Raw genomic sequence first — 71,274 nt, 5'->3', positions numbered from 1 at the left:
GGACCACGTGATGCTTTTATTCAAGTTTTCAACTCTGCTAGTAAGAAGTAGTGTTACTTTTCCCCAGGGAAGAATATATGTGGCCTGCTTTTTGATGGTATCATCTCCAAATCCTTAGCTTTCAACTTCCATCTGAGGGACAAATACTCTTACTATTAAATTGGCTTCATAAGCACAAATTTCTTGCAAGGGAAGTCTGGAATAGGAGATTTTATAACTAAAGGGACATCTGGTACCCGGGGCACAAGAAGGTTGTTGAAATAACAATAGACTAGAATTTGAAGCGCCTGGGTTCTCAACCCTATTCAGCTTCAAGAGCTCTGGCTCTCCCTCTCCTTCCCCACCTCTCTCTCCCTCTCCCTCCTCCACCCCCTCTGCTCAGGTGAGGACAGCCAGAAGGCAGCTAGTATCCACCAGCCAGGCATCAAGCCCCCACCAGGAACCAAATCAGCCAGCATCATGATCTTGGATTCCCAGCCTCCAGGGCTATGAGAGATAAACGTTTGTTGTTTAAGCCACATAGTCTATGATGGAATCTTTTAGGACCCTGAGATACCCAAAGCCCTATAGTTACTACCAGATTCAAACCCTGTGCTAAAAATAGATGCCAAATGAAATTACAAAAATGTCTGAAGAAATTGCCCGCAGGGCAGCCTACTAAATGCCAATAGTCCCAGATCTTGGGCGCTGCTACTCTGAAGGCAGAATTAAAAATTAATTTGTATTAGTAATATCAGCCCTCCTCCCGAAAACGTAACAATTACCTAGAGGGTCTGATTCAAAGGACGGGCACTCCAAAGGGCACCCTGTGCAATAGCAATCTCCCCGGCCCTGCTGGGCCACTATTCACAGGTTTGTTCTTCTGGAATAAGTACTGCTTTCCTCCTGAGGCTCTTTCAAACAGCAGATTTCACTGAGTTGGGAGGCAGAAGCTCATTGGTCCAAGCTGATCGGTCTGATGCAGCTGCCAAACCAAGAGAGCCCCAGAGGCCTGGAGAGAGAGTGGGGGTTGGGGTTGGGGTGCTGAAAAGAGGGAAGGGAGTAGAGGAGGGCCACCACCGACTTCTTCCTGTGCTGACACTAATCCTACAGTAGAGAATTCCGCTCCTGGCTTGAGCTGGGGTGCTAAAGCCATTATTTATAGCTTACAGCCTCCCAAATCAGGCGGCACTACTTACACGGGAAGGCAACCAGAAGAAGCAGGGAGCCCATCATGGTGGAGACATTACTACAGCAGATGGTGGCCATGTGAGCTGTGGTGGCAGCTTGTTCAGTGTAAATTCTGTTCTGCTTTAATGGCATCTGTTTCCAAGCTAGTCTGAACCTCCGGATGCTGACACTGCTGCTCCTGAATCCAAGTCGGTCACCGGCTCAGCATCCGGACCCCTCAGCCTTCAGGCAGACTGCACTGAGCTCCGGCAGAAAATGGAATCTCCCCTTCCTGCGTCGTTAAAAGAGCCATCCAAGTTCACGGCTCCAACAGGAACAATTTGGGCTGAATTTAGTCTTGGGCAGTGATGAGCAAAGGCAACAAATTCCATGAGCCTCCATTGTGTCTCAGTAAGAAATGCACTGGAGGAAGAAAAAAAATCTCTGCACGTGTCCTTACTCCCATGGGGAATATGCAACTCCATCTGCTACTTTCCACGCTAAGTGCTATGGATGGCAGTCATTTCTAAGAAACCATAAAAAATTTTTTTTTACAGACCACACTTGGCATTTTTACCTCCATTGAGCATATCACGGGGCACCAGGCAGAGAATACTATGGGTCACAAAATCTCATTGTCTTTAGATGTATCTATATTCAGGAAGCAAGCCATTCTGCAGGTTCCGTCTGGAATATCCAGATAATGAAGGTACTGCATTGATGAGATGTTTCTTATAACATCTCTTTTATTTTAATCTGTTTACTTCATTTCCCATGTGTTGACCCACCTTTCATTTCAGCTTCTTTGGCTCCATCTTGGGCATGAGATTTTGTTCAAGTGTGGACTGGGAGGAGGAAACTCTAAGAGTGAGATCATAAGTTTCACTAAACCCCACTGCCCCAAAACACAATGAGCCACTTCTGGCAGCCTGGCCAGTTGGACAGGAAAACCAGCGGCTGAGGAACAGTGCCAAGCTTTAGCTGAGTGCTCAGTGTTGAAAGGTTTCATGCAAAAATCCTGGAGCAGAGAAGAGAAATTTTCAGGAACCAGAGCCCCTCGACTCCGTCCTGGACTCGTGTTTACTGGATGGTCTCTGGCTTCCAGCAACCCAGTCTCCATTTCCATCAGGCACATAGAAATGAGCACAACTTTCCGCCACCCCATCCTCCCCACCCTCCCGAAGCGACCCAGGCTTGCAACAGGCTCTTATTTCTCTCACTTCCTTTCTGAGCTCAAGCCCCCAGCACCCTCTTTTCCACACACAAGGTAGGTGACAAACGGCCAGGCTCTGGGGCTGTCAGGGAAGCAGAGACACAAAAAACACACCCCTGGGCGTGTGGGCCACCATGGGGAGAATGAAGGGGACATTCTACGTGCCCTTGGAGTTTAAGGTCCAGGCACTACAACGTAAGAGGGACCTCTGTCCACCTTGGCCATTTACTGACAGAAACCCTAGCCTAGATTGGGTAATGGGAACCCAGGATGACACAGAACTGGAATTCAGCTCTGCTGCAACTCTCTGCCTACTACTCTTCACTGACTTCTTGTGCATGGGATAAGAAGAGAAAGGAAGACGATCTTGGAGCAGGAAAGTTTGAGAACCTCCAGCCCCAGGGTTATCTGAATCAGAAAATGTGCACTTTTAATCTGTTCTGCCCACACTCCAAACGAGGCATCTGGTGGGCTGCTCCAAAGACATGTCCTAATCTTGCTGAGCCAACTTGGAATGCAGTGCGGCAGGAACAGAACTCAGCTTACCTCTGGACCCCGGGGCCTCTCCTCTTGCAGCCTGGGCAGGCTGCGGCTACAAAGGAAGCATGTGGAAACTTATAAAAAGGAAGCTGTGGTTCAGCATTAGCAGGCAGCATACAGAGACGCAGTGCTGAGGGCTTGAAGTTTACCCACAGCTGGGATCCCTGTCCTACCACCTCCAAAGCCACTGTTCAGAAAGGCTGGTGTGAAATAAGGTAGATTTCTCTGCCTCTCCCTACAGGGTTTTGAGAGCTTTAAAGCAAAACAAAACAAAGCACAAAAAACAAACAAACAAACAAAACAGTTTCATCTTCTTTAGATTGTGGATCTACTTATAGCACAAAACCTAGATTTTAACCCAGGGCCATGCCACCTTTAGGAAATGCAAAGTCATGGTGAAATCCAGCCTTCCAGAATTTTTCATGTGGGTCCTCCAGATGTTGTTACTTATTTGAGCCTTCTATGTACAAAGACAGCAGTAATTACTCTTTGTGATCCATGCCAGGGATCTCAAACACATATGGCAAAGTAGATGCTATTATTCCCATTTTATCGTCAGATAAAAAGAGGATAAAAATGGTTGGTTGCATGATCTGCCCCAGGTCCTACAGCTGGTAACAGGGCTGTGATTCAAAGCCAGTTCCGAGTCTGGAACCTGATTTCTTTCTGGCGTGATGCTCTGTCCACACACCTCCAGTACCACTGGTCAGAACTCACTCAACTCCTGATTCCTCCCCATAAAGCCACGCACAGAGAACCCCCAGAACACCCACCCACCCCCAACTCTCTTTGACCACTGAGACTCAGCAAAGGGGAGCTCTGCTGGCACCATCCCCCCAAAATACCAACCAGAGAGAGGCAAAGTGCTCCTTTTCCTTGAGCTACCCCAGTTACCTACATACCTCCTTCTCATATGTCAGTCAGAATGAGCTCCCCTTGCTGGCTGCTATCAAGCTGGTTTCATCTTTCTGTAATATTTATAAATTTACACTGTAGGCTATTATGTTTACCCTAAGTTACAATCCCAGACAGAGGAAATACAGACTGCTTAATGTTTGCTTCAGTATCAAGCAGAAAATCACACAGAATTAGGCACTTAATGAAGATGATGATAATGATCTTGATGGAGGAGGAGGAGGAGGAGTGGGGGTTGGGAGGAGGAGGAGAAGGAGAAGGAGGAGAAGAAGGAAGAAAGAAGGTGATAATGAGATAAAGGCCTGGAACGCTCTGTCCTGGTAATACATCACCAAATTATCCATAAAGATTTCCTAACAGGCTGCAGCACAGGACTCAGTAGACACGGGCATCAGAGTCTGTGGACGGGTTTTCCCTGGCAGTACCAGATAAGCATTTGGCATCTCCCTCTCCCTCTCCCTCAGGGCACTGAACGAGGGGGCCGAGAGGCTCAGAGGCTGCAGGAGGCAGCTGCCTCAGGAAGAGGGCCTGTTAGCAAACAGAAGCATCACCTGCTCCCCGCAACAGGGAACCACACATCTCTGAGTCATAATTCACCAAGCTCAGAGCCAAGCTGACAGGAAGCTTGGCTGGAGGAAGAAACCAACAAACCTTCACATCAGGTGCAAGGACTACGGGTCTCCCTCCTAACATGCTGGGCATGGCTCTAAGTGGGAGAAGCTGGGGCAGAGAGCCCAGTCCCCCGGTGAGCCAGCTGCTTGTCCCGCCTTCCCAGAGAAGGCTCTGCGTCCCCGTGCCTGGCCCACGGAGTGGGATCAGTGCCACAGTACAGGGTCTCACCCACTGCACAGCAACAGCTAGAGCTGTTCACACAGGACGGGACTTCTTCCGGAAGGCGCTCAGAGCCTAGCTGGGGATATCTTTTAAAATGTTCAGAAACTTTCCCCCAGGTTTTCTGAGCAAGTCAAAAATCACCTTGATCTTCTAAAGCAATTAGACTTACGTGATTGTAAATAAAGAGTCCACAGAGCTCATACACCGAGTCAATATATCACTTATGCCAGACTAATTGCCGTTGCCCTGATTACATCTTGCATTTAGGACATTTGCTCTATATTGCACCCGTGGCTTGCTGAGTGCTTTCAGGGAGAATAAATAAGACTTTGAAGGAATAGCACAGGAAATTTATGAATTGGAAGTCTTTTTTACTTTTAAAATAATTTTACACTTAGAAGCAATTGTATGTCAATGGCTTGTAGTCTTTTTAAGAAGCTGTACATTTTTGGAAAGGAAATCTACTTTAATATGAACACTTCCTTGTTTGCTTTAGAAACAGGACACGAAAATCAATCTACAGACATATTTCAACTATTTCTTGTCATTTTTGTTACTCTATTCCACAGCTTATAGAGATGAGGACTGGAAAAGGATAAAAATGTGCCATTTGACTCATCCTCATTCTGTTTTAATTGCAGGCAAAGATGAGAGTTATAGTGAGGACATTTTATTACGATTCAGAAAGAAAAAGGTTGAGTGAGTTATGGGCTGTATGGGATGGGAGCACGGAAAGATTCATGATGGTTCGGTTCAGAAATACCCATCATTTCTCTGTATGTGGTATTGCAACAGCTAGATAACCCTCATGTCAGTGATTTCATCTGCTCAAACAAATAGCATTGGCTTGCTATAAATATTGAATATTGTCCTTTATATTAGAGGAAGCATTAGTATTGATACCCCTTTCTCTGCATTTGAGGTCAAATGAAAAGATTAGTGTGCCAGGTCCCAAGATGAGGAACTCTGACCATTCCTTCTCTCTAGCACCCACATCCAGGTCCCAAGCCCGCCATGTGAGGTTAGGAGTGGGAGAGAAGAGGAAAGAACACACGGTCAGGAGCCAGCCTGAGCCCAAATCCCGACTGTCCCACGTACTAGCACTAAGACCTTGATGAGCTGCTCAGTCTCTCACTCTGTGCCTCATTCTCCTCCTCTGGAAAGTGGAGCAGAAATAGGGCCTGTTGTGTGGATTGACTGAGTTACACGGAAAGCACTTAGAACAGTGGCTGGCACATAATAAATGCTAAATAAGCATCAGCCCTTGTGATGACAATGATTTTTTTTTCATATTGGTGCCTTCTTGAGTACTGCTATTTCTGTTCCTCTCCACACCTACTTCCCACCCCCTATCCCACCTCACCCACTTTGGTCAACTGCAACAAGTAGGATCCTAGCTAGGCTGCCTGCTTTCTGCATACCCACCTTGCACACCCCCAGTTCAAGTCTAATATTCCCTCCTTAATGGCTCACCCAGTAAACATATCCATCACAGCACCCACTACACTTTTTATTTTCTTCATCTTTCTATATTAATGTGTAGTGGGGCTGAAAAAGATGTGTGTGTATGTGTGTGTGTGTGTGTGTGTGTGTGTGTGTTCTTGAGAAAGAGAGAGAGGGTGAGGGGCAAAGAGAAAGGGAGACAGAGGATCTGAAGCAGGCTCTGTGCTGACAGCAGAGAGACTGATATGGGGTTCAGACTCACAAACCATGAGATCATGACCCGAGCTGAAGTCAGACACTTAACCGAGTCACCCAGGCACCCCAAAACACATATTTTTTAAAGGCTGATATCAGAAGCCCACTTAGATTCTAAGTGGAAAATTATCTTCATTCAGGATAGCCCTTAATAAGCAAACTTTGGCAAGAAATATGAATCCCAAAGACTCTAAGGAAAGACTAACTCCTCCACGTGAGAGGTACACAGACATTTGGGGACTGAGGAGAATGGTGCAAAATAAGTTCGATGAATGGAGAAAGGTCAAAACGATTTCAACTTGCAAAAAAAAAAGTTGCCAGTGAGAGATCCCTGGTGGCAGGGCCTGAGGGGTATTTAAAACAAGAATTAGCCCTCTTTAAGTTCAAATTGTTTGCATTTCCGAGATGTGAAGAAAAGCCAAAACTGAAGTAAAGCCTGATACACACAGAGCTTGTTTGTGGTAAGTAAGATGGGACCAAATCAAGGGAAAAAAGCTGAGTTCCATGTAGGAGCTGAGATGACATAGAGGAAAGAGAGGAGCCACGGAAAGGAAACAGAACTGAATGTTGGGAGTTCAGGGGCTTGCAACTCAGAGCCAGAAAGAAAATATAAACCTTTGAGAATTTGCAGAAATCTTGGTGATGAGTTTGGGCATCCAGAGATATGTACATTAAAAGGCTCAAGGCTGTATTATTTAAAATCCCAAAACCCAGGTACATTGGCTCAGGTCCTCCAAGAAATGCACAGGATTGGATGTCTAAGAGGGTTACCAGGGAAACACCTGTGAAGAAGTCAGGGAAGAAAATTCTGAGAGATACTGATCTGACCGGTGCAGAAGGGGAGGGTGGAGGGGAGGAAAATTGGATAGAGAGAACCTCAGATCATAGAGAGTTCTAAGAAAGATCCTATCAGGCTGATGGAAAGCCCTTGAGTCAAAGTCACCGTTGGAGGAGTCCGGCATCTCACAGTCGGTGATAGTACCCCCACTGTGCTAATGACAGCCCGCTCACAGTGTGTGCTCAGTGCAAACATGATGGTAGATCCAGAGGACAGCATCCGGGGCTGTCAGTAGGCCATGGTCCTAGAGGAGGGGACTGGAGCTCCACAACTTCCCTCGCCACCACGTAGGGTTACCTCAGCCAACAGGAGTCATGTCTGACTCGTGACTTGAGGCTCAACTGCTCCATAAGTGTTTGTTGAGTTAATACATTGATCCATGCTACACACCACATAATCATCTTAAACAACCACTGGCATCGAATGTGGTACACGTGAGAATTCATTTCCCTTTCTATTGTATTGCATTTAAATTTCCCTTCATAAGAAGGTTTATGAAAATGTTTTCTATAATTTATTTTTTTAATTTAAAATCAAGTTAGTTAACATATAGTGCAAGAATGATTTCACGAATAGAATTGAGGGATTCATCACTTATATACAACACCCAGTACTCATCCCAACAAGCGCCCTCCTTCATGCCCATCACCCGTTTAGCCCATCCCCCCACCCAACACCCCTCAGCAACCCTCAGTTTGTTCTCTGTACTTAAGAGTTTCTCATGGTTTGTCTCCCTCTCTGTTTTTATCTTACTTTTGCTTCCCTCTCCCTATGTTCATCTGTTTTGTTTCTTAAATTGCACATAGGAGTGAGATCATATATTTGTCTATCTCTGACTGCCTTATTTCACTTAGCATAATACACTCTAGTTCCATCCACATTGTTGCAAATGGCAAGATTTCATTTTTCTTGATCACTCAGTAATATACCATTGTATACATATGCCCCATCTTCTTTATCCATTCATCAATCCTGTGGCGGTTCCTCAAAAAATTAAATACAAAAAAATTAAATATAGAATTCCCAGCAATTCCACTTCTGAGTATATACCCAAAAGAATTGAGAGCAGGGACCCAAACAGATATCTACATTCCCATGTTCACAGCAGCACTATTCGTAATAGCCAAAAAGTGGAAACAAGCAAAATGCCCATCAACTGAAGAATGGATAAACAAAACGTGGTATACACATACAACAGAATATTATTCAGCCCTAAAAGAGAAGGCAATTCTGACACATGCCGCAGCGTAGATGAGCCCTGAGGATCATTATGCTAAGTAAAATAAGCCAGGTACAAAAAGACAAATACTGTAAGACTCCACTTATATGAGGTTACTAGAGTGGTTTCAAACTCACAGATACCGAAAGGAGAATGGAGGTGACCAAGGACTAGGAGGAGGGGAGAATAGGGAGATAGGGTTTAATGGGTAGAGTTTCCCAAAGGGGCCATGGATGGTGGTGATGGTTGCACAGCTTAGTGCCACCAAAGTGCACATCTAAAAATGGTTAAAATGGTAAAAATGCATATCTTGCTACAATAAAAATAAAAATTGTTTAGAGATTATATGTGATAAGGAAGAAAACTACAGTTGGGAAACTTTGTGCTACCATGTGTTCTTAGGCTTCAGGCTGTGATTCTCTGCCTCCAGATCCCCAGTGAGGTCAGTGCAGCTATGACTTCTCCTGGACCAGCCATTTGGCTGGTGGGCTGGTTCCAGGGCTTTCTCTAATTGTCTTCCCCCCAAAGTCTGCTTAGGGCAACTTCTCAGACTCCACCCAGGAGCTTCCTCTTACAGCAGCCATTCCCAGACAGCCGTTCCCACAAAAGGTCACAATGCCCAGGTCAGCTCATTAAACCCCAGATGCTGGCCCTGTCCTTTGCCCACCCCCCCTTAATTGAGATTTTGCTGTTTAAAAATAAAAGTAGACTCATTTTGGTAAAAGTAGTCAGATGACGTTTCTTTCTCTGAAAGACTTCTGTCAGGATGATGGCGTGAGAGAGAAAAGCCTAGTGAGACATTAACTGAATCTCCCGCAAGAGTGTGGTGGTGGACTGCCCCCCAACCCCCCGGGGGGCTCGCACTCTGGGTTAACAACGAAGAGGATCAAAGGAGGGCAGACCTACCTGCCTTTCGTGCCTGCTTCCCACGCTTCTGCTTTTCTCCTTCTGGCTTTTCTGATCCTTCCAGCTTTCCACTCTGCTTCAGGCACTAAATGATTACAGATACCCTGTCATTCTCTCCACCTTCCTCCCTGCGTATCTTTCCACTCATTCTATTACTTTTATCATCCAAGTAGTTCCAATCATCAGGAACCCTGAGTTCGGGGCGCCTGGGTGGCTCAGTCAGTTAAGTGTCTGACTCTTGATTCCAGCTCAGGTCAGGTGGTTTGTGGGTTTGAGCCCCGCATCGGGCTCTACGCTGACAGTTCAGAGCCTGCTTGGGATTCTCTCTCTCCATCTCTCTCTGCCCCTCCCATGCTTCCTCTTTCTCTCTCTCTTTCAAAATAAATAAATAAACTTTAAAAAAAATCATAATAAAGGACCCCAGAGTTCAAAGTTTGGGCTCCACATACTTTGTGTTCAAGTCAGCACATCAAGTGTGTCAAACAAGGAAACATGCATTCAGTAGGAGCTGTGGGAGCACTGATCACCCATGCTTATAAAGGATGCAAGACAACTGACCCATGCTGCCAAAGGGCCTAGATCTACAGATTGTGCAGAAGGTCAGGTGAAGGGGGACTGAGAGGGCATAGGATGTTTAAATAAAGGATGCAAAAAGTATAGCTGTTTCCTACAGTGATGGCAAAACACTCAGAGTGCCTGGCCCCCTGTCCTCCTGAGCAGTTTCTCGTGTCCTTTTTTTTTTTTTTTTAGGGAACTCAAAAGCAATTCTAAATAGTTTAAGAAAAAACCATATATATATATATATATATATATTTTTTTTTTTTTTTTAAATTAAAGGAGATTAGCTCACAGTACCTTTAGTAGAGCCCATCAGTAGGCTTGGAAGCTAAGCAGCCAATAAAATGTCCAAATCACATTCGTCCAGCCCTGTGGCTCCAGAGAGCTGGGCCCACACAGCTGGCTCCACCAACGTGGGCCCACCAGGCTGCTCTGGGCCCTCTGCCACAGGGTCTCCAGAAGCTGGATGCTCTTACCACTGCGCTAGCTACAACGATCTCACACCGTCCCCAGCTTCACTGGCTTCTAATTCAAAGTCTTATTGGTAGGACCATGCCTGCACCCCAACTGGAGGGATGCTGGGCAAGCATCTGGGGAACTGGTAGGTCTCCTGGTTGGGAAAGTCTCCAGTCATGGGCACAATACTCATCGATTCTACTTATAAATATTAGGCAGCCAGAAAGAATGGAACACACCCCTTGGAGGCTCTGCTGCTTCTGCTGCTCTGAGGCGACACTTCAGATAAGGCTTTGCTGCCCAGAAAACTGGATTCTATCTTTGCTAAGAGAATAAGGAAGTCCAATTATGCAGACTCGAAAACCCTTAATAGTGCCAGAAGTATCCCACTGCCTTCAGAAAAAAGAGCCGACTCCACAGAGCACCATTCAAAGTTTCCCACAGCAGGCTCCAATCGGCCTTCATCACATTTCTCTACTTACCTTGCCCAACCCTCTCCCCTATTACAGGCACGCTGGCTGGCTCCAACTCCCCATCCAGTCCCAGCACCTCGGGCAACACTGCTCATGTCATATCTCTGCAGGGCCATCTGCCATCCACTGTGCCTCCCCACATCCCACCTCCTGAAACACACAGCTCTAATCCCACATCCATCACCTTCCATAGCTCCTAAATGGGAGGACTGTCCTCCAAACCTCCACGGTAGCTATTTTCTTCGTAATGCATCTGTCAGCAGATCATGTACCATGAGACATCACTTCTGGCATTGTCTTAAGCTCTTATCTGTGTCTTTGTTATTTATGTATTTATTTATTTTTCCATAAATATGTCTTATCTCCCCACTTAGCTGCTATAGTTCTTTTTTTTCCTTTTTTTTTTTTAAGTTTATTTATTTTTGAGAGAGAGCATACAGGGAGGAGCAGAGAGAGAGGGAAAGGAAATTCCAAGCAGACTCCACACTGTCAGCGCAGAGCCCAACTTGGGGTTTGATCTCTCGATCTCACGAACCATGAGATCACGACCTGAGCCCAAATCAAGAGTCGGATGCTTAACCGACCAAGCCACTCAGGTGCCCTGCCTCTATAGTTCTTGACAGCACGGGCTCTTTGTTGGACTTCTTGGAATGTACATAGCATGTCACATAAGAATCTGCACATTATAGTTAGTCTGTAATAATATGTGACTTTTTTTTTTTTTAATTTTTTTTTTTAACGTTTATTTATTTTTTTGGGACAGAGAGAGACAGAGCATGAACGGGGGAGGGGCAGAGAGAGAGGGAGACACAGAATCAGAAACAGGCTCCAGGCTCTGAGCCATCAGCCCAGAGCCCGACGCGGGGCTCGAACTCACGGACCGCGAGATCGTGACCTGGCTGAAGTCGGACGCTTAACCGACTGCGCCACCCAGGCGCCCCTAATATGTGACTTTAAATGTTCTATACTCCACAGAATTTTTATCTATCCAACTGAGTGTGGATGCCTTTGCTTATTAGCATGGCCCTGCCCCACAGGCTGACACTTATTAATTTTCTTAAGTAGGACATCTTTCCTGGGGAGCCGGGGAAGAAGTCAGCAGATGATCCTTCTCCAGCAAGCATGCTGGACAGAAATAGAGATAACCCTTCAGCAGCTCCCATTAATCTGGGAACACTGGGATAATACTTATCTGAATAAGGCTGGTACCTCCTGAGAGTTTACAAATCCTTATGGCAACTCCAATAAATAAATGCCATTATTCCCATTTTACAGATGGGAAGCTTGTGTAATTCAACCAAGGTCATGCAACGCATAAGGGACAGACCCAGGATTGAACTCAGGCAACTGGCTCCAGAGGCAGTGTTCCTCACCACCAGCTACTGACCAAGATACTCTGTTTATACAGCACACTTAATCATGGTGCCTCCAGAAAGAGTACATTCTAAGAATTTTTAAAGTAAATTTTCAAAAGCCGTTCAATTTTAACATGGCAAATGGTTTCACAGAAGAAAGCTTACCAATATTTCTCTGTGTCTCGCTTTATTTGAGGGGTGTCGGATTCTCACCCTCCTGAAAGAGTCAAGTCAGATAAGGCAGGTCAGAGAAACATCTGCATTTTTTTGTGGTGCAGAAATTCACACAGAAACATCTCATAAATGCAAAAGCTTCTGTGAAGGAGCCAAACTTTCCCTTTCCTCTTCATTTAATGGTGTGCTAATCATACTATCTGAGGCCTGTCTGAGAATAAAGTCCAAAAGCTGTGGTTTTCAAGAAAATACCGAGAGTCTAATATAGATGAGTATCTACATCCTAGAAATCAAATTCTTTCATTTGAATATTTATAACAAGAAGTTACATGGCAAGGTTAAGATTTCCTAGTGGCCCAAGTCACTGGAAAGCCACTTTCATTGCTTCCATTTTATTATGCTGTGTTCAACCAAGGAGAGGTATTTTTGGAACCTGGCTAAGTTCTCAACTTTTTTTTTCTCTTATCAGAAATATATAATCGACTTTACTTTCATATACCTTAATGTTTCCTTAGTATGATAAGCTTCTAAATACCAGTGTCTGATAAATAGTAAGATTTCAGTAAATACGTTAAGTTTTCAGCTTTCACTGAGGAAAACTATAAAATTATAAGAAATTCATTTTGGGTAGATGTCACTTTGGGAATTTTGTGCCCTCCGTTTTCCAGTGTTTTCCCAGAAGCAGGTATCACATGAGAAATTTCTTCTAAATTTTTGTTCTAGAAAATTTTTTGCCTCACCTGAAGAGTTGAAATTATTTATCTTATAAAAAATGAAAACTAGTCATGTTTCTCATTTTACTTTGGCCACCAGGAAACTCAGTGCCAATTCACAGGCCAATTATGTTTGATCCATTAATTTCCATTCTAGTCGAAGCTATTAGAATTCTATGGCTCAGTATGACAGTTACCAACTTACTGCCTCTCTGCTCCAAATTCATTCTTTGTGTCTGCTGTGTAAAAATGGATATGGTTCCTTTAAATGTTTTTCCTTTGCCAGCTGGCACTGTGTTAACCTTTGGCAGTACAGTGCTCTGAAGAGACATTTTGGGAGGAAAAGGTTTTGCTTCCTGGTTCTGGTGCTTAATCTCCAGGCTCCCGCAGGGCTCATAACTTCTTGAGGGGCCTCTTACAGCACATGTGGCTTCCCCAAGGCCCAGCACTTGCCGCACAAACAGCTTCTCCGTTGCCAGACTCCTGCAGGGCACAGTGGTCAGTATCACGGAGCCAGCAGCTCTCCCAGCATCCCTTTGGGCAGATTTGCAGCAGAGTTTGTCTGGTAAGACACCTCCCTGTGAGCAGCTCTCTCCAACCCCCGGGAGGGCAGGCTTCCAGCAAGTTCCTAAGGGCGAATTCTAGATAATTCCAACAACACAGCATCACACTGGCATCTATCTCTGCTATCCAGTCAGCCTCAGCTGTATCCTCTCCAATGGAGTCTGGGTCTCAGCCCTGGGGTGGTGGCTGTTCCATCTCTGCCATTCTGTACTCTGTAGAGTTCTCTTTACTTCTTCCCAGGCAACCCCTTGTTGCTTCAATTCCCTGGTACAGTCAGTAATTCTTTATATTAAAGTTTCCATGTTCAAATGACTGTGTGGTTTTCTCTTCTGATCAGATCCAGACTGATACGCTTAGCATATGTGCATTTTCCATTCTCTTCCTATCCTGACATCTACACAAACATGTTTTGCCCCTTGATTCTCTTATTTTTAAAATTCAGATTTCACCACTCTATTGTGTACATACTTTCTTTAGTCTACTCTAAAATGGTTTACGGAATGTAAAGACCAACAATTAATTGAAATGTATATGCAAGTGAGGGTCATGCCTATTTAACTTGCTGCTCACCTTTCCAGAAAACAACCAGTCTCAATGCAGTAAACCAATTCTTTCTGATGAAGCTAATGAGACTAATGATCCCAGGCACGTCCCTCCCAGGTTAGACTTTTTTCCAGCTGAAATAGGATCCCTAGAAGTTTAGATGTTAGTGCCAGAAATAACAAACCAATAGACCCGAGATAATAATCGTTCATCATCGTGCTTCTCAAATCAAAAGTTTCTTTTCCTACATATTTCCTGAAATTCATGTGACCTGCCCCAGGCTAGGAGCTGATTCAGGAGATACTAAACACAAAGAGATGGGTTGAGATGGATGTGGAAAATTGTGTGAGATAGAACAGAGATTTTCAGACTGGTGTGACAGAGCAGAGGATGGCAATGTCTGACAGATGTAGGAAAGGCCGGTGAGCACTGTGACAGTTAAGGAGTAGCGCCTCAGACCAAATTCCCAGGGGAGGGGGGGCCCCCAAACTGCGAACCTCCCCGGGTTAACCATCAATTCCATCACCGCTGCCCCTGGGACTGAGAGCTGGGGCAGAGGAGCTGGCTTCTGTGAAAGCCCAGGCTCCACTGGGTACTAATTATAAGCCCTCAAGCAACTCCTTAACCTCATAGGGTAACGGTGCCTACCTCCCAGGGCTGCCAGGAGGATAAAAAGAAGCACTAATTATGAACAACCTCATCACAGTGCCTGGCACATTCGAAGTCTTAGCAAATGTGATTAACTGCTCCCCTTCTATTCGTTTCCTAGTGCCGCTGTAGCAAATACCACAAGCTGGGTGACTTAGTGCAACAGAAACGTATTATCTCACAGTTCTGCAGGTGAGGAGCCCAAAACCAAGATGGCAGCTTGACCCTGTGTTGTCTGAAATCTGTAGGGGAAGGATCCTTCCTTGCCTCTTCCAGCCTCTGGTAACCGCAAACATCCCTTGCATTGTGGCAGCACAATTCTGATCTCTGTCCCCATCCTCACTTGGCCTTTTCCCTGTGGCCTCCCACCTCGTCTTCCCTGTGCAGGCCCATCTCTGTGTCCCAATTTCCTGTCAGATTAGATTAGGGCCCATCCTTAAATGAGGGTCACTAGAACCTCATTTTAACCCGATTAACTCTCTGAAGACTCTATTTCTAAATAAGGTCACATTTGGAGGTACTAGAGATTAGGAGTTTAACACATCGTCTTGGGGGGGCACAATTCACCCCTCCTTAGTGTCCTGGCAAGAGGTGGCAGCCTAATATCCTCCCTCTATAATGAACTATCAGTTAGCTATTTAGAGTACAGGTTCTACTTAATTGTTTCTTGAACACGGGCCAACTTTAATACACCCATGGAGGCAAAGCATGGGTAAGTTCATCACTTAGAAACCTCCTACTCTTCTCTACCACTCCCATTCTGGGTACTGGCCATGAGGCGCCCTGCAGCCTTCCCTGGGCTCTAACCTCCTGCCCCTGCCTCACTTAGCCAGCCCTGCACTCACCAGATACTGTTCCTTTTTCCTCCCTCTTAATCGGACTCCATACCCCAAAAACCTATAACCAAATATCAGGTATATTCAAATCTTGATTTTCTGCCAAGTAGACGTAATCTATAAGAAACAGCAGAGATGGTAAGAAGGACATTTTAGTTGATCTGAAGGAAAACTCTTCATACTCTTATGTCGAAGCCCAAGCCCTTATTTGAAATGTAAGAACTTTGAGGGGGGGGTAATACATGTTGCCACTAACTCCCCCATATGAATTGCAGGGGCAGGGGTCTTATTAAGGCACTGGGCTCCTCAGTGGAATAAGAAGACCATAAGGGCGGGAGCACAGACAGTGGGCACCTGTGTGAGCAGAGGCACATCAAGGTACACTCAAACTGGCCCACGCTAAGAAAAACCAGGAATTGAGAGGTTTTGTTCCTAAGTTTTGTTACAGGCCCAAAGTCTCGGCAACAATGGGTTCATAAGCACAGACCCTGTGTCCCCACGGTAATCATGTTTGTATCTCCCACTTCAGAAATCCCAAACAGAGAAGAAAAGATGAATGGCTTATAAGAGGCTGCCTGCCTTAGGCAGTCCCATGCATGGTCTGCTTTAAGGGGAGAGAAAATCTCCCCAGTCTAAGGTCACCTCCCCATCTCCCCATGTGCCCCCATCAGGGTCTAAAAGTCACATCATCAGGATCGCTGTTAAGTAAAAGACATCCTATCGTCCCACAACATTGGATAAAAGCAGAACACTTCTGGGGAAGAATGCACTGTGCCTTTAGCGCCCACTACTATTTCACGAGCACCTGATATTATATTCCCCAGTGGTCACCTCAGGCAACTGTCCCAAAGGAATAAATCCAACCATGGACATGTGTTGGTTTGATTCTCGGCCATATCCTCAGAGCTGTACAAATCCCTGCATGTAAAATGTAAGGTGAATCTGCCTCTATGAAGTGGGACCAAATTGTAACTAGCACATCATGTTGTTGCGAGAGTTAATGAGTAATCCATCTAAAATGCTTAGAACAATTCCTGGCACAGAGTGAGATCCCAGTAAATATTGACTCTCATCACTGTCATTATTATTAATGACTGAGAAAACACACAAGTCGAGGGAGAGCAGAAAGGTCTAGAGAAATAACACCAGAAGCCCCCATGGGGTGATGCCGGAGGGGAGGGCCTGAGAGGAGGTGGGCGGCGGGCTGAAAGGGAAGGAGAGCAGAACCAGCTTCTCCCACCACACAAGTGCACAGAGAACCACCCTGTACACATTGTCTATGTCCCAGGCACACGGCACCCACCGAGTCCCGCTGAGAACCTGGCACTGAATCGCAACCATCTCTTCCCTCTTGGACTGAGCCAGAAGCATTCGCCTAACTGCTTTGCTGTCGCCAAGGAGGTGTGATCAAACCCAGGCGAGTGCAGCGGGGAGAAGCCTCCATAAATTAGAAAGTGACTACGTCCCAGAATCTCTGAAACTGGACCAAATAAATAGGGAGCCCAGGGCACTGGAAATTAGGTGTCCTGGATACCCAGCAAGGACCCACGGGACACCACAGAGCCTAGAGAAAAGGCAAAGGGCCACAACACAGTTTCCCAAAGTGTGTTCCAGGTGGCTCAGGAAAAGAAAAAGTATGCAAATAGGTTTCTGGGTTAAACAGAGTTTAACGTATTTCTTTAGAATCAGGTTTTCAAGGCTTCTCACCTGCCCAAATGTACTGTGAACCTCCAGAGGTGGATACCGCACAGTGTCTCCCACATGAACTGGCTAAGAGAAGCCTGTTTTTAACAGAGTATCCAGAGAGCAGTGTCCTACTAGAAAACCCTGAGGTTATTGACAAATGCTAGACAAAGGCAAGTCACCTAGGGTTCCTGAGCCCCCTGTTTTCTCATCGGAAAAACGAAGGGCTTCAATCAGCAGTTCTTGGCTGAGAAGCTGGTAAAAGCTGTGGATTTCCTCCCTGTAACGAGGCGCATATTACACATGTGCCAGACTTTTTTCCATACGGCTTCAGGAAATCATAAATCTCTCAACTCTCTGACGTTCGAAGAACCCTTCCATCTCTAAAATGGTGAACATGCCTGAATCAGAAGGATATCATGATAGATTTATCCGTTGCTTTCTCCCAGCATCCCTTCTGGTACCAGCACTAGCTTCCCTTTGTGAAACCACTTCTTTCCCACTCTCCGTACATATGTTCCAACAAGAGTGGACCAGCTCCCCCTCCCAACTCCAGAAGCTGGCATGTCACCCAAGCCCACTGACCAGTCAGAATACCTCATCCCCATGGCCACAACGAAGTGGAGAATGCAATGCCGTAAGAATTCTCTAGGACACAAGCTGGAGCCATCAGATAAGGAAGACAGGGAGAAAAGACTCCACATTGTGGCTACCAAACTAGCAGAATAAAAGCCTGCAGTCTTGGTAACCTTCTTCATCTTTGACAGGGAAAGCCATCCCTGATTATATTAGCTGAGTCATCTCTGAAATCCACTTCATCCCCCAAAATATCCCATTTATGTGAGTCAATAAATATTTCTTCTGTTTAAACTAACTTGCAACTGAAAGAGTGCTGAATAATTCAAACATCAATCCTGGGATTCCCGGGGCTGCTGTGAGGCTCAATTAAGAGGCTCACAGCATTAGTGCTGAGTCTACACTCAGCAGAGAACAACCATGGAAGGAGAGTAACAGATGACGGCGCATTGGCAGGTACTGGCAGGACCTGACCACTCTCCCATGTGAGCTTTGCACCAAGAAGTCCTCAGAGACCTCAAATAATTTCTTCCACCTGCTACCTGCTTCCTGCAACGTCATCATGGATCATCTGTGATGGTGGGTGGGGGGGTGTGTAGGGAGAGGTGTGGAGGATGTCACAGAGTCATTTGAGAATCAAATGAATTTAATCAATCCTCTTCTTCAAAAAAGATATGCAAAAATATTTGCCTGCAGTTTCAGGAGTTTGTAACACTCCCTGAAACTCCAAAGAGTCTCCCTCCTTGAGGGTCTCACTGTAGGTATCAAGGAATTGCTGGACTTGTTAAGTGACAGATGCCAACCACTCAAATGGCTGGGGATGGGAAGGACGGAAACAGGGAGCTCTCCAGGGACACAAGGAGGGAGAGGAGAGTGCCTCGATAATCCAATAATCCGCAAAGACTCTGGCATTTAAGCAAACAGCATGACATGGTGGCACCACCTCCCACCTACCCTTTGAGGAATTTCCACCTCATGGCAAAGGGGATCCAGCAGGGTGAGAGCCCCCATTGTCAGACAATGGAATTAACCTGTGGCCTAAGGTTAGATTCCTGTGAAAAGGGATCCCTTGAGAGGGGGCACTTTAAACTCCTATCAGTCATTCATACCATATCTCAGTAACTTTTTTTTTTAATTTTTTAATGTTTATTTATTTTTGAGAGAGGGAGTGCCAGTGGGGGAGGGGCGGAGAGAGCTGGGGACAGAGGATCCCAAGCAGGCTCTGCACTGTCAGTGTGGAGCCTGAGGTGGGGCTCCGTGCGGGGCTTGAACTCATGAACCTTGAGGTCGTGACCTGAGCCAAAGTCAGATGCTCCACCGACTGAGCCACCCAGGTGCCTCTCCCAGTAGCATATTTTAATAAGGAGAATCGGTGCTTCGGTGGACGTGGAGAGGAGAGTTCAGACAACACATAAGATCCACTGTCTGCCTTTGCCTGGGTCTGCACGGCAGAAGCACGGGTTTCTCAAAACAGCAACTGATCCCTACCTTTGGAACATTTTGCTAAATAATTGTTTTAAATGGCTATATTCTTCCCAATTGTGGGAGGTTTTTTTTTTTTTTTTTTTTAAAGTCAGTCCTCATAACCAAGGAAATACTGAGTTTATAGTTGACTTGACATTCATGAGTAAAGTCAGAAGTTGATGGTTTGACAAATCCTCATCCATTTTTCTTTCCACCCTTAAATTTTTTTTATCAAAAGTGGCCTCTCCCACTGAAGCCCAATGGTTCCATTCCCAGCCTCCCACCCTATGCCCAGGAAGCCTGTCCTTAGAAGCCTGCCCAGCATCCAGAAGGCAGGGAAGGCAGATTCACGGCTGCAGCTCAGCTCCTGGCCACAACCATTCCACCCAACCAAAGTCTCCAATATTTTTCTCCTGCCCTAAAAGATGTCAGATCTAGAGCCCCACGTCAGGAGGGCTCAGAAGACTCTCTGTGAAAAACACATTTTACAAGCCAGAGCCTTTTGCCAAGAATAAGAATGGTCTCCCCTGTGCTTATTTCAGATAATAATTTATGTTTGCCTGACTAATCCACAGCCTAGAAAGTGCTTTTCTTTATCTTTCTGCCTGTGATACTTGAGACCCCAGAGGGGAACCAACATGTCATATGTGCTCCCTAGCAACTCTTATTTCAACAGCGCCCCAGTCCTCACCACTGCATGTGCAGATGCAGTCTGAGACTGGGGCTGGGTCCTCAACCTCGCTTCAAGGTTATTGGTGCCGGTAAACGTGAATTGTTTTAACTGTTTGCCACCATAAATCCTTGAAAAATAAGAACAACTGATTCTTATATGAAATAAGATGTTTATGTCTAAAAAGCAAAACATTTGGAGCTCCTGGGTAGCTCAGTCAGTGAAGCATCTGACTCTTGATTTCAGCTCAGGTCATGATCTCACAGTTTGTGGGATCGAGCCCTGAGTCAGGCTCCGAGCTGACTTTGTGGAGCCTGTGTAGGGTCCTCTCAGATTCTCTCCCCTTGTCTCGCTCTCTGCCCCTCCCCCACAGGTGCATGTGCATGCTCTCTCTCAAAATAAATAAATCAACTTTAAAAAAATAAAAAAGAAAGAATTTAACTAAAGCGTCTAAACTTCACTTTATTTGGAACGACTTACTTCAGTACCCACATCACTCAGCTTGATATCTTCCCATAGGAAGCTCATTAAAACCTGAGAAATATCACAGGCAAAGGCCTTACACCATCAGCTCATATTGGATATGAACACATGGCAAGAATCTGGCTCTGTGTTTTATGAATGACTACATACTGGCACTGCCTCGGGCCTTGAGGATGGACTTCATCTCAGAGCCACTAAGGAGAATCAGAAAGAACAAGAAGTTTGTATTGGGCTCTCCTCCTTTCTGTCTTAGCATCCTCTTACACTTCATAGAATCCCTTGGAAGCTTCCCTTTGTTCTCCATCCTCAGACCCCATCTTCATGCTGCTTATCCTTGTCAAAGGGCTCTCTGCTCTAAGGTACCTACCCGGATGGCAGCTGTTAAGAGTGTTGCAAGAGCAAGTTTGGCCTGTTAAAAAAACAGTTTCATGGAGATGTCAGGCACCATCTGGCAGGACGATTTTGCCTCTCCCTAGCAACTGCACCCCCTCCCACCTCCGTGTCTCTGGTTACCTTGCCTGCTTCCCTAGTTACCAGTGCTCCCCATCTCGATCTCCTGCACACCTCTGATACCACCCCCCCCCCTTCATTTGCAGCTCCCCTGGTGAACCAGAACTCCCCTGGAGGTGGACCCCAGGGATTCTGCCGCCTGGAGCCCAGACCGACCCTCAGCACCAACTCTGGTTTTAATCCTGCCAAGCTCACAGTATGTTAGTCAAAACCGCCAGTTCCAACGTGTTAATTCAGTGTTAGATGATCTGATCAGTTATCCCAATGGATGTCAATCCTGAAGCTCAGTCGAAACCCTCAGAAAACCTTAAAAATTACTAATGCCCAGAGTTAGTACACAGACCCAGAGATTTTGATTCCATTGGTCTGGGGTAAAGCAGTATTTTTTTTAAGCCCTGCAACTAGTTCGAAGGTGAGCCAGGGTTATGACCTAACCCAAGAGAGCACAGTGCTGAACCCCCTTTCTCATGCAAAAATAATTGATTAACAATGACTGGACAAATACTAAAGAAGTTATGCCAGTTTAAGTTAAACAAGTAATTCCTCTAGATATTTTCACATGCCTGACATTCAGGAAAATACATATTTTATAAAGACCAACCCAATTTTTGTAAGTTTATTTATTTATTTTGAGAGAGAGAGGGAGAGAGGGAGAGAGATACCACGCAAGTGGGAGAGGGGCAGAGAGAGAGGGAGTCAGAGACTCCCAAGCAGGCCCTGTGCTGTCAGTGTGGAGCCAGATGCAGGGTGGGCTCAATGCAGGGCTTGAACTCACAAAGAGCAAGATCATGAGCTGAGCCAAAGTCAGACACTTAACTGACTGAGCCACCCAGGCACCCCAAGAGCAACCCAATTTTTTATGGAACTGCATCGCTACCTGTTAAACACAGACTTTGTCATGTGACTCCCTGGCTGAATATCATGCACCTTTGGAAACTGTAACTCTTTCACACCTCTGAAGTATGCGAAACCCTGAAATAGTCAGTTATAGAATAACAATGTCATTAACCGTTTTTCCAATTAAATCTTTAAAGTTTTTCACCTCATCCTCCAATCTCTTGTTATTCAAAGTGAGGTCCACAGATTAGCAATATGGTAGCAATGCAGAATCCATGGCCCCACCCCAGACCAACTCAATCAGAATATGCATTTTAAGTAGGTCCCTGGGAGAACCTGTAGCCACATTCAAGTTCCAGAAGCCACTACATAGCAAGATGCTTTTATCAGTCTTGGTGTTAGAATACATCTTTCAAGGCCCTCCCTTTGTGGCCCTTGCCCTCCATAAACCCTCTGCTCCCCCCACATCGGACCACCTCCAGCTTCCAGGACCTTGCCCTCCCAACCCCCTTCTTCACCATCTGCAAAGCCCTTTCTCTTCTTTTTGCCTAAAAAGCAGCATTCTCATTTCTCAAAGTCCCCATTGGGCCGCTCTTCTCCAAAATGTTCGCAGACATCCCCAGCCCTAGGGTTCTTGCCTGCCTCTAATTTTATAGCACTTGTCTAGCTACACATTCATCCAACATCGCGGCTATTCCTGTTTTATTATTCAACCTTTCTTTTGCCCTTAACTTTCCAAGTACTTCTGCCTTGTCTCCCCCACTAGTCCATCACTTACCCGCCTTTGTACCTGCCATGGGACTTCGCACTAATAGATTCAACAAATATTTGGTGTTTGGCTTTGACTTAGATCTCTGATGGCACACTACATGATATATAAAACCTATAAATCTGAGTCTAGAAACTAGTAAAAAATTTACAACATCTAAGCTTGGCTGGTATTAAAACTCCCAATATGCTGAACACAGGAGTTGCAGAATAACATGCTGTATAAATAGATACTGGACTATTTTAAATAACTTGAGAAAGTAAATATCAAAAAATGAAAGCAAGAGAACACAATTATCAGGTATCAGCTAACAATGTGAGTAGACATATTTTATATCGTTGCTGCTAACGACATCTAATGAAATATAGTCCTTTAGCTACCAATAGCCGCCATTGACCAAAATGCACTGGTGACCAACCCCCAGGCCCGTGATGAGAAAATAAAAGTATACAAGGCTCCTGAATATAGGGTTTCCACCAGGGTACAGGCAGTCCTGAAACTCATTTCATTCCACTCCTCCACAGAATGACCCCATACATTGCAGCAGGAAAATTCAGGGGTGTTTTAATTTTCTTTTTTTTTCTCAGAGTCTAGTTTTTTTTTTTTTTCTATTTCTTTTTCATAAAGTCCAGATGAAGACATGTCCTTCCAGCAAGCTGTTCACAGTCTTAGTGGGAGGAGTCACAAACAGATCATTTTAACACCATGTGGAGTACACAGTACTAGAGCAGAAACACAGAGGGCATTATTGGAACACAAGGAAGGGCTGCCTAACTCAACCTGAAGCAATCAAGGAGGGCTCTCTGGAGGTGGTGATGCCTAAGCTGAGCCTTAGAGTTGGAAAAGGCATTAACCGAGTGAAAGATGAGGATGGATATTCCAGTCAGGGGGAAGCACATAAGGAGAGGGAAGAGGTAACCGGTATCATGGTGTGTGGAAGGAGCTCAGACAGTTCTGCATTATAAGAGGCAGGAAGTGAGGAGGTTCCCTTCACAGGGGCAGTGACCACTTGGTAGCTGAAAAGCTTGGGTTCAAAAGACCTTGGACTTTATCCTAAGGGCAAAATGGAGAATGGCGAGGCTTGAAAGACTTCCTGCACTTTCCAAGATCTAATGCGAAAAGTAAGACCAGCTTAGATCCTACGTCAACCTGATACATTAAGTGCCATAGAACCCTTGTCAACATGGCTACGAGACATGGATTCAAAAATTTCTTGGACCATCTCTATAGATGGATAATGGAGAAAATGATCTGAGATAAATCCCTTCTAGCCCAGATTCTACTTTCCAGTTCTAAAAACGGCCAAGAAAACAATGGACCTATGATACAGGCCTGTCCTTCTGCAGGTACTAACCCATACTGCAGGGCAATACCAAAGTGTTATCAAGGTATGGTAATAAAATAAAAAGAGCCATAGAATTAAAGAAGAACTGAGGACAGGAGCCTGATTCTTCTCACCCTTAGCTAACATCTCTTTTCAGCAAACTACACTCCTTCTCCAATTATTGCTCACGTCAGGCATATGTGTATGTTTATTATTTCTTATTCTTAGTGTTTTAATTTAAAATACTTAGGTTTTTTTTTATTTGCAACCAACCGCTTGAGTTATTTGCTTTATACTTACAAACACACACACACACTCACACACACACACACACACACACACACACACCACCCATACAGATTTTTATCCATCTTGATAGGTGAGAAGCTGGTTGATTTGAATGTTGGCATTTTGTGAAATTTTGCCTCTGTATAAAAAGTAAATTGTTTAGTCTAGATTTTCAAAACCATTAGCACAGAAGAAAAACACCAGCAGGAAGTAATTCTGTTTGGCTCCTGCAGGTGACAAAATAAATTATATCCAAAGTTACACATAAGCTGAAATCATTCAATTGCCTGCCTTTAAAATATGTCATGTCTCCAACCTGAACCTCGCATACTGATGGCTCCTTTTATAGGCCAGACTTTTCAAAATGGGTGAAACTGAACGAACACAGCCCTCTTTTGCCAACCTCCCGGAACATGGGTACAACATCTCATCCTCCCGTCTCACCTGTGAGGGTATTTGTTTTTCTAGCAGTGATTCTACTTTTTGGAGATGGGGCAAATGTGCATATTTATGTTGTTTTTCATCTTTTCAGGACTGTGGCATTAAGTAATCATTAGGATAAATAACAGTGATGACTAAACTCAGAATAATGTTAAAGAGGTAGGTGTGATACTTAAGAAAGATAAAAAGCAAGTGGTAAATAGCATGAGCCCTGGAGCCAGACTGCAGAGCGTGACTCTTGGTTTCCCCGCTCACCAGCTAGATGGCTGTTTAAAGGTCCCAGTTACCCAGTGTGTAAAATGGGAACAATAATGCCTGTTTCTATCTCATAGTGTTGGTGGCAAATTTTTTAAAAAATAATTTATATACAGCATTTAATTAGAGCTCAGCACATAGGAAGCTGCATGCATTAGGTATTATTAGTCCCATCATCATCATCATCATCATCATCATCATCATCATCATCATTATAAGGCACCACAGTCTATTAATCTCACTAATTCTCAGAAAAAAGTGTCATGGACTATCACAGGATATTTCATATTTACACACCCCCTCCTTTTCCAGCACTTTGAGGAGTGTTTGGAATACACAAGAAAAAAAAGAAAAAAGAAAGAAAACTCATCTCAAGAGATTTTATTTCAAAGATTAGTTAGCAGGAAAGAACGATGAAGCAGATGCCCTCTTCCCGGGGTCCTCTCCCAGCTTGGAATGTCCACATGACACAATGCAGTGGGAAAGGGCTTCTCCCTTCTTCCTGCTGAAATGATGGCTGGGCTGCAGGAATTTTTCTTGGCCAGTGAAGGAAATCCCAAAAGAATCAAAGACATCAGTACTAATATGATCGGGCCCCTGAACCAGTGCCAGCAACAACTCACCTACAGATTCTTCTCTGTGTGTGAAAAATAAACCTTTACAATTAAGACAGAATATTCAGATTTTCTAATACACATAGCCAAATGTATCCCTGACTGATACATGTACAGACTCTGCATTGCTCGAGACTAACGGAGAGGTATCAGTCTGCACCAATCAGATTCAGCCATTGCCACTAATAGGTGGCAAATTCTTTTCCTATAGTAAAACAGGTCTTTGGTGCTGGTGCTTCTACATGTTCAGCTTTCCTCTTGGGCCAGCATGTGCTGAATCCTGGAAATATCCAGGAAGCCCTTCCTTCCAGTTCTCCGCCCTTCCATCCTCAGATACTGCCCTACTTCCTGCCACCCACTCTGTAGGCTGTCTACTTCCGGCCTTCCACAAAGCCACATTCTGGAACCAATGTACCTGTTACTGCTGCACTCGTTATCCTTGACGTGAACATCACAGTGTTACCTAGGAGGGAGGCACACATCTCCCCATCACTTCTCCCTCTACCATATCAGTTTTACTACAGTGGCTGGTTTTGCCGGTCCCCGGTGGTTTTCAAAAGGCCCTCCTGCCTAGCGAATCCTCAGTCCCTTCCTGCTCTCTGCTAAAGTCTATTACAGCTATAGACACAGTAAAATTGATAAAATCTGCACAGCTTGTGAATGGTGTTTTGGAGGAGTGCTTCCAAACGTCCTTTCATGTTATTGTTATTTAGACAATCAAATTGCTCACTGAAATTAATATATTATTAAACTAGTATTAAATTGTCTATGGACTTATTTAAGGTGGCACTTCTTCAGACCTAAAATTATTCAACCAGTTCAATAAAAAAAGAAAGAAAAGGAGAGAGAAAAAGAGAGAAGGAACGAATGAACGAACGAACCAGAACCCAGACGAAGTGATTGATAAATTTTTCTTCATAAAATTAGTTCATAGTCTGGAAACAAAGGTTTGTCTGTTTAATATCATATAAAAAATTGTAGTGATCGTGGCTAAACAATAGTGTCAGTAAATAGCGTCTAGATAAGACTGGGTAAAAAAAAAAAAAAAAGAAACTATATTCTTGCTGCCGGCAGAAAGATAAATTTTGTTGGCCTTTGAAAGCCAGGGGATTAACTAGCGTTCAGAGGGAGATGCTTTGAAAGATACAGAACCTGTCATATTTTCTGCTCCATGAACTAAACATAAACACTCAGAAGGCTGTTATGGGTGTATTACAGCTGTCTACCAACAGATGAGGCTTTTGAGGTTGTGAGCCCAAGGAACAGCAAACACCATTCTGCGTTTAATAAGCCATATACCCTCTAGCACTGAGATTACCCCTGACAGGGAGTTAAAATTTAGAAATAACTAGTTCTTCCAAGTCATGGAGGTGTAACATAGGATCCTGTGATTGTAAATAAATTACATAGATTGTGAAGGAAGTAATTGGGAGAAACGTTTTTTTTCTTTTAATTCACTAGAATTTACAAATGGGGGAAGGGGGGAGAAGGCTGATACTGAATACTGATAAAGTATTCAAATTATCCAAATGACTGTTTGAAAATGATTTATGCCACAGGGGACACAAAACAATGTATTTGTTTTCTAACAAAACGTGCATATGTGAATCAAGGTGAATCAGAAACTCTTCCCAGATAAGAAAAACTTTAGGGGCATCTGGGTGGCTCAGTGGGTTAAGCGTCCAACTTTGGCTCAGGTCATGATCTCATGGTTCTTGGGTTCAAAACCCATGTCAGGCTCTGAGAGCCTGGAGCCTGCTTGGGATTCTGTGTCTCTATCTCTCTCTGCCCCTCCCCCACTTGTACTCTGTGTCTCTCTGTCTCTCAAAAATGAATAAACATGAAAAAAAATTTTTTAATTAAAAAAAAACCTTTAAATTATAATAATAATAAACATAAAAGTCATTTTCAGGCAACAGCTCAATAATATACTGGGAGTAGAGCCACCACATATATAATTCAAGTATAATATAATCCCCAAGATACATATTCCTAAAATAAAGAGGCAGAGAGCTTGGGTGGGGATCTGGCTCTTGCTGTGTTACTCTTTCTGTGTAACTAACTTAACATCTCTGGGCCTCACTATCCATATCTATAAAAAGTGGGTAATAACTAACTTACAGGGTTGTTAAAATAAGTGAAATGGTTGATATTTATACAGTGTTTAGAACAGTTCTGGATACATCATAAGTGATATGTAAGTACAAATAACAAATAATAACAGCTGAGTAGTTTACCTGGTGGGACAAATTTAAACTCATCAGTCAGTGGAAGGAACCATTGAAGCCTCCAGACCAACCTCTTATCCAAACTAATCTCTTCTCTCACACAAAAATCTTCTAAAAACAAGTTACAGAGAGGGAGGGAGGCAAACCAGAAGAGACTCTTAAATATTGAGAACAAACTGAGGGTTGATGGGGGAGAGGGGAAAGCAGGTGATGGGCATTGAGGAGGGCACTTGTTAGGATGAGCACTGGGCGTTGTATGGAAACCAATTTGACAATAAATTATATTTAATAAAAAAACAGTCCTCTAAAAACAAAGGAAACTTTGACACACTGTGAGGAAGAGGACACTGCCTCTCTGTAATTCCCACCTCGAATCCTAAACCTAAAACAATAGCAGATCACCCCAAGCCAGCTTCCAAACGGCAACACATCACACTCTTTAAGGGGCTGTCACTGCCTTTTCTGCCTTCTTTTCTTCAAGCTGAGCATCCTCTATATCTTCATCCTTTACAATTTTGATGGGGCCCCAGTACCTCCACTGTCTCCAACACCTGCCTTTACAGGCACTAAGTCTGTCAGGTCCCTTGGAAAAATGGGGCAGGGTGTCCCCAGGTGTGGTCTGTGTGGCATATTTGACCATCTCTTCTGGATCCTGATTTCTGGTAAACTGAGGCTCAGATCACATGCCCATTTTTGGACGTCCATGTTACGCTATTGCCTTGTACTTAGCTTTCAGCTAGTAAAACTAGCCTCTTGATTTGCTGAAAAGCCAGAGCACTGAGCTCTATCCTTATATTGACATTTTAAGCCTAAACTCAAAACTGTCTGTTTATCCTGATTAATCAACCCTACTTTATTATTAATCAGGACAAATGTGTGTGCACATGGAATCTTAGTACACCAAATCAGATTTTAAATGCCCAGAGGAAATTAGCGTTTGTTTTTTTTAACAGAAATATTATAATGAACATTTTGTAAAGCAGATAACTATCCTCCATTTGATTTTTTTATGTAAATATCTACTAACATATTATAGCTGCCTACAGCAGGATACAAATATATTAAGCCTTGGATTATACCATATTATGTTATTACAACCGATCTGCCTTCCTGTAACTTTGATTAGGCTAATACTAAAATCAGTTTATTTTCCCTGAATGTACTGAAACCAGAAGATTAACATACAGAAGACAGAACCAGGAGGCCACAGACCGAAAAACTACATCCAGGTCTAAAATGTCCATAAGGCGAAAAATAAAAATGAAAATAAATAAATAAATAAAATGTCCATAAGGTATACAATCCTCACATGGCAAACCAAATGTTGATTCTTTGGTTTAAAAGTTTCCTCCCATCCCTTTTATATAAACGAAATAATATTATGAAAACAGAAACATTAGAGTTGACCCTTTCCCATTTGTTCAGTTTCCATTTAATATGATTCTTCATCTTTAGGCAAAGCCTTTTACAGGCTGACCCTAATTTACCTCTTTTGCTTCATCTCTGGTAAGACTCCATCACTGTCGCCCTAAACTTTCACCAGCCCCACCCACCTGGACACTCAGCTCCACCCATTTTTCCAAACCACTCTTGACAAAGGAGGCAGTAGGTAAGATCTGAAATCAATCCTGTGGTAAAACAACCAATATCTAATGTGCCTGGGTGACCTCTGGGAACCAGAGCTGGGATGGGCCCTTCTCTGATACTTAACTCTTTCCCACACCTCTGAGCACACTATGCGTGGCCTTCTAACTCGGTTTCTGACTGCACCTTCCACCCCATTACTGAGACTGAGGGTCTTCCCTATGCCCAGACACTTAACTGAGGCCTGACAACTTTCCCAGCCCACTTCCAGATCAGTTACCACTTGAGACCCTGCCATAAACCAGAGAGACCTCAGAACACCCTCTGGCCACCGTCCACTAGACTTTCAGTATCAGTTCTCCAGCCCAAAGACCTCCCACCACATTGGAGAATTGGCCCAGATTTACCATGGGTCTTTTGACATCACGATTTGGGCTGCTGATGCTAAAGAGAAGCTTAAAGAAGAAATAGGCAAACGCACGTATAAATAAAGAAAGCTTCCATTTCTTTTGACGAGGTATAAAAGGAGTCTCATATAAATGAAGATAACAGGCCATGTTCCTGGGTGTAACAAGGAGTCAAGGCCAGGAAGCACTGAAAACCCAGGTGAATCCATTAAACCTTCAGTGGCACCAATCTGCTAGCGGGTCGATTTTCTAATCAGAAAGACTCTGGTGTAGAAGACCAATGGTTGGATTCACCCAGGCTTGATGTTTTGCCAAGCAGACATGAGAGAAGGACATGGGAACAAGAGCTGATGGTCTCAAAAGAGAGACTGGGGTGATGGGGAAAGAACTGAATATAGAATGTGGATGACAGACCAAGAAAATGTAGAGGAATCAAGAATGTGGAAAGCCTAATAAAACAAAGTGCTAGAAGCTCTTTGGTGGAGGTGATGTCCAGAAAGAGGAATTCTGGATGTGAGATTTCAGTGATGAAGTGTGGAAAATGACAAAATGCATCATTATGGCTGTTGAAGGACTTGAAGGGGGAGACGAGGGGAAAGCTGCCAGAGAAAAGTAGGTCGAAACCCTTAGAAGCTGTGTCATTCAAATAGATCTGGACCAGAAGGACCAAAGCCACATGGCAAAGTGGAACCCCTCTTAGAATGGTTGGGGAGCTAACTTATTGAGGACAATTAGACACGGAGCAGAAAAAAGAAACCTGAACTGTCTTTAATTCTTCCATTTCTAAAGTTGAGGATGAGGAGATAAAAGGAATCCTCAGTGTAAATTTTCTGGTTGATTCTATAAATACAAATGTAACTTCACCAAGAAAAGTTATGAAGCATAATTCCCTGATAGGAATAGTACCATTCTGGGTGATATGATACCACAGCATGAGTTTTCAGGGATCTATATCTCAACATTAATGAAATCGAACCCATCCCAAAGTTACCTTTAAGCATGGCAAAAAATGAACTCAGGGGATAACTATTAAAACTTAAAACAGAAAAAAAATTACACTTGACACATATTTATTTCATTAGTTTAGAAAGCTATTTACAACCCATTAAAAGTTGTGATACATACAACTAAAGAGAAATGGCAGAAGAGAGGCACCTGGATGGCTCAAGTTGGTTAAGTGGCCCATTTTTGGTTTTGGCTCAGGTCATGATCTCACAGTTTCATGGATTCCAGCCCCGCATTGGGCTCCATGCTAATAGTGCAGACCTGCTTGGGATTCTCCGTCTCCCTCTCTCTCTGCCCCTCCACCACTCACGCTGTCTCTGTCTCTTTCAAAATAAATAAATAAACTTAAAAAAAAGACAGAGAGAAAGAGAGTAATGGCAGAAGAAAAAAATGACACGTATTCTGTTAAGGTCAGATCAGTGTCACCATCCACTAATTTATCATGGAGAGCACGAATCTTCATCAACAGTTCTGGAAGAAACAGAATTCTTGGCAGGAAATTAATTTTTAACTAAACACTTTTTATATTTGTCTTCCTAGGTGGGCCCCTCTTTTAAACTTGCAGTTGGGTTTATTATTCATTTTCTGAGAATCAATTTTTATTCATCCTTGTACACAGAAATTGGGACCTTTAATTGAAACTACAAAAATCTCTAAAAAAATTGATTAATGTAATTGTTGAGGTCTCATAAACTTTAACAAGTCAATGTTTGATATTGATGTTTGACATGAGTTTCAGTTTTAAAATTGTAAGTGAAAATTGTGCAAAATAATGAGGAAGAAATGAGAAAACACACACACACACACACACACACACACACACACACACACACACGCGCACCCTTTTTGTTTCTTTCTTCTAAATCCCAAAGTGACTCAGATGCTATGGATCACTTTATTTCCAGCTAGCATAAAAGTATGCCAATACTTTTCTCACACTGAAATTTTTGGGAGAGAGTGGGTATCTTTTCTATTGACTTCAAAAATTTAGGGAAAAAACTGTGGCAAAAAAAGAAAAAAAAGCCAGATCAAATGAAAACATATCTTTTTAACAGAACAAAATACACCAAAGAAACAGTTAACATGTGTGTTATAGGGGGGAAAAATCATACCTTTTTACTTCATGTTTCAAAGATTAATTCAATTATTTAAAATTTTTCCATCAAAGATAACCCTCTCACTTTAAAATAAGAAAGCTGAGAATAAGTACAACTATAGTTATTTCATGTTTCATTCTCTGAAATACATGCATTAACATAAAGCTACTTTTCAGCTTGACATAGTAATGGTTAAACCATCACAGACAAGGATTCTATAACCTATCTTTTTTTTTAATGTTTATTTATTTTTGAGAGAGAGAGACAGAGCACGAGCAGGGAAGGGGCAGAGAGAGAGGGAGACACAGAATCCGAAGGAGGCTCCAGGCTCTGAGCTGTCAGCACAGAGCCCAATTCGGGGCTTAAACCCACAAACCATGAGATTGTGACCTGGGCCGAAGTCAGACGCTTAACCGACTGAGCCACCCAGGCACACCTATAACCTCTCTGTCTTAATTTGACAACTTAATCTCCAACACTGGATCTGGAACACTTGCTGACCAAAATATTTTATGAACTATTCCTGGAATTATCCAAGATAAATAATAAAGCGTATCACACTGAGTGATTTTTCTTTTTAGAAGACCATGGTAAAATCTTGCAAAGATTCGATTGAACGGTAGTGTCCCTCTGGAGATTAATTTGGCAAAGATGCTGTGGCCGGAAAAGTCTTTTTCTGGTGAGATGTAAGAAAAGATAAAAGCAATAAGTATTCATTTGTCCTTTTCCTCCCTGTGGTGACAATATAAAAAGGGTTTATCTACCTTTCTTCTTGATTGCAGCATTAATTTACGATAACGTGTTCCCTTGTAGACAGTCCACTTATAGATGCTTTGGCCCTGGCACCTGTATTCCTCCAAATTTTCGCTCTGAGAAGAAATACCTCATGCTCTGAGACGACGTGTCATAAAATAATGTATGCATGGAAAGCGTGAATATGAGTCAGCATTTTTTCCTTTAAAATTGGTCAATCCAGAAGAAGACAAATCATTAAAAACCGCCCTAAATATCAAAGGTTTTATTTCAGCAACATATTTTGAGATTCATGACTGAATCGGAGTAGATCATGATGAGAGTTTAAATCAAGAGGACTATAAAGCACTAACCAAAATGCTGATGACCAAAGAAGAGAGGTGATTGGGTAAATGTCAGCAGAACTACTCACAAACATGTTTTTTTGCTTTTACGAAAGCTTCAAATACAATGCCATTCTAATTAATTTTATTGATTAAAATGACAGTTTCTCTACATGTCAGAGTAAAAATAATCAAATAGTGTTGCCTTTAAACACTTTGCTTGTTGCTGAGAGGGTATCAATTTATCCTTTTATCCTTGAAACAAGATTAGATTTTCAACCAAGATGTGACTGGCAGAATCATAAAAATTGAAAAAAAAGTATCCTATTTCCTTTGAAAATATCCTGTCCAGTATTTGCCAGATTCTTAGCTTATGTTTGTTCTTGCATCCACAAAGCCTTTAATCTTGCCTCTCTTCCTGGAACAAAACCAGGGATCTCAAACAGCAAGACTTTTTCTTTCTAAATGTGAAGCGTTGGTGTCAAATCTTAGCCAGAATGTGTGCTCCCATGCACGACTACAAATCTGTGGTCAACAGGGTAGAATCATTCTACTGTGACACCACTCGCCCTTTCTCCAAGTTCAGAGCAAACAGATCTTTTTGAGCAAAGTTGCCACAAACACTGGCTGGGGATAAACCACAAATGCGGACTATTTTTGTAGAACTGATTCTTCTTTCTTTAAACTAGAAATAAACTCCCTTAGAATTTGAATACAAAAATTAAAGAGGTTTTTTTTTTTCTTTTTTTAATGTACTTTTTACCCAAATTTTGAAGGAAATCATGCTGGAATAAGACCTGTGAATTTAATATATTTAACTAGGTAAAATCTGAAAAATATTTTTAATACAACTAGTTTATATTTCCCATGTATTACTTCCTCTCATTTTTCCATACCCACCCCCCCCTTTGTCAGTTTTCTAGTCTTATCCCTTTTGTTCCCTTTATGCCTGTTCTTTGTTAAAGGGAAAGTTTCCATGGTTCAAACTTCTTCCAATTTCTTTTCTCTCTCTGTTTGATATTTCACAGTAGAACCACATTTGTATATTGCTTGATTTATTTTGCAACAGTTATCACACTCGATTCTCATAAACATCCTATGATACTGTCCTAAAAGGTACTATATACACCATTCTACACCTACCTGAAATCACATACCTAGTAAGTGGTAACATAGACACCCACAGGAATCTTCCAATTGTCTTCACCCCCTCCACGGAGACCCCACAAGCAGGAACGTCTCTCTTCTTCATCAGCGTGACCTCAACAATTAGCATAGCATATGTTATACATATGTAATTATATATATATGATCATTGTAATATACTCGATACATGGAACAAATAAATGACTGAAAGCTAGATCTACTTCTTATATAAGTAGGCGATCTTAGCCTTTTCAAAGTGCTTTTTAAAATGTGAACTCCTCTGCTGAGTACATTTTATGAATTGGAAAAATCAATGACTTTGGTACGTAACTTTATTGATGAAGAAATAGTGGCTCAGTAAAACTATAAAACTTATCCATAAATAATAGTCAATAGCAGTTCCAAGCTTAGAGCCTACAAAATATCAACTTGAGAAGAATTTTGAATCCCATATGAACCTGTGGGCTACTCTTTACTCTAAGGTTGCAGTTAGGTGAAGCGAGTTATGGCTAATAATTTTCGTCATTCTGTATAGTCCTGATACTGCATATGTATCGGTGTATGTACGTGTGCAAGGCTTTTGGGATATGAGGGGAAAGAATCTTACATATTTTTACTAGCTGTCTCTAAGCAGTGAATTGAATTAAACCCAATTATTCAGTTCCTTCTAAATTCTAAAACACATAATTAAAAGATCAAAGCCTTCTAATAGTATTCAAGCCAAGATAACAGTCCCTACTGATATCACTGTTCTAAATTAACCCTCCTTTAAATAAAAAATACTCATGACCTGAAGCATTCCTAACATATGACACGTATGTTCACACGTGTGGTGCACACACGCTATTTCTTAAAATAGTCATCAAAACTCACCGCCCTGCCTTTTGGCCCTCCAGATGGCCCACTGGTTCCGTTCTGACTGAACTCCAAGATTCCCCTTCCCTAATAGCTGGCTGCAGAAGTTGACGTTGCAGCAGCTGTTCCCCACGGCCAGTGGCAGCATTGCAGGCTTGGGTGTAGCTTTCAGTACAGTGTCTTCAGGCTCTTCCTCTGCCTCCCAGTTTCGTGGCCATAACCAGTGCTTGATGGTTTAAGCAGAAAGGGGATTATGTATGCAAACATTTAAATGTCATCATCAAAAGAAGATTATTTGAAAGAACAAAAAGTATCATACCGGGTGGGACCTGTGGATCTCAGTTTCTTGGTCTCTGAAGGCAGCAAATAGGCTCATGGAAGAATCTGGTTATTAAGATAAAGAGCATATTCTTTATGAGTTATATGTCCATTTATTCAGTTAATAAAGAGTGTAGGATATATAAGGTCTCAATTAAGTGGCTAGGGGCTAAATGGAATTGAAAAAGAAAGAAAGAAATGGAAGTCACTATCTTAAAGAACTTAGATCAACATTTCCAGATAATGGGGTGCCTAGGTGGCTCAGTCAGATCATGACATCTGACTCATGATCTCACGGTTCCTGAGATCAAGCCCCTGCCACAGTTGGGCTCTGCGATAAAGCACTGAGCCTGCTTGGGATTCTCTTTCTCCCTCCCTCTCTGCCCCTCCCCGACTCCTGCATGCACGGCTCTCTCTCTCAAAATAAATAAGCTTAAAAAAAAAAAAAAAAAAAAGATTTCCAGCTAACATTTCAGTGATGTGTTTTCTCTGGGCCATGTGCTTCTGTACCTACTGGTCTCTTTGCCTCCAGTAGCCCTTCCCCCCACATCCTTCTTTATACCATTCTCCACGCTTTCCTCCTAACTAGTTAATGCTGATCATCCTTCAGATCTGACATCCAGTGTTGCCCAGTGGGAACCTTCTCTAAACCCACCTCCCAACCACAAGAGCTGTCCCTCCTCATCGTGCCTTCCACTCTCATTCACCATTAGATCTAACTTTACATTTTATTTTTTAATTATATTTAAATATATTTAATATATGCATTATATAAGAAATTGTTTTAATCATATTTAACTATTTTATTTAATATGTAGTATTATGTATTTTAATTATTTACTCTCTGTCTGTCCAGAACCTAATACCATGCCAACCATTCAGGAGGTCCCCAAGCCAATGTTCCCAAATAAAGAAATCAATTAGTAAATGATAGATATAAGACAAAATGATGTAAGCTCTTAGTGGTTAAATTTTCAAGTTTTGAGTCAGGCAGCTGGTCTCGGATCCTTCTTCAACATTTACTAGCTGGAAAAACTTGAGAAAAGTACAGAGACTAAAGTTGCCACAAACCATAGGAGATCTTTTTTTTTAATGTTTATTTATTTGTGTGTGTGTGTGTGTGTGCGCGCGCGCGCGTGAGAGAGAGAGAGAATGAGTGGGGGAGGGGTGGAGAGAGAGGGAGACAGGGGATCTGAAGCAGGTTCTGCACTGACAGCCAAGAGCCCGAGGTGGGGTTTGAAATCATGAACCATGAGATGGTGACGTGAGCCAAAACCAAAAGTTGACTGCCCCAACAGATTTTTAGGAAGGATCCTATGATGATTAATTTTACACGTCAGCTTGGCTAAGCTATGGTGCCCAATTAATACATCAAACACCAATCTAGATATTGCTGTGAAGGAATTTTTTAGATATGATTAACATTTAAACCAGGACACTCTGAGTAAAGCTGATTACCTTCCATAATGTGGGTGGGCCTCATCTAATCAGTGGAAGGCTTTAAAAGACAGACTTCCAAAAGAAAAAAGGCTGAGGCTTTCAAAACTGCAACATAGAAACCATGCCCAAGTTTCCAACCTGCTGCCCTACATGGAATTCAAACTCAAGACGGCAACCCCAACTCCTACATGAATTTCAAACCCTACAAATTTCAGATTTTCCAGTCCCCACAATCATGTGAACCAGTTCCTAAAAATCAATCAATATCTCCCCCCATGATATATATACATACCTCTCTATATATTGTATATATTGCATATACATACAGATGTGTGTGTCTGTAATATTGGTTCTGTTTCTCTGGAAAACCCTGCCTGATACAGATCCATACTAGGGAACCCAGGAGAAGCCAACAGCCCTTCTTCACACAGAAAAGAAAAGATCGACTCAGACTCGTGGAGACCAGGAGCGTTCAGCCCGGTCACCAAGGGCTTCAGCAGCAGGCACTTACTTGCACGTCTCGTCCTAGGACTTTGCCATCAGTGTGGCTCTGCTATCCCCTTCATCTCTACCATTTTTCAGGAGCTGGAGACTGACTCTTCATATGCTAATCTGCTCATCTCTTCCCTGCCTCTTATCTTCTGCTGATTCATAGTTTCTGCCTGTCTTTTCATCTTCTTCATCTTTTCTGCTTCCTCATGACCTTGGTCTGTCATGATCTCACAGCACCAACACTACTCCACAGCACAAACACTACTTAGGTTTTCTCCTAAGCCATCTGCATTTCAGCTCCCACAGCTGGTCTCTTCCCTATCATTACAACTCCCAGATCACATTGCCGACACAGAGAACTGAGTTGGCACAACTCATCTTATAGCGCCAGATCATAGGATAGGTTTCTGGGCAGCGTGTGAAGCGGTTGCCTTTGGGACAATGAGCTACAACTGGGGAGAAGTCATGTGATGCCGTGCATGGCCATCTGAGACCGTCTCTTCATGGAGAACTATGACAAAGTTTCCCTTGGAAGGAGCTGTGAGTATATGGTTAAATGTCTACGAAAAGGGACAAGGCATTGGCAGAAAAGGGAGCAGCCATAGGATGATGAGAGCAGGGTCTCTCTTCCACCCTTGGGGAGGGAGCAGCCGGCACCATCAACGGCTACAGTACAGACCACTTCTGACATGTGCTCAATCACTATCAGGGACAGAGAAGCCTTGTAATTTTCACTGGTTACAGTAATGAGAGGTACAAGTCAGATAATGATGATAGTGTTGTTATGAATAATATAAACATTGTATTCACAGTGTTCACAGTACTGACACGAGCTCTGTTCTTTTATTCTTACATTATATTGGAGAACCTTTAGAAAGTTTTATTATTGAGGCACCTGGGTGACTCGGCCGGTTAAGCATCTAACTCTTGATCTCAACTCAGGTATTGATCTCACGGTTCGTGAGCTCAAGCCCCCTGTTGGGCTCCATGCTGGGTATGAGGCCTACTTTAAAAAAAGAAAAAAAGAAAGAGAAAGAAATTTTTATCATTTTTAGGAGAGAAGGAGTTTGACCAGGAGCAGTCAAAATTCTACTGTAACGTTCATCTGCACGTTAGGGTAGATTAGCTGCCCCCTCTTGTATTCAGCTTCGTGATGTTGTGGAAAACTGCGGCGAGACTTTCAAATGACCTCAGTGGGATTAACGTGGGCCCTTATGGATCACTCGTAGCTTGGGAAATATTGCTGAACTGAACTGTGGCAAGGGCATCACTGAACAGGCACCTGGTTGGTAGGGAGCTGTACCTCCAGTAGCCTCTGGCTGTACATGACTATTTACATTTAAATACATTTTAACAAAAGTAAATTAAAATTTGACTTCTCGGGGGATGCCTGGGTGGCTCAGTCAGTTGGGCGACAGACTTTGGGGCTCAGGCCATGATCTCACGGTTTGTGGGTTCAAGCCCTGCATCGGGATCTGCGCTGACAGCTCAGAGCCTGGAGCCTGCTTCAGATTCTGTGTTTCTCTCTCTTTGGCCAGTTTTCAAGGGCTCAGTAGCCACATACGGCAAACGACTAGTATAGTGGACAGCACAGAAACAGGGCATCTGCACCACACAGAGAGGTCTATTGAACAGTGCCTGAATGGCATGCTTGCTACGAAGCTCGAAGTAAAGGGAATGGGAACACAGTCTACCAGACCTTTTCTTACAGAAGGATGACCTTAAAATTTCTAGGAAGTTACTTGTGAAGAGAGTTCCAGCAAAAAGAACTGTTGGTACATACTTACATACTGAATTTTTAAAGAAGCCGACCCATTTCCTAGAGAGTAAAATGAATACACTGTAAAATGTGGCCAAACACCAGAGCATGATACCACCCTTGAAGTCCCAAGCCCCATTACATCATTGGAAAAGCATGCCCGAGGGGCGCATGGGTGGCTCAGTGGATTGAGTGTCTGATTCTTGATTTTGGCTCAAGTCATGATCTCACTGTCATGGGATTGAGCCCCACATTGGGCTCTGCACTGAGCGTGGAGCCTGCTTAAGATTCTCTCTCTCTCCCTCTCTCTCTCTCTCTCTCTCTCCCCCCACCCCCACCCTTCTCCCCAGCTCTCTCTCTCTCTCTCTAAAAACAAAAAGTAAAAATTTTAAAAAGGCATGTCCAGATATTGGGGCATAAATGAAGTGCTTAATTTAACAAGGCCCTTATAATAGCAACAAAAATCAGAAAATTGGTGTTTCTCCAGAGAAATTTTGTATGAGTTTTTGAGAAAGAATTCTGAAGGCTAGCTTAAACATACAGCTAAGATGAGGAATTGCAAGTCTGAGGAAGGAACACTCTGGAATTCAGTAGAGAGCTTATAAGCCCTTCTCTGTCTTTCTTTAAGTTTTTCTATTTATTTATTGGGGGGGGTGGGTGGGCAGAGGATCTGAAGTGGGCTCTGTACCGATAGAGAGCCCAATGCAGGGCTCGAACTCACAAACCGTGAGATCATGACCTGAGCCCAAGCTGGATGTTTAACAGACTGAGTCACCCAGGTGCCCCAAGTCCTCCTCTTGAAGACAGCCATGTTCTCACCTGGTACTGAAGATTCCTACCCAGGTGTTGAGAGCTGTGAGAAATGTAACCACATAAGCAGGACACAGAAAATTTCCTGTACTGGAAATACTACAGGAAAAACTAGAAAGAAGATGACTTGATAACTAACCAGAAGTTGGACCGTTTCTGCACCTATAATTTCCAGCATCAACGGTTACAGAGCAGTTGACGTGGGACCCCATCAAGCTGAAGCACGACAAGACTGTTCTGTGATGACTTAAGACTAGGTGTTCACATGTTTTTTGTTGTTTATTCAACAGTATGATGAATCACCTCCATTTACTCTTTTAACCTCATAATGGGCAAACCCCTAATTAACTATAATTATAGGCTCTAAGAATATTTATTTTAATCTTTTTCATTGTAAACTTTATCCGTCAAGTTCTCTTAACCTGTTGGATTGGAAACGGGGTGGCTAATAGTATATATAGCCTATCATTCGTGTGGTTTGCCTCAGTGGTTCTGGTTTATGTCGTTGTTCATGCATAATTATTAATAGAGCTCCCTTTCACTCACAAAAGTCTTAATTTGGACAATAAATATACGGTTATCTGCCCATGATGATATTCTCTAAATGTGTTCCAAAATGTCAAGGGCAAAACGTGTTGTTTTCAGAGCCTGGTGGTTTTAGTGCCATTTTCCATCTCAGCAAATGTCACCTTAGATGGAAGACATTACTTCACCAAGTTGGCATTGTTGACCATTTTCAAAACTATTTCATTTTGATGCCTTTTTTTAACCTGTCTGTACTTTTCAAATTCAATTTTAGTGTCAATTTTGCTTAGCACAGTCTTCTTCCTGTCCTTCATTCTTCAAGATTTTTTCCCTTTGGCTTTCTATTTTTTTTTTTACCTCTGTTGTCTATTTTTCTACATTTACTATAATACATGTCTCCTATTTATGGTTCCCTTTCTTCCCACATTCAATTTGTCTGTCATGTTCTAAATGACTATTTTTGAGTAAATGATAACATTTCACAAACAACCACTGGTGGAATGGGCAATAGCTGATAACTAACCTTTTTATTCTACCTCAAATATATTATATGGAACTCAGTCTGATAGGTTAAAATTTTTAGCGCCTTTAAAAATATCTGAAAAGCAGCAATTGGTACAAATTTACCAACTGGCTTTGGGGATGGCAGTGTTTGCTTGTTTCTGGGCTGTAATACTCCCACCATGGATGACTTCAAGCCATCAACATGACATCAATCAATTTGTGAAAATTTAACAATTAGCCCTCATGAGCCAGTATGAGCTAGCTTCAGCAGGGATACAGAAATAAAAGTTCTGAAAAACAAATCACATAATAATGGTTCCAATTATTTAAATTTTATATTGTATCATAAAAGGACAATAAGCTTATATGTTAAAAATATATTGGAAATAAGCTTATATGCAAAGGTTATTAAATAATAAAATAAGCATATATTGAAAAGAATCTTCTATATGAAAAAATAATATTGAAAAGTCTATCTGGTAACCAGAAATTCAGTAAGAGCTATTTCTGACACATAATAATGCCAGGTAAATGAACTTGGCTCTATTCCCCCAAAGATTATTCTCAGATCCCAAGAACATTATTATGCAAGGTTAGGACTCCAGGCTCCATGACTGCCACACTAAAACAAATCCATGGGCCAGAACATTCCATGCGTTGGAACAGAGCCTCAGGGTAGAAAGTGAAAAAGTCAGATGCTAGCAAAGCTATAGATCACTTTACTAGCTATCAAAAATCCTTTGGTATTCAGCAAATTTAAAAGATTGCCTTCTTTCTGTTCTGAGAGATTCCAGAAGACCTAAAGATTACATTTGGGATCAGTGGTTTTTCACAGATCTAAGCATTATTTTTATTTAAAGCCAATTATAGCTTTGTTTAGTCCTATGGCTTAATATATAACAGAAACTAAAGTAGCTTAGAGGTAGGGAAAGCCCTTTGGGAAATAAATAGTTTAAGAACTACCCACATCCATCCTAAAGATTTAATCAGATATAAGAGATTCCAACTGAATGCACTAACTAGAGACACTCAGTGAAGAGTGAAATGAATAGTTTCTAGAAAACATTCTGTGGCCAAATACAACATTACCTCTGAACCTGAAATATTTGGCCTGAAGGGGAAAAAAAACTAAAGGCTGAAGATTTACTGATCCCAAATTTATGAAGATACATGTCTTGGAACACATCAGCCACAAATGCTACTGTAGATTTTTCTAAAATCCATATGCCAAACTTCATATATAGTAGATTAAAAACAAAATAGGGGTGCCTGGGTGTCTCAGTTGGTTAAGCGACCAATTCAGGTCATGATCTCACAGATTTGTGAAATCGAGCTCTGCATCAGACTCTGTGTTGACAATATGAAGCCCACTTGTGATACTCTCTCCTCTCTCTCTGCCTCTCCCCCGTTCATGCTGCCTCGCTCGCTCGCTCGCTCTCTCAAAATAAATAAACATTTTTTAAATAAATAAATTTTAAAAATAAATGAAATAGACTTGGGGCACCTGAGTGGCTCAGTAGGTTGAGTCTGACTCTTAATTTCCGCTCAGGTCATGATCTCACTGGTTTGTGAGATGGCACCCACACGTAGGGCTCCAGGATCCAGGCTCTGGACATGAGGACCTGAGGATAAGCTCTTACCATGCACAATCCTGCCATTGAACTCAATTTTTAATATTTGATACAGTGACACCTGTTTGTGATCCTGAGAGGAAAATCAGGAGCATCGGCAAAAGCTAATATAGAGCTTTGACATGGAAGAAATACTGCACTAACCCTGGAACTACCTACCCCCAGACTATTATGTGAGACTACAAAAGCCCATTATTTAAGCCACTCTTAGTTAGGTGTTCAGTTCCCTGCAGCCAACGATATCCCAGTCGATGCTGATATACTCTCCTTCCTGCCTCACTTCTACATTCCAGTCTACTCTTCGTGCCCTCTCCTGAATTCTACCACACTTTGCAGGCCAGTGTTCTAGAGATTTCACCTTTGGCCTCCTTATTATTCCATTCACTTTCTCTTTGTGCTTTCTCTCTCCCACTTGGATGATTTCAACTATGTGTATTTATTTATAGTTCACATAAATATTTACTGAAAGTCTACTATATGAGCCAAATCCTGTTCCATTTTCTAATGCTTTGGGAATATGCTGATGAATAAGAACACTGAGGTCTGGACAAGAGAAAGAGGGAAGACAGGGGAGAGGATTGAGGATCGTTTATGAGATTTATGGTGCAACATAGTGTCTATAGTTAACAAATCAGTATTGTATATTTAAAAATTTGTGAAGAGGATAGGTCTCATGCTAAGTGTTCTTACCACACACTCACGTGCGTGCGCGCGCGCGCACACACACACACGCACACACAGAAGGGAGGGGTGAGCAGGCGGAAACTCTTGGAGGTAATGGATATTTTATTACTTTGACCGTGGTGATGGTTTCACAGGTGCCTATATATCTCCAAACTCATCAAATTGTATATAATAAATATGTTCAGGGATTTTGTGTGTGTGTGTGTGTATGTGTGTGTGTGTGTGTGTGTGTGTATTTTGTTTTGGTACATCAACTATACTTCAATAAAGCTATGTTAATAATAAAAAATAGCAAAATAAGGTTCTCTTTTATGAAAATGTTCAAGTCTTTTGCCTCTTTTTCTATGGGATTATCTTTTCATATTGCTTTTAAGGAGTGTTTTATTCTAGAGACTACTCTTTCTATTCTCTAAGTTTGCATAGTATGAATGGTTGTTTCTTAAAATTTTTGTAAAACTCTGGTAAATTTATCTGGACCTGAAATGTTCTTTCTAGGAGGGCTTTTTTCTTTCTTCTTGAGTCAGTTTCAGGAAGTTATATTTTTCCGAACTCATCTCTATGTTCAAATGTATTAGCTTAAAGTTTTCTAAAATATAAATCTAAGGCTTGGGCACCTGAGTGGCTCAATCAGTTAAGCATCCTTTGGCTCAGGTTATGATCTCACGGTTCGTGAGTTTGAGCCCTGAATCTGGCTCTGCACTGACAGTGCTAAGCCTGCTTGCGACTCACTCACTCTCTCTCTCTCTCTGCCCCTCCCCTGCTTGCTATCTCTCTCTCTCTCTCTCTCAGAATAACTATCTCTCTTTCTCCCGCTCTCAAAATAAACTTAAAAAAATAAAAAATAAACATAAAATATAAATTTAAGGCTAAAAATTCCTCTCTGTTCAGCTTTGGTTGCTCCCCATAAGTTTTTATAGTATCTTTATTCAGGGATGATTCTAAATATCTTCTAATTTATATTAACAATTTCCTCTTTGAGCCTTGGATTACTTAGGACTTTCTTTTTTAATTTTCATATGTACTGATTATTTTTCTAGACATCTTTTTGTTGGTGATTTCTAACTGAACTGCATTTGTGGTTATAAAACATGCTCTGTATGATTTTGCTATCTTAAATTTGTTTACTTCCATTACAGGATGGGATACATCAATTTTTATAAATAACCCATCTGTTCTTAAAAAGAAAGGCACTTTTTCAGGGGCACCTGTGTGGTTCAGTTGGTTAAACGCCGACTTCAGCTCAGGTCATGATCTCGCGGTTCGTGAGTTTGAGCCCCATGTCAAACTCCGTGCTGACAGCTCAGAGCCTAGAGCCTGCTTCAGCTCCTCTCTCTCTCTCTCTCTCTCTCTTTCTCTCTCTGCCCCTCCCCTGCTCATGCTCTGTCTGTCTCTCTCTCTCTCAAAAATAAACATTCAAAATTAAAAAAAAAAAGAAATGCACTTTTTCAGCTCTTTGATGTCCTATATGTGACCATTAGATCAAATTTGTTAGTACATTGCTTAAAATTTTCACTCTCCTTATTGATTTTTTAAAGTAAGCTCTACACCCAATGTGCAGCTTGAACTCAGGATCCCAAGATCATGAGTCACATGCTCAACCAACTGAGCCAGCCAGGTGCCCCATCCTTATTTCTTTTCTTATTAACTAGTTCCATTACTCACTGAGAAAGATGTGATAGTATCTCCCACTATAACTGGAGAATTGTTTATTTCCTTTCACAGTTCTGTAGATTTTGCTTTATATAATGTGAAACTGTGTTATTTGGAGCATCCAAATTTGTTACATCACTTAAGGGAATCAAATATGTTTCCTTTACCTTTACTTTGGCCTTAAAGTCTATTTTTTTTAATAAATTAATATAAGTGCATAAATTTTCATTTGGTAGGCATGTGCCTGATTGACCTTTTGAATGCTTTAATCCAATCTTTCTTTACCATATCCACTGCTTTTTAAATGATTCCATAAAACTACTACCACTGTAGCGTTTTGCCTTCCAAAATAAGATTATTCACTTCTCAAAAGAAACAAGAAACAGAACTGGTATTTCTGGAATTATGGCTTGTGGTTTTGAATATCATGGGTTTGCCATGGTAAACTCTGTTGTTTCCCTGAAGACCAGTTCTTGTTTTTACTGAGCTCACGGGCTCTGTTGGAAAAATATACATGTGTGGGTGGATGCCAGGACAGGAAGAGGGAAGATGTGGCCAGGAGAGGTGGTAGTGGGTATGTATGCAATGCTAAGTGTAGGGAGGATGTGGAAAATCCAAATGCCTGCAAGGTCCAAAGAGCCAATTACACAAGGCAGGAGGGAACTGGCCAGACTGGGGATCACTTGCCCTAGAAGGCAGCTATGTATCATCTAGCAATCCTCTGTTGGGATGTTGCCAGATCATTTTCAGGAGCAACCTGAATCTAGATTTGGGTGGGAACTCTACTGAGTTTGAGAAACTGGCAACAGATTCATTTTTTTTTAATTCTCTTCCACTCATAGAAATCACATCTGCTACCTACATTTGCAAATCCTTGGCCCCACCTGCAAATCCTGGAAGAGATTGCACTTAGGAGGAAGAGAACAACTAGAGAAGGCCTTTCCCCATCCTTGCTTGCCCTCCTAATTGGGCTAACCCACTCCTCTTTATAAAGAGAAATTCCTCCTAAGGAATGTAAATCTAATTCATATCCTAGCTCTTGACAAATGGATCTTGAGATCTTTGGCTTGGTCAGCTACTACAAGCAGCATGCTATGCTGGTTGTCCCTGGAGGTACAAACGGGAAAAGATAAGAAGAGTGGAGATCACCCATGAAGGTGTACCGAACAGTCGCCACCAAAACAAAATCTGAAAGTCTGCCTGGGGCCCATGTTGGCAGCCCTGTGCCAACATCCAAATTTGAACTGATCTCACTTCTTCAGCCCAGGTCAGTGCAGTCTGAGAAAAAATATGGAAAAAAGAGGGAAGAAAAAGATAAGATGTACCCCCCTCTTCAAAAAAAGATACGTATATGCAGGCAAATGCACATACAAAATCCTTACAATTCTTCTGCTCATTGTTATTATTTCAAAATAATAAAACGTGTAAAATATATCCAGAGAACCTTTAGAATCTACCCTGCCACCAAGAGGAGGTGCTCCAACGGTGAGACGGAAAAAAAAAAAACCAATTCGATTGAGCCCCTCCCACTTACAAATCACCTTTGGCTGCTTTTGCATATGCTATTTTGTGTAGCGTTCAAAACAAAACTGTGAAGTACTTCTATTTTATAGTGCAAAAACTGGAGCACAGAGAAGGTAAATGACTTACCAAGGGCATAGATTTAATAAGTGTCAGCTGCCAGGATTCAACACTAGGTCTCCCGTGTGGAAATCCCGGTTTTTCACTCTGTCACACCTTCTGTGGTTGACAATCAGACGAGCATCTCAGCTCCAGCAGCCTGGTTCTTAGACAGCCTCGACTTCTGACGGAGCGTGGGAGCTGGGAGGGGCCAGTGCCAAGGATTCAAAACTGTGTGAAATCAGAATTGAACAGGACTCACGGCATGTAGCAAAGGCAGGACCTCCGGACGGTTGTAAGGAGACACTTATGTCTGATTGTAAAACTCCTGCGATTTCTCACCTTCCCCACAACCTTTTTCCCTCTCCTCCACACACAGACCTTGTACCCACATTACTTCTCTGAACATAAAAGCCATTTTACCTCAAATTCAAAGAAATTGCTTTGCTCTTTCCCTTTTTTTTAATCTCTTTCCACAACCCAATCAACTACTTAATTACTTTAGCTTAGCGAACTTTAGATGAGATTTCACTATCCATCTTCTTATATTTTTAGTATATTAAGATAAGTCAGTATGTATTTCCTCAGGTAAAGAGTGCACACTCTCTCTATAGATTAGAACATTTTGAATAACAAAAAATTCCTTCTGCTTTCATTATTCTTCCCATGAACAGAATTTTATCTATACCTGTTTAGAAATACTGATCACATAAAGTGCATATCCGTAGCATGCTATTCTGACACACTTTTTTGACTGGTCATATATGGTCATTGTATTGAATTCATTGTACAAGAAAACAAGGTATTTTCTTTTAGCCAAAAAATAAATAAATAAATGAACAACAGAGTAAATTATTAAATTAGTTCTCATCCTCTTCAATATGCACAGTACAAAATTTCTTAGGGAATTGTGATAAAAGACATTTCACTAGAAAAGAAAATCCATAATTCATATGCCATCTCTCTGGTTAATTCTCAGATTGACCCTTCAGAGCAAAGCCTATAATCATTCTTCAGCATTTTCATCATCAAAAGTTTATCTTACTAATAAAAGTTACACATGTGTAACCCATCTCCCAACATTGTGAATTTTAACTAATTCTTGGTCCTTATTAGACATTTTGGGGATCCATTCTGAAGTGAACAGCTTCTCCCCACTCAGTCTGATCTCAGGTCCACCTTGCTCATAATTGCTTTGTATCTCCAAAATTTATAAGGGCCGTAATAAAACATTTAGTAAAGACATTGTCTTATTTGCCTCACTGGGTATCTGTCACAGTGCCTTGGAATGAACTGTGGAAGGAAGGGAGAGAACACATGGAAACTATAAACAAGTAGGTCCTTGCCCATGGAAGGGAGAAAAGAATTTAACTCTACCTTCCAACATTCTGGCTGGTCTAAGAATCAAATTGACAGGAGACAGATTAACAGGGGAAAAAAATCAAAGTCTAATAACCTGGATACCTCCTGCACACAGGAGAGAGACCAAGGAAAATTGAGAAACTCACCAAAATGGCTAAAGCCATCATCTTAAATATCACCTCCAGTTAAAGGCAAAAGAAGTTATTAGAGTTGGGAGTGCCTTCTCTGTTGGTCTACGCTTCTTCCTGATACTAAGGAAGACACCTTTACAAATGGAGATTTCTCTTACACGTGTAAAAAGTCTCTTACTTCTTGTAACTTCCACTCAGTTCTCAGAGATTCTCTTGCCTCTGCAGTTTCTTAAAAATAACCATCTTAGAATAGTCAATATGCCAAAGAGGCATATCTTGGGGTGGCAAAATTTGCTCCCTTACACCCACAAACAAAATTAAGCTTTAAATATAGATTTCCTGTACCAATGACTCAAGCCAATTTTGAAGAGTTCTCCCATTTCCATTGGGAAGGTACTTGGGAAAACAGAATCCTTTACATCTAGCTGAAAATTTACTTTACAATTTTGTTGTAAAATTATGTTTTCAAAAAATACTTGCTTATCAATATATTTTCACAAACACACAGACACATATAGCATGTACTGAAATTCTTTGCAAAAGGAAACCATCCAGCTTTCTGACTAGATTATGTTCCATCCCTTTTTACGAAGCAGTTATTGTCATATGAGGGGGTTGATGATTATAAAAAGAATTATGTTTCTCTGGTTTTTAATAGAAAAAATTTGCTTTTATGAAGAACATTTAAAAAATCTCTAGCAGTTTATTTCGTCCATTTCTAAAACCAAAATTCATTACCTTTTCTTGAAACATTTCACTGGGCATCACAACTTGTGTACAAATAGATCCCCCGAGGGCCCACATTATCCTCAGTGACACCTATACTACACTGTCCCATAACTCAGGAGCCAGCCCAGTGAATCATGGTCAAATAACAGCAGAAGAAGGTGAAGTCTGAGAATATTCTGCTATTGACTAAAGAGGATAAGAATGTCCTGACTGTATTTCCCCCGCTTCATTCTAGAATCATAATAATCTACAACTCATACCTACATCCATTCCATAGAGTGTAATTCCAATTCTATGATATCTTGTACAACACTATTTTATGCTGATAAAATACAGGTCTATCTACCTCATAGAAATTGGAATGGGAAGTAAAACAGTGAAATGATAAATATTCAATATATAGCAGAGAATGTTCTCTCTCTTTCCTGAAACAGTGAATCTTCTAGGTTACTTGTTCACAAATGTTTTGTCCCATGTCTGGAGATCTCTTCAGCAGATCATCTTCCCTACTGGTCCCTACTTGCCCGAACAGAAAGGACTCAGCAGAAAAAATGGATCACAAATGAGATATCAGATGAAAAATATCAAGTCAATTAACAATTTCCAGAGAAGAAAATCACTAATTTTGATATACTAGAATATATAAGTGACTTGTCCAAGATCCATAAGATACACTCTTATAGACTGTATTAGTTTCCCAAGACGGCCATAACAAATGACCACAAACATGGTGCTTAAAACACCACACCTGGGCACCTGGATCTCTCAGTAGGTTGATCGCCGGATTCTTGATTTTGGCTCTGGTCATGATCTCATAGTTCGTGAGTTCTAGCCCTGCCTCGGGCTCTGCCCTGACAGCGCGGAGTCTGCTTAGGATTCTCTCTCTCCTCTCTCTCTCTGCCCTTCCCCCCCACAAAAATAAATAAACATTTTTTAAAAACCCAGAAATTTATTCTCTCACAGTCCAACAGCCAGATGTCCAAAATTAGTTTCACTGGGCTGAAATTAAGATGTTGGCAGGACCACATTCCCTCCAGAAGCTCTAGGAGACGATCCTGTCCTTGCCTCTTCCAGCTTCCGGTGGCTGCACCATCACTTGACTTGTGGCCACATCACTCCTACCTCTGCCTTGGTGGTTGTGTGGTTTACCCCTCTTCTGTCTGTGTTTAAATGGCCCTCTGCCTCTCTCTTGTAAGGACATCTGTAATGGCCTTTAGGGACCTCTTGCATAACCCAAGGTAATCTCATCTCCAAATACTTAACTCAGTCAACATCTGCAAAGACACCTTTTTCACAATTACAGTTTCCAGGAATTAGGAGGGAGAAATCACTGAGGAAAGGCAGGGAGGACTTTCAGCTTACCACACAGGCCAAGACCACAGTTCAAGAATGTAAACGTAAGCCAAGAAAATGATGAAAAGAAATGTGAGTTTCCCACAAGCCTCACACCACACCTTTCTCAAGTCATGATTGTGGAAAGTCAGCTGTTTGGAGAATGTGAGTCTCTGGGTCTCAGTCACAATGATGTTAATAGATTACCTGCCTTCGGGCCACCATTGACCAGTTGAGAAGCCGATTCCCTGCCACTTATCCAATAATAAAGATACATGTAATGAGGGGGCGATGTTCTTACCTGGCCCTGAAGTAGGATAGAACATGTTCTCTGATTACCCTTCAATGCTTTCCCACAAAGCGTTTTAAAGTTTGCCTGGAGACCAACAATTTTTCTAAGTCATTCTCAGAGTACTGTCACTGACAGAGTTACAAATAGGAAGGCAGAGTTTACTTCCAAAAATGTCTGGCGAAGCGCTGAGGAAGTGTCAGGCCAGCTCAGGTCACTGGTGCTTACCTTTTAGCTGCTAATGTGTGTAAATAATCGTTTGCTGGGGACCCAGCTGCTGCACTGGTGATGTGCGGGTGAAACTAAATGGGGATTCTAGAGAATGAGAACGCAAACCGAATTGTAAGCAAAATTATTGAAACAGGCCAGCCCTCCGTTTGAAGCATCATAGACCAACCCAAAAAAAATGACTAATGGGTAACAATACACAGTCCTGACAGGAATCATAAGCTAGGAAGGAAGTTGCATGTAAAATAATAATAAAGAATATGAAAGTGCCACCAGGCCCTGCCAGAGACAAATGAAATCAGAGCAGATTCCCACCACCAGTCACTTACTCAACCCCTTTGAAAATGTCCCTGGCAGACAAAGAATGCTTTCACGCACACTCCCTTTCTGCTAGAAAGGAATGTTTTTTCTGGAATGTTTCCTAGCTGGAAAGGGCAGATAAGGGATGACCCTCTGAAAAGGAGGCCCTGAGAGGCACCCTTCTGGCCAGTTCATCATCCTTCCTTGGGGAACCAAGGTGAGAAAACAGGCTGCTTTTATCTGCTACCTGTAGAGAAAATGATGCACTTTCCCCAAGATAACCACAGTTTGACAGCTTTTCATTTCTTCTCTTATAATGTCATACTTTTCTTTCCTATACATAGAAGATATGAACTCATTTTTAACTGCCCATGCAACTTAACATTATTTTTCCTCCCAAGTGATTCCTTTTCGTCAGAAGGTCATTTGAGGTCTTTCTGGAAGTTTAAGCCCAAAGGTCATTCATTGGTCACTAGTAAGCAGTGAGCCCCTGACTGCCCAGCTCTGCGTCCCTATCATCAGATTGTAAGCAAAACCCAGCCTCAAGCTCCTGGCACAGACGCCAGCTGGTTGCAACCCACACACACTCCTGCAAAAGAAAGACAGGCAGCAAAACTCTAGGACAGGACAAGCGGTCCCTAGTCTCAGATGGCAGCTTATTTCAGCCCTGTTCTAATCACCTGCTTATTCCTCCTTGACTTTATTGGCCTATTAAGACAGCAGCTCTCAACCCTCAGTGCCCATGAGAAACATCTGGGGAACTTCGATAAACATAATCAAAGTCCCAAACCCTCCCTCACGCACAGAGTGAATCAGCCTGAGGTGGGGCCCCCACAGCAGGACTTTTTTTAATTCCCTAAGTGATTCTAATGTGCAAGCATGTTTGAGAATCATTGTTCTACCTGCTGGCTTCTGTTATTTTTGCCATCCATGTCTTCCCAGACTCTCTTCCATATTTACCTACCCAGGCCCACCATATTTATCCACTTTTTCCCATCTTTCTAGGGTCATTAAAATTCCCATTTTGCTGCTTGATGCTATGGTACTGTCTTAACTCTTCTCCAGACTTGACACATTGCCTGGCAAGACTTTCTTTCTGTTCTTTTCCAGGTCCTGGCTTCCCCTGGCTTGCCCCGATGGGACACCCACCAAGATCGCAAAAACACCTCAGCAAGAGTCTGCCTACCCACCGGCTGTTCCCTCCTTCACTTAAGCCTGTCCCAAATCTGACAAGTCACATAACCCTTTCCTCTTGGAACTCCATAACATTCAACACCTTGGTCCACATTTGAACCAAACGCCTTAGCATGGCTATACCCTTACCTACCTATGCATTCAGAACGAAGGCCATGTAGGGCCAAATAGCTTTTTTGTTGTGGGAGGCTATCCTGTATGTTATCAAGATGCTTAATAGCACCCTTGGTCTCTGCTCACCAGACGCCAGTAGCACCTTTTCCCCCAACTTGTGACAGCCAAAAACATCTCCAGACATGGCCCAATGATCCTGGGGAGGTAAAGAATTACTCCATCCCCTGCCCCATTGAGAACCACTGCTCCACCTGTATGTCCAATCTCCCAAACTACTTCAGTCGAGTTGTTTTCTTCCACTATCTGGCATATATTTCTTCCCAGTATTAATTTTCACCCAGTTTACAATCTGTGATTCTGAAGCATCTTCCTCCCGAATTAAGAACCTTCAGCTTTGATTCACTTCCCAAATGATGCCAACCCCAAAGCAGCTAAGACAGATTCTCACATCCTGTGGTCATCCTTAACCCTCCTTTTGCAGATGACCGTTGGGAAGTTTCTGTGAAACACATTGCAGGGTAGGGTTCAATCCATGCAGTTATCTGGAAATCTCCTTAAAGTCACTACTGTGGGGGAGACTGGCTGACTGTCAGTTGAGCATCCAACTTGATTTCGGCTCAGGTCATGATCTCATGGGTTCCTGAGATCGAGCCCTGAGTCAGGCTTTGCGCTCATGGTGTGGAGCCTGCTTATGATTCTCTCTCCCCTACCCTCTCTCTCTGCCCCTCCCCTGCTCACTCTCATTGTCTCTCTCTCTCTCTCTCAAAATAAACTTAAAAAAAAATCACTTCCCTGATTTTTTCCATTAGATAGCTTTGTTGCATAAAGACTGGCCTTACGCTATATGCCCTGTAAACACTAAAATGCTAAACGAATTTATGTAATGGGAGTGTTAATAGAACATAAACCAGGACCTTTTTTCCCCCAGATTTTATTTTTAAGTAATCTCTACACCCAACTCAAAATAAAACCCTGAGATCAAGAGTTGCATGCTCCACCGACTGAGCCAGCCATGTGCCCCAGACGAGACCAGGACCTTTCTTAATATTGGAAATGCTAAATTAATTCTGGACTCTAAACACTCTTATCCTCTGAATAATTATTTATTCCTGCCTCTGACTTGTGGAATGGGGATTGTAATGTTCTTGAAAAGCCCTTTGAGATTCCACATTGGGCGGAATTTCATTTCAATTCGAGTACCAACTCTCAATTACTTGAGCTAATGGAGAGGGACAAAGCACCAAAAATTGAATATTCACATAATACAAGTATACGCTTATACTGAAACAAACGTGTATTCTCAGATTTTCAGAAATTAAAAGGTTGCCAAAAGTTATCAGGCTGATTTTATTGCATGATTCATAACTCTTCCACTGAAGAATTGCAAATATGTTTGAGCATTATGTTACTGGCATAAGACAACCAGAAGAGCAACTTTCCATAGTTCTTCACTGTGATTAGAGGTGATTTCAATATCAACATTGTTTTGATAGGTTTATATAAGAATTTTTGTTCTAAAATCAGGATTTATATAAGTTTATTCATTCAACTTTCCTTTATATGAAAAGAATTCTTATCTTTTCATAGTTACATTTCATGCATTCCCACTACCCCAGGCAACTAACCCTGTCCTCCCACCATTTCCCCTTTTGACATGCAAGGGAAATTAACAAGTGCAAGGGCTTCCGGTTGCTTAGAGCAGTACATAGAGCACAGGGTTGTTGACTGGACAAGTATGTTTTTGTATCTGCAAACTGAAAAGTTATTTTTAACAAATATACTTCATTTTGCTTTAAAAAACATCATGGACATAGCTTATAGGTTACTAAAATAAAAGCGTGATCACTGGGGTCTTTTTTTTCCTTTTTGGGAGGGGTGTGTGTTTTAAGCTTTTAAACTAAACCATTTTTGGTTGAACAGATGCACAGTGTTAATTACTAAGAAAGATAGAAGTGCCATAAAGCTTTATTAATAAAGTTTGTTTTAGCTATACATCTCTTATGAAGACTATGGCAAGTTCTTTAGAACATAAAATACTACCCAACTTACATAAAACTCCAAACTGTGGATTGAGGAAAACATTTCTACATTGTTTTTTCATACCATAACTGCAGACTCTCATTTTCTGAGAGACAAAGACTGAAGTGGATGGCGTTGATAATCACTATATATCTCCAAGATCCATGTCATTCACAGAATAGCTAACAATAATCCCCATTGCACTCTAGCCCTTGTTTTAAAACTTGTGGATAAGGAAATTGCATATCACAATTAAAAGAGTGAGTTTCCCATAGTTCGTCACTACAGCATGTGGCAATTTTAACTTCAACACTGTTAAAGAGTTTACTTCCTTCTCTTTCTTCTTTCTTAGCTAGTGACCATTTTTGTTTAATTTGCTGTAACTAAATAAGAGTCAATACCAGCCTCTTAACTAGGAAGTCACTAGCAGATTTATCAATTATGTCATAGAGTGGATCAAAGATACATGTCAAAGGATTCAAGCCCCAAAGACTCTCTTCATTTGTTAGATACAGAAGCTAAAACAATGCATTGATTTGTCTTACTTTTCCCCAAATTGACTCAAACCTAGAATTAAACTATATGATGATAACATGAAACTTTATGGAGAATTCTTCTAAGATACTGGGAGAGGGAGACTATACATGCCAGCAAAGAAATAAAGCAACAATATAATAAAGTTTCACTGTTATTTGGCATAGTTTAGGCTGCTGTAACAAAAATACCATGAACTGGGGGGCTTAAACAACAAACATTTACTTCTCACAGTTCTGGAGGTTGGGAAGTCCAAGATCAAGGCACTGGCAGATTTAGTGTCTGGTGAGAGGCCACTTTCCGGTTCACAGACAGCCAGCTTCTAGTTGTGTCTTCACATGGTGGAAAAGGTTGGAGTACAAGGTTGGAGTATCTGGGTGGCTCATCTGGGTAAGCATCTGACTCTTAATTTCGGCTCAGGTCATGATCTCATGGTTTGTGAGTTCGAGCCCCATGTTGGGCTCTGCGCTGACAGTGCAGAGCCTGCTTGGGATTCTCTCTCCCTCCCTGTCTCTCTCTCTCCCCATCTCTCTCTCTCAAAAATAAATAAATAACCTTAAAAAAAAAACCAACAAACAAACAAGGTTGCCCTCTTGGGTCTCTTGTATAAGGTCACCAGTCCCATTCTTGAGGGCAACACCCTCATGAACTATTCACCTCCCAAAGGCCCCACCTCTAAATACCATAACATTGGGGGATAGGATTTCAACATACAAATTTTGGGAGGACACAAACATCCAGTCTATAGCACTGTTGTTGTTTCTTACTTATATTTTAAATGTAACACCCCCAGATGGAGCAGGCAAAACTTTGACTCGTGGAAAGTACTAACACTTAGAACACACATAGTTCTGAGCAGAAAGAAAAACAACAGCCCCACTACTGTAGGGTCAGAACATCATGGCACAAATGGCAGACCATTTATTTTTTTAAAAGTCCTTGCAACTGTCATTTTTAAAACCCACAACCCTCATCAGCAGAACATTTGGAATAGTATACTCACTCCCATGTTCCAGGGAGGTCAAATTTACTTCCTACATCTCTTAAGAGGCACCTCTTGAAACTTTCCAGTTAAGATTTTCAAAACTTTGTAATAAATAATAGCCCTGGATGAAGGCCTATAATGTGGCTCTCAGTGAACTTGACTTTCATCATAAAATGGAAACATTTGTCAAGATTTTGGGGTTTGAAGCAGCTGCCATCTAATAACTATTCAGAAAAAAATACCCAAATTAGTTTAGCTCTTATTGTAATTTCTGTGATCTTCAAGTCAGATAGAAGGATACTCATTTCTATGTATTTATTTATGAAACTACGGTTATAATTTCTCAAAAAATATATATGCATAAAGAGGGACTAATGCTTCTTAGCATGTTACCAAAAAAAGTAAAAGGTAAATTTTAAGCTAGTTCTTTTTCTCCCTAATACATAAAAAAGAATGAATTAACATGAGCATTCATTTCAACAAACTTTTACTGATGACTTATTATGTGCTGGGTACTGTGTTGAACCCTGAGGCAAATATAAAGAAATAAAGGATCACCGCCCTTGCCCCCTTAAATGGGAAAATCAATGTCAAGGAGGAGTAAAAATTAAACCCACACCATAAAGCAGAAGCAAGCAGCCTAAGTCACCAGGGAGCCTAAACTCAGGGTCAATTTCCTTCACATTCCCTTCCTCTAAACTGTGTGGTTTCATTCTATGCTTTTCAAAGAAGACAGATAAAGGCTGAACAAGAAGATACTTCTATTGCCCCTTTTCTTCTAAATACAGAAATTAGGGCTTGCTCTAACCTTAGATTCTTTCCCTCACCCACCTGGAAAGTAATAGAATGGAGAAGGAAAATGAATTAAGGAGGAACAATTTATAACTAACTTGGGAAATGTTGTCTGTTACTGTAACAAAAGGGAAGTCCAAATAACTAATTTTAGAATGTGTCATTACTGTGCTTCATCTTTTTTTTCTTGTTCTATGCTTTTATTTGCATTGCAGTTTTGCATATAAATGAATAAAAAGACAACACGTATTCATTCAAGTTGTAAATAGTCATCATTTCTCCGTTATTAATAAAAAGCAACAGTCACACAAAGTTATAACAACTAAAAGTGCTTAGTCCTCTCCTCCTCTACCCATGTCAAAGCAAGTCCAAGGGAACGGGACCCCCACTGGATCCAGGATGCCCCTCATCTCAGCCCCCTTCAGTGCCCAAGGTTAACACCACCCACCATGGGCCTCCTCTCCTCCCTCCCACACTACCTTCTACTTAGCAATCCTGGGCTTCATCTTTTTCACTTAGGAAAAATAGGGAGGGGTGGGGATCATTCTTAGAAGCTATAAGTGTATTTAAAAGAATTGTTGGGGGGCGCCTGGGTGGCTCAGTTGGTCAAACAGCTGACTTCGGCGTAGGTCATGATTTCACAGTTTGTGAGTTCAAGCCTCACATCAGGCTCTGTGCCGACAGCTCAGAGCCTAGAGCCTTCAGCCTGCTTTGGATTCTGTGTCTCCCTCTCTGCCCCTCCCTTCTCATGCTCTGTCTCTCTCTCAAATATAAATAAACTTTGAAAAAAATCTTAAAAAAAAAAAAAAAGAATTGTGGGGAGGGGGGAAGGTCATGTTCCTAAAACACCAAACGTGCAAAGGGTATAAGGCCCGACACTGGTAAATTCTCTGTGATGTCTGGTGGTGTCAGAAGCAAAGGCCCTTCACCTGGCCAGTCTACCATTTTGCTCTATCTGCATCTTTTCACTCAGAAGAGTCACCTGATCCGACTCTTGCTGCCTCTCCAGCTGTTTCATTGATTGGCTGGTTGGCTGGTGTTCTGTGTTTGTTTGGGTGGGGGAGGGCTTTTCTTTTCCCCTGAGGTTCTGGTTCTCACTGCATCCAGGTCTTTCCCTATGAAGCTGGCCTGTGCTTAGAAGGCCCCTCCCCTTCCTCTCCTTTACCTTTAAGCTTCAGTTTTGGCATCTCCTCAGAAGCCTAAGGCTGAGTCAGGCATCCCCCTTTCTTTCTCCAGCAATTACTCAGACTGTCTTAGCACCGCACTCCCAAGTTATTTCGTTATGATTTAGCGACCATCTAATCCTCAGTGCTTACTCATTCTGGCACATTACTCAGCAGATTGGCACAGTCTGGCAGATAGTAGGTACTCAAGAGATTCTGAATGAGTGAATGAATGAATGCTGAATGGCTTACATGGGAAAGTGTTGCAGCAGTCAAGTTAAGAATTAATGGCCTAGGGGCACCTGGGTGGCTCAGTCGGTTAAGCACCCGACTCTTGATTTCAGCTCAGGTTATGATCTCATGAACCATGAGGCTCCCACATCACGCTCTATGCTGACAACATGGAGTCTGCTTGGGATTCTCTCTCCCTCTCTCTCTCTCTCTCTCTCTCTCTGCCCCTCCCCCACTCATTATGTTCTCTGTGTCTCTGTCAAGTAACATAAGGAAAAAAAAAAAAAAAGAATTAATGGCCTAAAGTGACCTCTATGCCTCCTTTCTACCTAGCCCCATAGGCCACTCTTAGGGGTATCTGTGATTAGAAAGAGAGGTGCATTCTGGCCCTAAAGAGACACTGACCTTGAAACTTCTTATGTGTACCGAATAAAGCTGAGAACATAAGAGTTTAACATTTTCTCTAAACTATTCATCAAGAAACAAGCCCATGATATACCAGCAGAAGTTCTCAACCCCTCCACCAAGTTGTTAATGTCAGAGGAGGGTGAACTGTCCCTAAGATCCTACAAGTTAAGAATGTCTTTAATGTTTAGGGTTTTGTCTTTGAAATTCTCAGATATTTATCATTCTTTCCATAAAATGAAACAGATTTTTGTCAATTACCTGCCAGTTAAGTGTCTTAATTTCCCAACTCCTATATACACATTTCAGTTAGTCAAACTGATATTCCAGGAACACACTTCATATTTATTCTATAGCTTCCTATCCTTTTTCAACTTCCCCCTAAAGAATACATTATAGCTCCTCTTTCTATACTATGTTCCTAAAACCCAAGTGTCAGCCATATTCATTGGGGGAGAAAACAAAAAACAACCCAGAACAAAATGGAGTAAGGATATAGAAAAAAATTGGGGGAAAAGAGGCTTGTCCTGAATATGAAAGCCACATAAAACTTTATACGTGTGTATCTAAGGATTCTAGAGCTACTTCATCTATCACCATCCCCATTCCCTTGAGAGTTTCCAGTGAGCCCTACTATTTCCGTAGCCACTACAGAAGAAAACAGTACTTGCGGGAGATTTGTCTCTTGGTATCACCTCATACAAAACAGACTGATATGTTTGTGTAGATGCGAAAAGACACTCAATACAGCACTCTTTGGAACAGAAACAAAAAAAGCCCTGAAAACCTAAATGCCCATCAAGAAAGGACGGGTAAAATAAACGAGTGCACATCTAGACAATGACCCATCGTGCACAATATCACGTAGCCATCAAATAAAGTGAGGTAGATCGCTGCTACATGTTCACTCATGCACTGCAGGAGCTCCAGAATGTGTGGTTAAAAGAAGAAAGGAGGGCACAGGACAGGTATTAATTCCTACTGAATGGAGAAAGGGGAGGAATATATGTGTATTTATATATGCACAGAATGTCTCTGTAAAGACACACCAGTGGTTTCCCAGGGGGAGAAACAAGTGTTACTGGAGGAGGGAGATTTACGTGTTCTTTCATATGAAAATTGCATTGTTTAGATTTTTCTCATAAACTTTTCAAAAAACAAATTGTATATGTATAAATACACACTTTCAGAACAAAAGCTATCTGGAGGAAGCACAAGCAAAAGCAGAGAGGAAGGGCGAAGCCCGGCTCGCTCAAGACACACCACTTCTGGCTTCCGGTGCCACAGCCCAGAGCAGGCTGGCATCACCTCCTTCAACGTGGGTGATTTCTCAGTCTGGAAGGCACTGTGCTCTCCTTCCAGAGGAGGGACACCAACGATGGAGGGGATTCTGGAAAGAGACCCTATACTAAAAATGCAGATCTTCTCCCAACATCCTTTAGTTTCATCTTCATGAATAATACTTTTAATTCAGGCGTATCTCAAAGCTTCATTTTTCCCTACAAACTTTAAAAGGTCATCTCTACCTACATTCCCCACATTCAAAACAATTTGCATATGCTGCTAAGACTGAGATCAAAGCAAACGTGATGGACTTTTCCTCCACATGGAGTACCAAACCACCTTCACAATAGGCATTCTTGACAATAAACTCTGGAGAAAGAGCCTGGTAGCTCCTGGCCGAACTGGCCAATTCCACAGTGAGAAGTTCTTCTGATGGCATAATGCTCATCACCAGCCCTACACCAACTTGGGAAGCATTCCCAGTACTCAGAGAACCCCTTAAATGAGATCAAACCAGTGTTCAAGCCAATCCATACCCAGAAGCCAAAAGGAATAATTAAAGGAGTGAATGTTTTATTCTTTAGTGTTTAATAGAATACATAACAAGTCACATAATCAATGATTCATTACTTCACACACAGGGAGGAAAACAGTTATCGAGTATGTCTATTATACAACTGGTTGTGAACAGGGAGAACAAGAATCTCTGGGGTGTTTAGACAGTTGAAGAAACTCTCACTTAAAAAGTTTGGGCATATCTGAAATGTCTTTTTTAAAACAGAGAGGGATTTTTTTTTTTTTTTTTTGGCTTTCTGTTTCATTAGAAAAGTCTGATAATTGTTATGATTTTTTTTTTCCCTTTCTCCTTCTATTTTGAGAAAATGGCTCAATGGTATATATCACTTAGCATATAATGTTTTCAACAAGTGCATAATCCCAGAGAGCTCTGTGGGAATCTTATACTGTTCAGCAGATACAAGTTTTTCATGTGTGGAAAAATTTAGTAACATACAATTTATGTCTTCACAATTAACATCCACAATGGACATCTTAAACTTTTGTCATTAAATGTCACGAATGATGTTTGAGTGGTCATAAATGAATTGTCATCCTTTGTATTCAATAGTAATAGCAAAATTCACCTGCCTATAGTCACAAAGACAGTTGTATAAGTTTACAATTAATGTTCACATACTTCAAAACACATTTAAAATACAAAAAAAAAATTGTGGGGAAAAAAACCCCCACAAAATGTATAAGGTGACACGAATTCTTGGTCAGCTATTTATCTTTCTACCACGTAAGATTATAGTCTAATGTAGATGTTCTGCTTGGATTTTTTTCCATCTAAGTTTCAAGGGCCCCAGTAGAGATTCTAAATCTTCAAACATCAATACTTTTAGATTTTTGTTATCCAAAATTATAAAAAGAAAAGTTAATTTCAATATAACTTGTTTCTGGCTCTAAGAAACCCAATTTCAGGTACTATAGCCACTGAATACACAAGAGTATTTTATTTATTCTCAAGAGACAGACTTAAGTCATCTAAGAAAACTAATTCAGTTTTTAAATGAGTTATATAGTAAGGAAAAAACAAACAAAAAAAATACCAAAGGATTTACTCTGCTAGGTTTACAATAAAAAATATTCAGTTTATTATTTTAGAAATTTAAGTTGATTGAGTACTTATGATTGAGACTATAAAAGAAATTCTTACAGAATTCAACCTCTCCAGTCAATGCTTTTCTAAATACTTGCACTATACTTTAGCATGTTTCATGTGGAGTACAAAAATGTTTTGAATATTAGATTAGAACTTACCATATTTAAAAAGTAAAAAATTATCAAAGCTTCACCTTACATGGCTTCAATGTAATAACATTCCATGGAAAATTCCAATAAAAATTGGAATATGTTATGAGCATTGCCAGTCGCCCATTTTGTCTGAGAATTCAGATTATACATTTCCTCAGAGAAGCAACAGGCCCCATATATGGATCTGGTTTGAAAGAGAAGACAGTTTTGGCTAGTATTACAAATTATCACTTTTCTATCAATGCAAAAAAAAAAAAAAAAGAAGAAGAAGAAACACAAAAATAAAAACAATAATGAAAAGGAAAAAAATGTCTAGGTCTCACATCTTCAAGGAATATTTTCCACAACCTACAGTTTGAAAAATTGGACTGAATATGGTCTGAATATGGTTCATGGTCTACATGTATTAAAAATAGACAACTTCTTAAACATCTGGTGCAAAAGCACTGAACGTGGTACCTGTTTTTTTTTAACTACCACTGTCAACAATTCTTTTTTTAATTAAATTTGTTGTTAAATCTCATGTCACTCACTTGTGAACCAAATGGTAATTAAAGCTATGACATATGTAAATGCATGCTACACTGAGGCAGGTTAATGAAGTCATCATTATCTAAATAATTTATGACATTCTCTCAGGTTATGTGAATGTTGTCTTTGGAGGGCTTACTCGAATGGACCCTCAATATCCCATCCAAGCTTAGAGGTAACAACCAAAACTCCAGTCCACTTTGTAGACCACTAAGGGTCCTTCAGTGGCCCACAGGACATGGAGAAGAAGGAAACCAAAAATGCCCATGAGAAGTCATCTTGCCACAGTTATTATGACCTACCCAGTGTAGAAGGATTTCCTACCCAGCCTTTACTTTGGGCTAAAAGTAGAATATTGTCATTTTTCAACTGCCAACTTTAGAGGGCATAGTCATCCCTAGAAAAAGAAGTCAGTTTATGGTGTCTAACCATTTAGAATTCCCAGTCTTTCAAACAATGAAAAGGGCAGGGTGAGCATCGCAGGGCAGCCAGAGTGTGTGGGGAAAGTAAGATTTGTATGTGCAAAAAGTGAAATCGTTCAACTCAAAGTTTTATCAGATACAATTCATAAGACTTAAGGGGCACAAACAAAACTTTAGTACTTTCCTGTGACTCCCGGAGTTGTGCAGATTTAACAAGGAAAATCAGACTGTTAGAGTCTTGCCATCTGTCAGTGGTTTTGATCTGTCCTAAGATGTCCTCAGTTACGTGTTTTTTGTTGTACAATCTAAGAGAACACCATATAGGGTGGAGAAATCTCTGTGACACTCTTTTGTCCAGAAAGCGACCTTACTAAAGCATTTCAGGATGTGAACAGATAAGTTCTGTTGCATTACCAATCTGAGAACACACCCAACATTTAAGCAAACACAACTTCCTGGATTTCTACTTCCATTTCCCTTACAATTTATGAGATTTGTAAATAAAACTAACTTTACCTTTCTAAAATTGTAACACCAATGTAAAGACTTCAAATCCTTCTCTTTACCAGTTAAAAAAAAGAATTTGTGGGTTAAAAATACAGGTACCTTGATTTTAAGAGGACAGTTAACATACTATTGGTACATAACTAATATCCAAGCAAAAACAGTATGGAGTAAACTCAGTTTTATAAGTATTTTTTCCTGGACCCAATGTCCCCATAGATAAGAATATAAGAAATTCATTAAAGCATGTTGCTTTAGTATATACACCATCTGATGCACATTACTGGGGGTAAATATAGGAAATTTTTTAGCATTAGTAAATGAATTAAAAAACTAAATGATTCGTGTAAAATGTTTATATATGGTATATAAAGATTGGATCACATGAGTCTAAGAAAAAAACTGTTCCAATTCTTAATATCTATTATGGACGTAGTAAGATACAGTACAAGATTCATTTTTAAAAAGAAGAAAAAATAGCACTAATTTGAACACTGAAAACGACTCTTACAAAATCTTTAAAAAAACACTTTAGAGAAAACTGCTAAAACAAATGAAAAGGAAAAGGCTTCTCCGTCATCACAGAATATCCAAAGGAGCCTCACAGCATGAAAGACAAGGATTCACTTCCCTTCACCTATGGTGTAGACAGGATAAGCAGTGGGAATTTATTCCCCATTAGAGTAAAGGTATAAGGCAACCGGGTCTCCTTCTGTTTCTCTTGCATTTACCTAAAACACTATTTTATTGCTCAACCCACTTGTGATTACTTTTTTGCCTCCGTTTAAAAACATTTCATTGTATAGCTATCTACAGATGGGCAGCCCTTGGTGCTTCTTTTTCTCTGCAGCTGGCACTCAAAAAGATTCCACCTTAATATCAAACAATCTGTAGGTGAGAAGTGGCATTTTCAGGTTCTCAGTTTGCCCAGGAGTCATCACTGGCTAGGCTTGAAGAAAATAAGAATTTTTAAGAAGAGATCTTAAGTTTAAGTAACCAAAATCAAACTTAGTTTGCTCATTAATAGATTTTAAAATCAAGATTTATAGCCAACAAGAAAATAAAGTTCAAAAAAACCTAAACTAAAGTTCAAAAACTACTGGGTAACTCTTTGGTTAGGTTATATAAGTATCAATAACTTCTAAGTTTAGGACTCAAAACAGTTCAATAAACTGCCAGATAAGAGTAGATCTGTTATTAATCTTTACAAAATGCTTTGCACGTTTTTGTGTACTACTTCTTAAATGTACGTGTACTCAAACGGATGGCACAAACTTCCAACTTTCAAATAATAAGTGAGTGTGTCTGCTCCTCCCTTCCCACCCCTTCACCCCTCCTTCCTCCCTCCCCATCCCTCCCCCCCCCCCCCAAGTCTTAAGAGCTAAGGTCCTACTGCCATTCACTGCAAGAATACGGGCTCTCCTAATACCCACGGCGTGCATTACTACCCAGCTCCGTTTACAGTCACTGCCAGGTGACTTCGCACAGTGCTCGGCGACCTGGGCTGTCTCGCCCTTGTCAGCGTCAACACGCTTTCTGCCTCTTGCCAATAACGGCGGCCATGTCAACCAGTCCAACTGAGGGCTTCCGGCGGTGAGCCAAGGAGAAAGGATGCCTCCTCAGGCGGGAGGGTAACTTTCTACAAGTTTAAGCCACAGGCAAAGACCTTTCATTGTGCACGGAAAAGATACAGTCCTTCATTGTGCCAGCACTAGATTCTTTTCCTACGTCACACAGAACTTCTCAAAACTTTATTCATTTGTTGTCACTGAACCGCCTCCAAGGGATCCTCATTCCAGGTCCGGAGTCTTCCATCCAGCCCTCTAAAACTCTACCTTTAAAGAAGGTCTAAACAGCTATACATAATGACCTTTTAAAACACTAACTAGTCCCAATGTTATCAATCTGATCTCTTAAACCGCGAATGGGTCAAAGGGGCTTGGGATTTCAAGGAATCTTCTACACACTGGACAGAGTCCAATCAGGTTCTGAACAATTCGATCATCACCAGGTACTTGGTGCCTTTGTGGCCACACTGTCCCACTAGTTGCAGACTGAAGGACAATCCAGGGAAGGGGTGGTTTGAGTCAGGGGGCAGAGGAAGCACTGGAGGGGGTACACCTGGGCTCTCTCTCGGTTAGCGGGGTCCAAAAAAGACGAAGAAGCCGAGAGGATTTGCGGCTGCAGGTTCTCAAGTAGGGGGTGAGTCGGTCTGGCCCAGCTACTAAAGGTGGGAGACAGGGGAACGGGAGGGCGTGGGGTAAGAGGGGAGATCGAGAATCCTCTCCTCGGCAGGAAGGAGGGGGGATGGGCGCGCTGAAGTCGCGAGGGGATCTGGGGAGCTCACTCCCTGCAGAAGACGTACTCCGTGTAGCTGGTCCAGATCTTGTCCTCGCTCTGGTCGGTGCTGCTGGCGAAGGCGCAGGTGCCCGTGGAACTGCACGCCACCATGTGGAAGCCCGACTCGGACAGCTTGTCGAAGGCCTGCTCTAGGAAGTTGAACTTGAGGTAATAGCGCGAGGTGTAGCGCTCGGGAGGACGGTCCGGGTCCCGGCTCTCGTTCAAGGTGTCGCCGAACACCTCCTTGGCCAGCGACGTCTTGCCGCACACGGTGATGCGTGCCACTCTCCGGAACTTGGCGTCCGCCTGCGCATCGCGCCCGATAGTGTAGGAGCCGCGGTAGCCGATGGTGATGTAGCCGGAGCGCCGGCTGCCGTCCAACGACTGGGACGGCGTGAGCAGCGGGCCCGCCGCACCCCCGGACGGACTGCGGCTAGCCAGCTCCAGAGTGGGCGACGGCGCCCCGGCCGATGAGCCCTCCTGCTGCTCAGGCTCCGCGTAGCCGAGCGGCAGCAGCTCGTCGCCCAGCGAGCCCTCCTTCTGCACCCCGCGCCGCGAGTGCGGCGGCGGCGGCCCGGGGCCAGGCTGCTGAGGCGCCCCGAGGCGGCGCACGAGCTCGGGCAGCTCGAAGTACTCGGCCTCGCGCTGCAGCCGGCTGCGCTCGGGGAAGTAGTCGGGCAGCACTAGCTGCAAGTCCCGCAGGTAATCCAGGATGTAGCGGAAGAGGAAGCCGTCTCGGTCCAGAAAGAAGCGGCCTTTGCTGTCCCGGGCCAGCTCCTGCGGCTGCTGCTGCGTGAACATGCGCCAGAGCAGCGAGTCGGGCACCGACACCACGGTGCAGCGCCGGGTCACATACACCTGGCCCCCCACGTTCAGCTCCACGATATCGGGGAAGAGCGGCGGCTCCGCAGAGGACGACGAGGAGCCGCTGCCACCCCCGCCGCCGCCCCCGTTGGGTAATCCACGTGTGCTGTCCGCCAGAGCCATGGCGAAGAGGTGACTGGTCTGGGGTTGTGGCAGGGAGCGGGGCCGCGCGCAGAAGCTGCAATCGCCTTTCCCGGACGCTGGCTCAGCCCTGCGCCCCAGACGCCGCCGCCGCCGCCGTGAATCGCACGGAGCCGAGCGGTGCAAGCGCGCTGCTCTGCGCCCCCGAGAGCCGCGGTGCGCTCCGCCCGCCTCACCCGCGCGCTCCAGGCGAGTGCCGGGTCTCGGCCGGCGCGCGGCTTAAGTACAGCCGCCCGCTCAGGCGCCGCGGCGCGCAGGAGGCGTGGGCGGCTGCGGAGCGGCGGAGCCTTGCTCCCCGGGCGGGAGAGGGTGGAGGGGGACGGCGGAGTGGGGAATCGATTTGCATCCTAAACGCTGACGCCGCGCCCGGCTGCTGGCTCCACCCCGGCTCGCGCGCGTCGGGGACGACCCGACTACACCCCTCGCCCCCCTTCCACCTCGCCAGGCGCGCGCTCGAACCCCGCCCCGCTCCCGCCCAACTTTCTTCCCCCTCCAAAGTGGACAGAGCCGGGACGGGCCGCTTCGTAAGACCAGCCTCCTTTGGAGGGGCAGTCATGGCGCCCTCTCCCCTTCTAACCCCGTCTGGGAGGAGGACGTAAACTTTCCGGCTCCCCCCGCCCGGGCAGAAGTGCGTGGCCGCCTCCAGAACTGGCCGCTTTGAACACTGGAGCTGTGGCGCTGCCCTAGTCGGTCGTCGTGTTGCTGAAAGTTCGCAAGACATACAAAACACCTGGAGGATCCAAGAAGCCTCCCCAGTTCGGAGGCGGCCAGATGCTGTTGACCTTAACTAGTAGCCACGAAAAAGGCCGAGAAACCGAAAAAAACCCTCAGTATCCGGCCATAGAACTTGTCACCGATAGTTTCTTTTATGGGTGAAGAGGCAAACTCATTGGTTGAGAGACCTGAAAGTAGGAGGAAATGTGCTGCAGTGGCGACGGAGAACTTGGATGCACTAAAAGAGTGACTTCGTGGCGCGTTCCCATGAACGTGGAGGACGCGGCCTCCTCGCATACCGCCTTTGAGGCCAAGCTGCCAGCGATACGGTGAGGTGAGGCCGAAGTAACCGCCCCGCCTCCCTTTCAACGTTAGGTGAACGCGCTATAAAACAATAACTTGGAAAAGCCACCTTTCAGCTGCTGCGTGTTTATGCTCCCAAAAGTCCAGGTCTCTGTGGTCTCCGGCGCACCTTGGTCATCCCAGGCTGTTCTCTCCAGGTTCCGCTCTGTCTCAGCGCCTTTGTACTTTTGAAAGCCCTTCTAGGTCCCACCTGGTGCTGTAATTCCTCCCTTCATATTGCATTCATCTGGCACCATGCAGCCCAGAAAACTTCTCCACTACCATCCCCAAGCCTTCTGTGGCTTCCCAGGCCAGTGTGAGCTCTCTGGATTACGCCCTCCACGTGCCCCTCTAACAAAGACCAATACATGCTGAAATTTCACATTTGTGAGTGATTATCTGATCCTGGCTTGGGTAAATAAAGAGAGGGTGGTGAAGAAGGTTAAGAAATCACCACGTGGGGCGCATGTATGGCTCAGTCAGTTGAGCGTGGAACTTAAGCTCAGGTCATGATCTCACCGTGTGTGAGTTCGAGCCCCCATCAGGCTCTCTGCTGTTGGCCAGGGCCCACTTGGGATCCTCTCCCCCTCTTGCACCTCCCCTGCTCATGCTCTCTGTCTTTCAAAAGTCAAAAGAAAAAGAAACCACCACGTCAATGAATATTTGTTTTGCCTGGGCCATACCTTGCAGAATGCAAAGTGAAGTAAGATCCAAAGTGCTTTCTTTGTAGCCCACTAGGCAGAGGCAGAAGTCTGAGCAGTAGTCAGATCAGTTTGAAGAACAGATCCTCAATCAGGATAAATCAGCAGAGACCTTTGTTCTTGACAACGTATTACACTTCTGTGTAACTGCCCAATGAGCTTCACAGTCTCCTCAAGGATAAATGTCATTTTTACTTTGGAATGTTTATGTCTGCTGAACAATTATCTCATTCATGTCAGAATGCTGAAATATGATCAAGCCCCAGACCAGCTCACTTAATTGCAAGTACAGATTTTGATACTGAATATATTTGACCACTCTTTTTGTCTGTTTGTTCTTTGGGAGGAACAATAAATGACACAAAAGTTCCCAGTTTTGCAATGCTGAATTTCTAGGCAGTGATGCTACTATTTGGTATATCAGTGTCACAAACCTGACAAAACCAGTCTCTTTTCTATAAATCCAAGAAAAGCCTTCTTGCCCTATGTAGTTTTATATCATTACTTTGTTCATGGTACCAGCAAATCCTTTCAGTTCTGCCTTCAAAATATTTCCCGACAATTAACATGCTTCACCACCTCCCTGCCACCACCCTGGACCAAGCCACCCATCATCTCTTACTGGATTATTGCATCGGTCTTCTAACTGCATCCACCTTTGCCCCCTCCAATCTTTTATCACCTCAACAAAGAGATGGATCCTATTATAACCTAAGTCAAATCACGTCGCTCTGCTCAAAGCCTCCCAGTGGCTTCCCATTTCACAAAAGAGTAAAAACCAAACTGCTTTTATTCACAAGACTTCACAAGACTCTACAGGATTGGAGCTGCCCCACTAGCGCCCCTCCACCTATCTGCTGCCACTTACCCAGGAGCTTGCTGGCTTGAGCCACCTTAGCCCCCACTACTGTTTTCTCCAAACCTTTGCACTTCCTATCCCCTTTTTCCCTTTGCTAAAATACTAACCCCTCCCCCCCTTATCTTCCTCACCTTCTTCTGGTGACCTTGACCACTTTATTTAATATAGCACAGCCCCACCCAAGCTGCTTCCCCTTCTCTACTTTGTTCTCTATTTCCCTGCATTGGAATGTAAACTCCAAGAGCTCAGGGAACTTGTCTGCTTGATTCATTGCTACATCCCCAGTGCCTAGAACAGTCATGGTGTACAATAGGCGTTCCATAAGTATCTGTTGCTCACTCATTCCACCAATATCAAATGGCTACTACTTTGTTCCAGGCAGTGTGTTAGAAAATAATCTCTGCCTTCTTGGAGCTCACAGTCTTGTGAGGAAGACAGATAATAAATATATAGGTACGTAAGTCCGCTTTAGGTAGAGATAAATGCCATGAAGTAAATAGAATTGTGAAATGAGACAGAGGGAGCAAGCGTGGGGATACCACTTTATATACTGGCTGGAGGGCCTCTCCGTGAAAGTGACATATGAGCTGAATAACAGGAAAGAGAACCATTCTCTACCAGCTGTCATAACCTGTTCACCCACCACAAGCTAGTCCACTGCAGGAAGCCATTGGTATTTCCTTATAGAAGTCTAGGTTGGGCATTCATCATAATGAATGAAACAGGTGATATGAAACTGAAGGAATAATTTTCTGGTCAATTTGGTATGTTCTTTTTCTTGTCTATTCACTGGTGTCACAAATTCAAGAGGAACTGTAATTGGGGAACTTCAGTGTTGGGACTTAGGGCCTGATGTTTGTGGGGGAAGGGGGGGCCATAACTCTGGCTTCTTCTGTATGTTAAATATGCGTAAGGTAAGGGAGGAGTCCGGAAATTGCCAGCCCTGTGTCTAGTCTCAGTTCAGTTTCTAGTGATGGATAAATTGATCATTGTTCCTTTGCAAGTGACCCTGTACTTTTCTAAATAAGAGACAGTGCTATGTCCTTCTATCCTCAAGTGTAGAGCATTGGAAACACCTCTGACCTACATTCTCATCTGATTTGTATCTTCTCCCCCACTTACCACCTTCTCTTCTAGTCAACTTCCCACCCCACCACACCCCATGCACTGGGTAAATGCTATGCACACTAAAGATTTGAGCAAGGAATGAGGAAGATTAAGAGAATAATATAAAGTTAAAAGGGGAGAAAAAACTGGGTGAAATGAAATGAGCACCTAGGAGGATTGAGTGAATTTAACCTATGAATTTAACATAAACGACCTGTAAGCTGTAAAACACCATTCAAGTGTCAGAATCGTGATTTTCCACCACCTGTCATAGTGCCTGGCAAGCCTACGCAGTAAATACTGAAGGAATAAATGAATGGCAAAAACATTGAAATGAATGCTGTGAGGAAAGGGGAGAAGAGACAGATTCAGAAATTGTCCCAAACAAATGTTTAGCTCATTTATCATCCTCCCAGTGTGTGTGAGTCCCTTCTGTACACAGACTTTAAAATTCATTGACTTGTTACTTTCAGAGGAAGAAAAGAATCGGATACCAAACTTGACGTAAATCAGGGAATAAAATGGTCTTAATAAAGATTTGGTAAAATATATCCCGTTATCTAATCCTAAAAAGAGATAGAAAATGCTAAATGAGGGACATGGCCAAAATACTAGGCCTAGAAAATGAAGCAAATCCCAACATCACGATGCTACGACTTTTATACCTATTAGAACCAAACATAGAAACAAAAATTAATGTTGGAAATTTTTAATTTTTTATTTCCATATCCTTATAAATAGTGTCTGAGACTTTTCCAGGAAACAAGTAATAATATAATAGCAGGCATCCATAGAACACTTGCTATGTGCTGACCCTGTTAGATCTATCCATGCATTAGCACATTGAATCTATGAGATTAGTGCTATTGCTACCCAATCATTAGAAGATCATATGGGCAAATAAGTGGTGGAGCTGGGATTTGAACCCAGGCAATCTCTCTTTAGAGCTGATGCTTTTAAATGCTGTGTTTTCCAGCCTCTCACTTCTACAAATGTTTTAGATGTATGAAGGAAACGGGTTCTATTATTGTCCCCACTTTACCGATGGAGGACCCAAGGCAGGAGAGGTTTGGTCACTTGGCCAATGTAATGCAGCTGTTTATCCCTGCTTGGGGCAGAAAATGGTACTCTAACATCCTGTGCTTGTGAGCCACAGGATTGGTGACCCAAAATTCAAAGTAGCTACTGTCAAATAAGTAGGATTAGGAAGCAGTTAAGTCCTTGGCTCTTGATTCTGTCTCTTATCAATAGTACAATCTTGCCTCCGGGAGGAATCTCCAAGGACATATTTGAGCCCCAGACAGAATGGACCTACTGTTGTCCTCCTCTTCACCCAACCCAGTCCTACACATGATAAATATTCTTTTATTTCTGGCCCTCTAAAATACCATAAGGGTTTGCAAAGCGCCAGGTTCTTAGTAGGTTTACCTAGTTTTATTCTGATCTCATTAACTCTAGAGAAGGA

At 42.5% G+C, this 71,274-nt stretch overlaps 2 protein-coding genes across 2 annotated transcripts; both read right to left on the bottom strand.

The window, feature by feature from the left end:
• Nucleotides 1–33,856: 33,856 nt before the first annotated feature.
• Nucleotides 33,857–46,896, bottom strand: LOC147584690 (uncharacterized). Its single transcript, XM_086720245.1, has 5 exons — nucleotides 46,408–46,896; nucleotides 45,907–46,035; nucleotides 35,264–35,328; nucleotides 34,963–35,170; nucleotides 33,857–34,204 (listed from the first exon to the last, which is right to left on the bottom strand). Exons 2-5 carry the CDS (start codon nucleotides 45,908–45,910, stop codon nucleotides 34,101–34,103), a joined length of 381 nt encoding a protein of 126 aa, XP_086576371.1. The 5' UTR covers nucleotides 45,911–46,035; nucleotides 46,408–46,896; the 3' UTR covers nucleotides 33,857–34,100.
• Nucleotides 46,897–60,025: 13,129 nt separating this feature from the next.
• KCTD12 (potassium channel tetramerization domain containing 12) lies at nucleotides 60,026–66,345 on the bottom strand. The gene has a single exon (XM_086710114.1). The coding sequence runs from the start codon at nucleotides 66,066–66,068 to the stop codon at nucleotides 65,085–65,087; it is 984 nt and encodes a 327-aa protein (XP_086566240.1). The 5' UTR covers nucleotides 66,069–66,345; the 3' UTR covers nucleotides 60,026–65,084.
• Between the last annotated feature and the right edge of the window lie 4,929 nt (nucleotides 66,346–71,274).

The sequence above is a fragment of the Puma concolor genome, chromosome A1 (assembly GCF_028749965.1).
Source record: "Puma concolor isolate L17-30 chromosome A1, mPumCon1.1.hap2, whole genome shotgun sequence".
Classification (NCBI taxonomy): domain Eukaryota; kingdom Metazoa; phylum Chordata; class Mammalia; order Carnivora; family Felidae; genus Puma; species Puma concolor.
This window is presented reverse-complemented; position numbering and strand designations above follow the sequence as displayed.

Bases quoted from the DNA above. Each gene is read 5' to 3' on its own strand.
- LOC147584690 (XM_086720245.1), bottom strand. The intron at 35,171-35,263 runs GTATGATACTTT...TAAACCATCAAG, and splicing joins AGATCCACAGGTCCCACCCG to CACTGGTTATGGCCACGAAA. The intron at 34,205-34,962 runs GTGAGTTTTGAT...CTAATTGTTGAG, and splicing joins GAGGGCCAAAAGGCAGGGCG to GTCACGCTGATGAAGAAGAG.
- KCTD12 (XM_086710114.1), bottom strand. From the start codon at position 66,068: ATGGCTCTGGCGGACAGCACACGTGGATTACCCAACGGGGGCGGCGGC.